This window comes from Muntiacus reevesi, chromosome 21 (assembly GCF_963930625.1).
Source record: "Muntiacus reevesi chromosome 21, mMunRee1.1, whole genome shotgun sequence".
NCBI classification, from domain to species: domain Eukaryota; kingdom Metazoa; phylum Chordata; class Mammalia; order Artiodactyla; family Cervidae; genus Muntiacus; species Muntiacus reevesi.
The window spans coordinates 19,701,250-19,773,338 of NC_089269.1; the positions used below are offsets into that span (position 1 = coordinate 19,701,250).

The following is a 72,089-nucleotide window of genomic DNA, read 5'->3' on the forward strand; positions in this document are numbered from 1 at the left end:
TCCTTTAGTGCCCTTCAGTGAGTACTGGTCTATGTTTCTGAGACTTTTCTGACCCAGGAAGCCAGAAGGCTGCACAAAGGTACAGAGATTCAGAGAAAAGGAGGGAAGAGGGAAGGGAAGAGGGTAAACCCTGCAGAAGGGAAGACTGCTGAAGACAAACATGTTTGATTTCCCAGTTAGCAGAGGTGTTGATCCTATTCACCTCATGCAAATATTTCACAACTTATTATATTCTACTTTTGGCTTTTATTTAAATGTTAAGTTTGTGCATTAGAATGTGAGATAGTCTGTGGATATAGAGAAAGCAGATTTACAGTCCAGATCAGGAAAGTTTAAATGGATATTGATGGAAGAAGATGCTGTAAAACACATTTAGGATTGAATACTACATGATACATTAGAGTAAAAATTGTGTGCATATATGTACATAACTCTAAAGTCTTTTATGTGTACACACACACACACGAAACTTTATCAGCATGACTGTTACCAATTCTAGAACCATATTGCTTGGAGTCACTAAGGACTTTAAGTTCTCAAGCATATTCCATGTGTATTCTGACTTTTAACTCTGCTTCCACAAGTAGTGAATCCCCATGGAAATGGATTGAGAAAGGGAACATATACAGCAATAATTTTCCTTGTAAAATTTCCACTTGTCAAAGATAGAAGTAACTGCGTTATAAAATTTGCCTTGTTTTAGAAACTATTCAACAATATTTTTATATTAGCATTTTTATATCTGCTTAACAAAAATATAGGGTTTATTAATGAGTAAGATAAAAAAGATATTTTTTTTAAAAAATGGTGCTTAATATTTATAGAAGTTTCTTGCTACCAATAGACTTAAATTTGAAGGTTTCTGCCATACCAAAGAATTTTCAAGAGCAGTGCATTTTGTTAAAAAATGTGGAAATTTAACTATGATGTCAGCTTAACATCTATAATGGTAATTAGAAAAAATAAAATGAAGGTAATTATGGGGAAAGAAAGCCACATGGGGAACTGAGTAGGCTGAGATGAAATGAAGTCTTCCCCTGTCATTTTCTATTTTTTCTTTTTGGGGTAGGAAAAGTGCAAGAAAGTAGATGAGAAAAATTGTAACTCTTTATTAATTGACAGCTAATAGGTGCTTTCATTCTAATTGCACATAAGCTAAATTAAACTGGAAATATTAAGAGGATTTTCATTTAATTTGTTAGAAGAATTCTAAATCAAATGATTTTAGGAGAGCATATGGATTTGTGTAACAGTTCATTAGGGTTATCATTTGGAAAGGAAGAAAAGATGGAAGGGAGGAAGGAAAAGAGGCTAGGAAAGAAGGAAAAGAAGAAAGAGAGGGAGGGAAGAGGATGACTAGCAGAAAATGAATACAGGAGAGTGGGCAAGGCTTCCCTAGAGTATTGTGTCTTTCCTCAGGCATTAATATCCAAGAGCAACAATGTGATTTTTACACTATATTATATACACTATTGAAAGATTCTCTCTGCATCACAGAATTAACAAAAGACCATCTATAGTAAAGAGCCTCCTCCAGTGGACCACATTTTGTCAGAACTCTTCACTGTGACCTGTCCAACTTGGGTGGGTCATAGCTTCATTGAGTTACGCAAGCCCCTTTGCCACAACAAGGCTGTGATCCACTGAAGAGGGGTCCACTGGAGAGGGAACTGGCAACCCACTCCAATATTCTTGCCATGAGAACCCCCTGAACAGGATGAAAGGCAAAACCATATGACACCAGAAGATGAGCCCCCCAAGGTCAGAAGGTGTCCAGTATGCTACTGGGGAAGAGCAGAAGACAATTGCTAATTGATCCAAAAGGAATGAAGAGGCTGGGCTAAAGCAGAAAAAATGTTCAGCCATGGATGTGTCTGGTGGTGAAAGTAAATTCTGATGCTATAAAGAACAATATTGCATAGGAATCTGGAATGTTGGGTCCATGAATTGGACATGGCCAAGCAACAACTTGCAAGATTGAATGAACATGGACATTTTAGGAACAGTGAACTAAAATGGGTGGGAATGGGTGAGTTTAGTCCAGATCTACTACTATGGGCAAGAACGCCTTAGAAGAAATGGAAATAGCCTTCATAGTCAACAAAAGAGTCCAAAATGCAGTACTTGGGTGCAATCTTAAAAGCAACGGTATGGTCTTGGTTCATTTCCAAGGCGAACCATTCAAAATCACAGTAATCCAAGCTTATGCCGCAGACAAGGATATTGAAGAAGCTGAAGTTGACCAGTTCTATGGAGACCTGTAGCACCTTCTAGAACTAACACCAAAAAAAGATGTCCTTTTAATTATAGGGGGTTGGAATGCAAAAGTAGGGAGTCAAATAGTACCCGAAATAATAGTCGAGTTTGACACTGGAGTACAAAACGAAGCAGGGCAAAGGCTAACAGAATTTGTGAAGAGAACGTGCTGGTCATAGCAAACATCTTTTTCCAACAACCCAAGAGACAGCTTTACACATGGACATTACCAGATGGTCTGTACAAAAGTCAGGTTGATTATGTTCTTTTGCAGCTGAACATGGAGAATTTAGTCAGCAAAAACAGGGCCTGGAGCTGACTGTGGTTCAGACCATGAACTCATTGTTGCAAAATTCAGGGTTAAATTAAAGGAAGTAGGGAAAACCACTAGGCCCATTAAGTATGACCTACATCAAATCCCTCATGATTATACAGTGGAGGTGATGAATAGATTCTTGGGATTAGATCTGGTAGACAGAGTGCCTGAAAATTATGGACAGAAGTTCATAGCATTGTATAGGAGGCAGTGACAAAAACCATCCCAAGGAAAAAGAAATGCAAGAAGGCAAAGTGTTTAGTCTGAGGAGGCTTTATAAATAGCCGAGGAAGGAAGAGAAGCGAAAGAAAGAAAGGAAGGGAAAAGTATAACGAACTGAATGCAAAGTTCCAGAGAACAGCAAGGAAAGATAGAAAGGCCTTATAAAATGAAAAATGACTAGAAATACATGAAAACAATAGAATGGGAAAGACTTAAGAGCACTACAAGAAAATTGGAGATATCAAGGGAACATTTCATGCAAAGATGGGCATGATAAAAGACAGAAACTGTAAGGACCTAACACAAGCAGAAGAGATTAAGAACAGATGGCAGGAATACACAAAAAAGCCATATAAGAAAGGTCTTAATGACCCGGATAACAACAATGGTGTGGTTGGACACCTAGAGCCGGATGTCTTAGAGTGTGAAGTCAAGTGGGCCTTAGGCAGCATTACCATGAACAAAGCTAGTGGAGGTGATGAAATTCCAGCCGAGTTATTTAATATCCTAAAGATGATACTTTTAAAGTGCTTCAGTCAATATGTCAGCAAATTTAGAAATTTCAGCAGTGGCCACAGGACTAGAAAAGGTCAATTTTCATTCCAATCCCGAAGAAGGGCAATGCCAAAGAATGTGCAAGCTACTCTGCAATTGCACTCATTTCACATTCTGGAAAGGTTATACTCAAAATCATTCAGGCTAGGCTTCAGCAGTATGTGAACTGAGAACTTCTAGATGTACAAACTGGGTTTAGAAAAGGCAGAGGAACTAGAGATCAAATTGCCAAAAATCAGAGAATTCCAGAAAAACATATACTTCTGCTTCATTGACTGCACTAAAGCCAATGACTGTGTGGGTTATAACAAACTGCTGAAAATCCTTAAAGAGATGGGAATACTAGACCTTCTTACTTGTTTCCTGAGAAACCTGTATACAGATCAAGAAGCAACAGTTAGAATCAGACATGGAAAAACTGACTGATTCCAAGTTGAGAAAGAAGTACGTCAAGGCTAAATATTATCACCCTGAGAGTACTTCATGCTAAGTGCTAGGCTGGAGGAATCACAAGCTGGAATCAAGATTGCCAGGAAAAATATCAACAACCTCAGATATGCATATGATACCACTCTAATGGCAGAAATTGAAGAGGAACTAAAGAGCTTTATGATAAGAATGAAAGAGGACAGTGAAAAAGCAGGCTTAAAATTCAACATTCAAAACAACTAAGTTCATGACATCTGGTCCCATCACTTCATGGCAAATAGAAGGGGAAAAAGTGGAAGCAGTGATAGATTTTATTTTCTTGAGCTCTTAAAGTCACTGTAGATGGTGACCACAGCTATGAAATTAAAAGATGCTTCTTGGGAGGGAAACTATGACAAATCTAGACAGCATATTAAAAAGCAGAGACATCACTTTAATGACAAAGTCTGTCTAGTCAATGCTATTGTTTTTCCAGTAATCTTGTATGGATGTGAGAAGTGGACTATAAACAAGGTTGAGAACCAAAGAATTGATGCTTTTGAATTGTGGTGCTGGAGAAGACTCTTGAGAGTCCCTTCGACAGTAAGGAGATCAAACCAGTCAATCCTAAAGGAAATCAACCCTGAACATTCATTGGAAGGACTGATGCTGAAGGTCAAGCTCCAACACTTTGGCCACCTGATGCAAAGAGGTGACTCACTGTAAAAGACCCCAATGGTGGGAAAGATTGAGGGCTGGAGGAGAAGAGGGTGGCAGAGTATGAGATGGTTAGATATCATCACAGACTCAATGGATATGAATTTAAGCAAAGCTCCAAAGGATAGTGGAGGACAGAGGAGCCTGGCATGCTGCAGTCCATGGGGTCAGAAAGAGAGGGAGTGACTGGAACCATAATAACAGTAAGTAATGAGTGGTAGAGATGATTATTTTAATGATTTATCTTTCTGTATAAAATGTAAAATTGTAGTGAGATAGGAACTATTTGTGACAGCATCTTATCAATGAGATGTCCTATGACAATATATTGATTGCTTTTTTCAGGGAAAGAAACTGCCCAGATCCTATACCTTTGAGCAGATCATTATGGCCCTTATTAATTATGCCATCTAGACCAGGGGAACTTGCACTAGAGTGATGTGTGAAAGAGTATTTGTTTTACAAAACAGCCTGTAATGTCCATATTTAGGGCTCTGTGGATGAGGCCATTCATTCACATGAGGAACCTAGAGATGGAATTATTCCCTGTATCCCCTTCTTCCTCCTGCCAGCCACACACATAAACACCTGAGGACAGCTGAGGAAGATGGTACTTGTGGTCTGGACCTAGTACCATGTCAGAAGAGAAAGAAGTGTGAGCGGATTCTGGGTTCAGTTGAACCTTTCCAAAATCACCTTGCATCTTAAAGAGGTAGGGGCAGGAACACAAAAGTGTTCCTTTTTAGGAGTTATAAAAATGCAACTCATGATTGTAAGGTTCTGGAGCCAGCTTGACAGTACATAATTCATACACATTTGCTTCTCTAACAATTTCTGTAGCCGGTCAGTGTCCTGCCCCTGTCTCTCAGAGGATGCCTTATGCCATGGAAACTTAGGCAGTGGAATGAAAGGCTTGGATGACCCTTGTCAATCAGTGTGAGAGCTCTCCCCATTGACAGGAAACACATAAAACATGTAGGTCCACTCCCCTAGGTAGTGTGACCTAGGTGGTGTGACTTTGGGGCCAACATTTTGGTCTAGACTCTATGTTTACAAGGGATGGGTTATTAATAACAGTGTGGAACTTCACAGTGCATTTAGAAAATGGTCAACCTGAGAGAAGCTATATTGTAACTGGGGGCAATGCAACCAAAGATGGGATTGGACCCCCAGCCCCTGCCACCTGCTCTGACATTTCTGCTTCCAGCTCTGCTGCTTCTGTGTGGTGGCTTCAGCCTCATCCTGTACGTCCTCTTTGAGCCAGTTTCTCGACTCCATGTTCCAAGCTCTGTCATGCAGGGAAACTGAGCTCCATTCTCCCATCTTTACAATTTAAGAAACAAGATCAGAGTTCTTAAGAAAGAGCTTTGCCTGACCTTGCTTGATTTGTCCTTAGATCAGGGTTTGTCACCTAGGCATATGGACATTCTGGGCCAGCTAACTCTGTGTCACGGATGGCCAGCCTGTGTGTTCTAGGAGGTTTAGCGGCATCCCTCTCTTCTACCTACTAGGTACCAGCCCAGTATCTCCTGTTTGACAAAATTGTCCCTTGGTTGAAAATCATTGCCTTATTCACCGTAGTCAGAAATACAGGATCCCTTTATATCAGAGCAGGATGGTGAGGTGGGATTGGGAGAAAGAATAAAAATAAAAGAATAAAGAGAAAAGTTCAATTTATTGTGAACTAGGCAGCCACCACAACTTGAACTTCTGCATATCTTACATCTTCCGGTTCTACTTTAGCCATGTAGGCTCTCTCTAAGCTTTTGCATTGATACATTCCCTAGTCTTTGTTGTCACATGGTTATTTCATTACCATGGAAAGTTATTTAAAAGGTTTGGATGAGTGAAGAATAAGAAAATACTGGTAAAATACTGGATAACAGTTTTTATAATATTTACCCATGTTGCAACATAAGTATATTCAGGCAGCTTATCTCAAATGTACAAATAACATAAAATCATTAGCCATAATTAGATTTATAGATTAATATTTTCCTTTGACAAGGAGGACAAATTATTCATTATTTTTCTATTTTACTTAAAGAAAATCTTTTCATTGGTTAAATAAAGGGTAGTATAATTTAAGAGTAATTATGGTAACTGTGAAGGTCCTCCCCAGGTGGCTCAGATGGTAAAGAATCTGCTGCCAGTTCAGGAGACCTGGGTTTGACCCCTGTGTCCAGAAGATCCCCTGGAAAAGGGAATGGCAACCCGCTCCAGTATTCTTGCCTGGAGAATCCCATGGACAGAAAAGCCTGGCAGGCTGCAGTCTATGGGATCACAAAGAGTCACACACAACTGAGCAACTAACACTATTATAATTTTGAAGGTCAAGTTGATAATTTTGAATGTTTCACAGGATAAATATCTATGTGGTTATCTATAACTAGAGAAGTTTATATTTCATTCACGTATTATTTCACATGTTAGGGCTTATTTATTGAGTTCATTTCCAAGATTCTTCTTGATTCCTTTTTCACAGATATTGCAATTAAATCTTAAGAAACTATGCCATATCATTGTAGAGTATCTATTCATTAGGCCTTGCAAATGTGAATATATTAAGGCAGAAAAAAATGTAAACATGAGAATTCTGGCTGACTGACTTTATAGAATCAACGAAAAAATCTCTCCCACCCAAGAAGTCCTCAGAAAATGATCAGAGCATGTGTTTTGTCCTTGAAAATTTTGCTATTCTTTTGATTTATAAGCAGTCTAAAGAAGAATCCTATAAATTAAAACATATACTCCTGCATCTTAATTTTTATACAGAACCCAGTGGTAGATTTACAGTCATTCAAGACCTACTTCATCATAATTAAATTGTACTTGTCAGCTTTTTATTGCTATTCTTAGAGATAAATCCTTATCTTAGAGGTTCCCACAGTGATTGTCATCATGGCCTCTTGCTTTCATGATGGAGAGAGGATTCTGACAGAATCATAACTCCTGCAGATTTTGTATGACATACCTTCAGCTTCATTTCTTTATCACAAAACAGTTATTTTGTTATCTAAAAACGTTCTGATTGCTCATTTTTTCAAAGTTTTTCAGAGCTTTCCCCACCCTCATTCTATTTCACTTCCTTTGTCCCTTTTATTCTTTCCTTTTACTTCTAGCAAAAAAAACAAACAAAAAAAATGTTGATTTTGCTTGACCTTGTTTATAATCACAGAACTTCCTATTCCACTGTGTTTAATGGAAGTTTGCCTCCATATTACTCATTAGAGAGTAATAAATATTCTTGCTGTAAATGTGAAGGTCTCTGATAAAGAAAAGTATCCTTTATCTCTAACCTGCCTATCCCAAAATTAAAACTACATATGCTGTCCTTTCATTCTCTTTCCCCCTATTTATTTATTAGACTTCTAATAGAATTTAGAGATAATTTTTCCAAAACATCTCATGCCATAATCATTAAATAAGGGGAATCAAAAAATATTTTGTTGGTGGTGGTTTTTAATCTATTTTTATGAAGCAAAAATATTTTATAAGATTTATGAAATGATTCTTGTTTGTTTTATGCATATAGGAGTTAGTTATATATCAATCTTAAAACTAAGGGAAAAATGTATAGTAAATATGACAGATAAAAGTGATAATTTTAACATATTGATAAAAAAACTCTGAAGTTACAATAAATGAGGGGAAAAATATAAAAATATTGAGAGACAACTTACATAAATGTCCAGAATACCTCATCAGTTTTAAAATTTAATGAAAATCTGAACAGTTAAGTGTCATATTGATGTTTAAATTAACAAATATTTTTAAAATCAGGACAGGTAAATATCAATACAAATCTTTTATATTAGCAAATATTTTGAAAATACTACTATATTATTCTCCCTTTCTACTTTAACAAAGTACCACAGACTGGATGGCTTGAAACAAAATAAATGTATACTTTCATGGTTCAACAAAATAAAAGTCTGAAATCAAAGCAATGATAGGGACATGCTCCCTTGGAGAGCCGACTGATTAGAAAAGACGCTGATGCTGGGAAAGATTGAGGGCAGGAGGAGAAGGGGACGACAGAGGATAAGATGGTTGGATGGCATCACCGACTCAATACACTTGAGTTTGAGCAAGCTCTGGGAGATGGGTAAAGACAAGGAAGCTTGACTTGCTGCAGTCCATGGGGTCACAAAGGGTCAGACGTGACTGAGCAACTGAATAACAACAGCCCTTGAAGAGAGAATCCTTTTTTCTCTTCCAGCTTCTGATAACCTCAGGCCTTCTTTATGTTATGGCACTGTAACTCCAATCTGTGCCTCTATCTTTACATGGCCATCTTTCCTCTGTGTCTATGTCTCTTCTCTTCTTATAAGAATACACATCACATTGAATCAGGGTCCACCCTAGTTCAATATGACTATATAGGTGGCACTTGTGATAAAGAACCTGCCTGCCAATGCAGTAGACATAAGAGACGCAGGTTTGATTCCTGAGTCAGGAAGATCCCCTCGAGGAGTGTATGGCAAAGCAAGAGAATTCCAGAAAAACACCTACTTCTGCTTCAATAACTATGCTCAATTCTTTGACTGTGTGGATTACAGCAAACTGTGGAAAATTCTTCAAGAGATGGGAATACTAGACCACCTGACCTACCCCTTAAAAATTTGTATGCAGCTCAAGAAGCAATAGTTAGAACCAGATGGGGAGTAACAGACTGGTTGCAAATTGGGAAAGGAGTACATCAAGGCTCTATATTTTCATCCTGCTTATTTAACTTATATGCAGAGTCCATTATGTGGAATGCCAGGCTGGATGAAGCACAAGCTGGAATCAAGATTGCTGGGAAAAATATCAATAACCTCAGATATGCAGGTGACATCACCCTTAAGGAAGAAAGCAAAGAGGAACTAAGGAGTTTCTTGATGAAAGTGAAAGAGGAGAGTGAATAAGCTGGCTTAAAACTCAACATTCGAAAATTGAAGATCATGACATCCGGTCTCATCACTTCATGGCAAATAGATGGGGAAACAATGGAAACAATGACAGACTTTATTTTCTTGGGCTTCAAAATCATTGCAGATGGTGACTGCAGCCATGAAATTAAAAGATGCTTGCTCCTTGGAAGAAAAGTTATGATCAATCCAGACAGCATATTAAAAAGCAGAGACATGACTTTGCCGACAAAGGTCCATCTAAGTCAAGGCTATGGTTTTTCCAGTAGTCAGGTATGAATGTGAGAGTTGGACCATAAAGAAAGCTGAGTGCTGAAGAATTGGTGCTTTTGAACTGTGGTGTTGGAGAAGACTCTTGAGAGTCCCTTGGACTGCAAGGAGATCAAACCAGTCAATCCGAAAGGAAATCAGTCCTGAATATTCATTGGAAGGACTGATGCTGAAGCTCCAATACTTTAGCCACCTGATGCAAAAAACTGACTTATTAGAAAAGACCCTGTTGTTGGGAAAGATTGAAGGCAGGGGGAGAAGGGGACCACAGAGGACAAGATGGTTGGATGGCATCACCAACTCAATGGACATGAGTTTGAGCAAGCTCTGGGAGATGGTAAAGGACAGGGGAAACCTGGTGTGCTGCAGTCCATGCAATTGGAAAGAATCAGACATGACTGAGTGACTGAAGAATAGCAACAACTCCAATAAATAGTCTCATGGACAAATTTTTGTGCACGTTCAAGATGATTTCTATAAAATAAGCTTGTAGAAGTGGAATTCTTAAACCAAAACAGGAATATTTCTAAAGCATTGACTTATGTTGCCACACATTCTTCCAGGAAGCTCTTTACCACTGTGTATTCTTATTGGCACTGTAGAAGAATGCTTATTACCTAATTTACTTACCAATGGTGTTTTGTTATTGATATTATATACTTGCTTTCTTTGACTTTTGGTTAATTTTATGTTAGAAATATAATCTAACCGAAGTCTTATTTCTGCTGATTGTTAGAGCTTCTCCATCTTCGACTGCAAAGGATATAATCAGTCTGATTTCGGTATTGACCATCTCATGATTTTCATGTGTAGAGTCATCTCTTGGGTAGTTGGAAGTGGGTGTTTGCTATGACCAGTGCATTCTCTTGGCAAAACTGTTAGCATTTCCTGCTTCATTTTGTATTCTAAGACCAAATTTTCCTGTTACTCCAGGCATTTCTTGATTTCCTACTTTTGCATTCCAGTCCCCTATGATGGAAAGGATATTTTTTTTTTTTTTTGGTGTAGTTCTAAAAGGTCTTGTAGGTCTTTATAGTACTATTCAACTTCTGCTTCTTCAGCATTAGTGGTTGGGACTAGACTTGGATTACTGTGATATTGAATGGTTTGCCTTGGAAATGAACCGAGATCATTCTGTCATTTTTGAGATTGCACCCAAGTACTGCATTTTGGACTCTTGTGTTGACTGTGAGTGCTACTCCATTTCTCCCAAGGGATTCTTGCCCACTGCAGTAGATATAATGGTCATCTGGATTAAATTTGCCCATTCTGGTCCATTTTAGTTCACTGATTTCTAAAATGTCAATGTTCACTCTTGCCATCTCCTGTTTGACCACTTCCAGTTTACCTTGATTCATGGACCTAAAATTCCAGGTTCCTATGCAATATTGTTCTTTACAGTATTGAACTTTAGTTCATCACCAGACACATCCACAACTGGCTGTTATTTTTGCTTGGCTCAGCCTCTTCATTCCTTCTTGGGCTATTTCTCTGCTCTTCTCCAGTAGCATATTGGGTTCATACCGACCTGGGGAGTTCATCTTTCAGTGTCATGTCTTTTTGCCTTTTCTTACTCTCCATGGGCTTCTCAAAGCAAGAATGCTGAAGTGGTTTGCCATTCCCTCCTCCAGTAGACCATATTTTGTTAGAACTTTCCACCATGAGCCATCTGCCTTGGGTGGCTCTGCATGGTATGGCTCATAGTTTTTTTGAGTTAGACAAGGCTGTGAATCATGTGATCCATTTTTTTGTTTTTGTTTTTTTCTGTTATTGTGGTTTTCATTCTGTCTGGCCCCTGATGCATAAGGATAAGAGGCTTGTGGAAGCTTCCTGATAGGAGGTACTGGCTGTGGGGCAAACTGAGTCTTACTCTGATGGGTGGGGCCATGCTCAGTAAATCTTTAATCCAGTTTTCTGCTGATGGGTGGGGCTATGTTTCTTCCCTGTAGTTCGGCCTAAGGCCAAATTGTACTAGGGGTAATGGTGACATCCTTTAAAAGAACTTATGCCACCATGCTGCAGCTCCTAGGACTGTTGTATTTAGTGCCCCTGACCCCATGGCAGGCCACTGTTGAGCAGCGCCTCCGCCAGAGACTCTTGGACACTCACAGGCAAGTTTGGCTCAGTCTTATGTGGTCACTCCTCTCCTCCTTTCTCCTGGGTCCTGGTGTGTACAAGATTTTGTTCGTGACCTTCGAGTCTGTTTCCCTAGTCCTTTGGAAGTTCTATAATCAAATCCCACTAGCCTTCAAAGTCAAGTTCCCTGAGGAGGCTCAGGCTCTTCTGGATCTCCGGGTTGGGGATCTGGCAAATTGTTCTGCAGTTTGTAGGTCATTTGCTTGGCAACGTTGTGGTGGGGCTAATGGTGACCTCCTCCAAGAGGACTTATGCCACAGACAATCCCTCCCAGGTCTGCTGCAGCCAGAACCCCTGTCCCCGCAGCAGGCCACTGCTGCTCATGCCTCCAGGAGACACTCAGACAGGACTGTCAGTCTCTTGTGGGGTGCCGGGGTCCTGGTTCACACAAGGTTTCCTTTGCACCCGCCAAGTGTCTCTGGAGTGATGAGATTTGATTCTAAATGCAATTTGGCCCCTCCTGCTGTCTTGTTGGGGCTTCTCCTTAGCCCATGGACACAGGATACATGGGATACAACATTTTTTTTGGTGGGATACAACATTCTCCTGTCCATGGTTTTTCAGCAGCTAGTTGCAATTTTGGAGTTCTCACAGGAGAAAATGAGTGGACGTCCTTCTACTCCGCCATTTTGGATGCTATGAAATTACCTTCTTTATCCCACTTAGGAAAACCATTATTGTTGCTTTTGTTCAGTTGCTCAGTCATGTCCGACACTTTGTGACTCTTTACTGGAGTTAATTGCACTAAAAAATTGCAAATTAAATATTCAATAGTAAGAAATAGGTTTAATAAATAATAAGACATCCAGATAATAAAGTGCTATATATTAATGACATGGGAAATGGGAGATAAACATTTTAAAGAGGATAAAATAAAATTACAAAACATTATTTATAATATTGTCTCATTTTTATGTTAAAGCTAATTTATGAGTACAGAAGAGACTGAGTCTATAAACCAGATTTTAAGAGTGGTAAGATTGTGGGGACTACACATGCTTTTGAGGATTAAATCAGTTAAAACAGCTTTCAATACCATACCATTTGATTTCTCAAAGTGGTTCACTGACTCAGAAAGATTTTATGACCATTTCCATTTTGGATACATTCGTAGTATTGGAGTAGATGAATGCTTGAAGAACATTGATATTTATAGGTGGGGAGGACCTAGAAGAAAAATTAATTTTGTTCTGTTTTCTAGAAGACACAGGGATTCAATTACAAAGTAGGAAATTGCATGTTTATAATATTTAGCTTTTACACATAGAAAAAATACTATTTTGGCTGTTAATATAAAAACGATAGCTTAGTTTTAAAATATCTGAGAGCTAAGAAAGGATATTTTAGAAATAAAGCAAGCCTATAAGGCAGTAAAAAAAAAATAAAATTACATTTAAAATATGTTAGTCTAAAAATTGCAAGATTTGGGGGTTTAGGGCTTATTTGATTAAAAAGCTGATTACATATGAAAAATGTTAGGATATTTTTCTTAGAAATAACCACAAGTTGGGTTCTGTGCAATATCATCACAATGTTGGAACTTCTTTTTCTGCTCTGTTTAATTTGTGGCTCAATTATTATAATTTCCAATATACTATACTTTGTTTTTATTCTACAGCCTTTTCTGTGTGGTCACGGTTTTAACATTGCTCTCTTGTTCCAGGACACATGAGTGCCAAATGAACTTCAATAACTCCTAAGACAGTGTTTCCCTCTTCTCATTCTCTGTTCCTTGCCCTTAACTAATGAAGATCTTTGTATAAAATCAAGAAGTTGGCTATATATATTTTAGAACAAGCCAGAAGGGGCCTCAGCAGATACCTACAACAGATTTTTATGCTCACATAAGGTTTATCTTATTTCTTCCAACAGTTGGTTTTGTGGGCAGTTTCTGTACGTTTCCTATGGTTTGTTCTTTCGGACATGTCCTTCCATAAAACTAGAACTAAGGGTGAGCCTTTGTCACTGAGCCTGTTAACCCTGACTCCTGACTTAAGACGTGCAATGGGACTTTTGTGCTCACACAAGGCCTATAATATTGCTTCCAACAACTTGTTTTATGGCAGTTGGTCCCTTGCCAGGTGGGCCTTTTCATAGTCTGCCTCATGACATGGCAGCTGTATGCTTCCAGATTCAGCAATCCAAGAGAGAGAAATGGGAGAGGAACATTGACAGGAGGGAAACCCCTGTCTTTTCATAACTTCATCTCAGAAATGACATTGCATTGCTTCTACCATTTTCTATTCACTAAAGGTGAACAGTAAGTCCATCCTTCACTCTCCATGAAGGAGTTACACTATGGTGTTAGCTGGGGAGGAAAGAATCATTGGAGGCTAAATCACCACCTAGTGATTGGTTGAGAAAAAAAAAAATCAAGTAGGTTGGGTAAGCAGCTTTTAGAGATATTATTTGGATGTGGATTTCAGTGGATATGTATTTCAGGATCCAGGTAGGGGGACTGGCCAAAACAACGTGTAGCTCTGGCCACAGAACTGACATTGTGAAGAAGGGCCACCATGTCCAGAAGACTGCAGGAACACTAGGGAAATAAGAACCTAAGTTTCGGCCTGGGACATGGGCGCATGACAAGAAGGAGTTGTGACACAGAGGCGAACTTAGAAGCCGTTTGCCTCTATAAGGGAAATTTCTGCTATACTACTGTTTCAGTTCAAAAACTGGGTAGCTAAAGGAGACATGAATCTGGGAAGCTTCATTGGCTCAGCCTGAAGAGCAAGAAAAAGGCAAGGCTGATGTGAGCCACAGGACAGTGGTTCTCAAACTGCTTGGTGTCAGAGTCACTTGTTAACTTAGTAAAAGTGCAAAGACCCAGATCCTGTGTTACTTCAATAAGCCTAGCCTCTGTATGCTTCATTTTAATACGCCAGGTAATTCTATAGATACGAAAGTTTGAGAACCATTGCCACAAAAGGACTATTATGTTCCCTAAGGAGTAAGCCATTTACTGATTCATGATAATTAATTTATTAAATTAACAAATGAACAGTAAACCCTGACACAGTTCATGGTAGGAATATGAATTTGCATCCTTGCAGGCAGAAATGGAGAAAAAGATGGTTATAACTAAAAGCATTCCAAAGAAAAGGCCTGTGCTTTTGTGCTGGAGGAACAAATCATGGCTGGCACTGATTAATAGATTCTGCTCTCTTAGGCTGGCAATATCCAAAAGGATTTTCTTTGCCAGAAATAACAAAATGGACACCCAAGCCAGCATCTGGAAGTTATTCTTAAAGAAATATGACATTAGCTAAAATTAGAGTGGTGGGTCAGTTTCTATTTATCCATTCATTGGTCCATGCTGATGAAAGGTTAATGCAATTTAAACTAAAATCTTCATCCTGTTTTTCATTCTCTTCCTTCTTGTTCCATCATGCTTATTTCCAAATGTGTTTGACAAACATATATTGGTGGCACTTTGCTAAGACTTATATGGACTATTTGCTTAGCTGCAGAGTCATGTCCCATTCTTTGTGGCCCCATGAACTGTAGCCTGCCAGGCTCCTCTGTCCATGAAATTTTCCAGGCGCGTATACTGTAGTGGGTTGCCATTCCCTACTCCAGGAATCTTCCCAACCCAAGGATCAAACCTGCGGCTCTTGCATCTCCTGCACTGGCAGGAAGATTCTTTACCACTAGCCTAAGAGTGGTAAATACTTTTTTTATCACTCAAGTGAGAGACTTTAAGCATAGAATGTATGCAGTCTTTGGACCCAGAGATATCTGGCTTTAAATCCAAGTGACACCACTTACTGACTATAAAAACTTAAGTTACTCATCTTCTCTAAGTTCTCTATTTGTATATATGTGTGGATTAACTAATTGCTTTGAAAGATTATTATTAGAAGTGATGTAGGCAAAATGCTCGACTCATAAGTGCTCAGCAAACTGAAATATTTCTGCTGTTGCTGACTGATACCTCTAATTTTGTGAACATCAAAATACTTTAGAACCACTGTTTGTTCAGGATCAGGTGCAATTTATGCCCATGAGGTTGTATTTTTGATTTTCTGTTTTTTTTTTTCTTTTCTTTTTTTAAAATTTATTTTTAATTTGAGGATAATTTCTTTACGATGTTGTATTGGTTTCTGCTGTACAGCAGTGTGAGTCAGCTGTAAGTGAACATACATCCCGTCCCTCTTTAGCCTTCTCCCAGCCCTGCCTCGTCCCACCCGTCTAGGGCATCACAGCACTGAATTGAGCTCCCTGTGCGGTATTACAGTGACTTCTCACCAGCTTTGATTTTACACACGGTAGTGTATTTGCAGGGAACGAATAGAGATGTGGGTATAGAGACCTGACTTGTGGAAAGAGAGGGTGGGATGAGTTGAAAGAGGTAGCGTGGGTTTCTAAGCAAGGATTAAAGTATAGTAAGTAAGAGCGCACATTCTAGACCCAGACTGCCAAATTCATATCTTCCTTTATCATTCACTAGCAGTGTATCTTTGGGTGATTTAGTAGACAATTCACTTAGCTTTTCCGTTTTGCTCACCTCATCATTAAAAGAGGCTTCCCTGATGGCTCAACGGTAAAGAATATGCCTCCAATGCAGGAGATGCTGGTTTGATCCTTTGGTTGGGAAGATCCTCTGGAGGATAAAATGGCAGCTCACTCCAATATTCTTGCCTGAAAGATCCCACGGACAGAAGAGCCTGGTGGGCTACAGTCCAAAGGGCCACAAAGAGTTGAACATGACTGAGCACCATCTTTAAATTAGGGTTAATAATGATGCATTTTAGGAATTTGTAAGGATTAAATATGTATTTGTAAAGCATTTTACAAGAAAAAACATCATGTGTGTCAGTAATTGTTGATTTTATATATATATATATATATATATATATATATATATATATATATATATATATATTTGTTTTCTTTTTTTGGTAAAGTTCATCCTTTGCCTGTGCTTTTTTACTTTATCAATAGTGAATATGGTTTATCAAAGAAGATTATGGGTTAAATTGTACTTTTGCATTGGTCTCAACTTCTTGATGGTGTAATAGTGCTATATGTCTCTGGATTGTTTTATAATCCTTACCCTGAGTAGAGGATCCAGTTCTTCCAAGCATGTGAGCTATTCACCAGGAGTCAAGTTACTTGCGGGAGCTTCAATTAATCACCCAAATCAGAGCAGTTCCATTCACAGAGTTGCTTTTAGTAAACTAATTAGTGCTCATGTGATCCAAACATGTGAAAGAACTATCTCAACATACCTGACGGACTCTCAAAGAAGTAACAATCCTCTGTTCAGAGGAATGAACAGCGAGCTCTGTTCAGAATTGAAATGATGGGAGAGAATGATCTAATCTTTTTGCCTTTCTGACAGCATATAGCAATAAAATGTTCTGTGCAGTAGATGCCAATATATGTGATGAAGACTAATATAACAATAGAACAATATTTTCTTATATATAAGAGAGAATATCATATTAATGCACTTTTTTCATGTTGTCTACTGGAGAAAATTTATTATTTCAAAGACTGCCTAATTCTTAAAAACTATCACTTCGAATGAATGGAGAAGCAAAGTATCATGTGTCAGCCTGTTTGGATTCCCAGGGAGAGGGCAGTTGTCTTCTCGGTGACTTTCACTAAACATTCAGAGGTTTATTTCCACCAACAGTGAGATTCTCATGGTTGAGAACCTCCTGTGATGCAAAGCATGCGTAAGTCTGAATGTGGAAGTTGGAATCTATGGGAGTTGGGTATTTCACTGAAGGAGCAATACCTTGAAACTTGCCTCTTGGGGCACCAGCACACAAAGTGTGAGGCATGGATGCAGGGCAGGCAGCCCCGGGAGGACAAGGACAAGCAGCAACAGTGTGCAGACCAAATACGTGGAAAGAGGGGCCCAAAGAGAGAAGCAGTCTCAGGAGAAATGTATCACCCTGTCCAGAACGTGCAGTCGCAGAAAAGAGAGAGTGTACATGCAAAGGGGGGAGAAGAGAGTGAAAGTGCAGAAAGAGGAAAGACAGCTTATCTGGATTCACCTCACAAACCTCAGGACCCTGGTAGGACCCCACCTAGATACTGAGTAAATAGAGTGGTTCTCAGTTCTCTGGGGATACACACAGATTCAAGAGAAAAGCAGAATAGAAGATAGTTTTTCAGGAGCAGGAATGATGTGCTGATGGAGTCATCTATGGCTGGACCATATTTATGGACTCTTTTTGTGAAGCAGGCTTACTATTCAAAGCTAAACTCATACTCATCTGATATGCTTATAATTATATGTCAGGTTTATTTTAACTATTCATTAAGATCAGTTAATGGTTTATCTTTAGTTTTGTCACTTTTAAGCAAATCCTGTTTGTTTTGTAAATTCAAATAAAATACTTTACAAAAATTATGTTTAATAAGGCATGTTTCCTCACTAGTATCCTTGGCATTAAAAAGTAATTGTTGGATTTGCTTTCAGTGTGACTGAATGTGAAATAATAAAGGTGTGCACATAACAAGCAGTCTGGAATATCTGAAACTTCTCAGGGGATGTATTTTAAGGTGGAACTGCTCAATGTTACTGAAATCTCTGTGAACAAAATACTGTTCTAGTACATTCATCTCATGGTATTAAATTGTCCAGGGAAGACCCTTGTTTTGATTATTGCAGATTTCATTATAATGATTCATCATATCATTAACATGGTAAAAGAAATATCCCTTTAAAACATATTTATTATGAAGTCTGTTTTTGAGACAATATTATTTGTGATATCACCAAGTCCTATTTATGGGGAACATTTTTCTTCATACCTGAAAAAGTACTGACAACTAGTTTGCTTTTACCTTGTGGAGCATTAAATCATATAATTGATTATGTTTCCCACTTTGTGTGGCTTCTAGAGAGATTTTAGAGGCAAAATTGTGACCCATCTAGATCAAATTCACTGGATCTTATTATAGGTATTTCACATACTAAACTAATCACTGGTTTCCATTTCTTGACCCTCATTTTTTAATTTTTCCTTTCCTACAGTATCCTCTAATTTAAAAAAAAAAAAAAAAGGTTTATGGCTCTGATTCTTCCTTGAAAAAGAAAAAAGGCAAGAAATAGATGGACTTGGTAGATGCCCAGATGTGTTTACTAAAGCCTGGATAGCTCCTAGCATCCTACCTGCAGGCCTCCTGGTTAGAAGAAGGTCAGGGTTAGCAGTTCAATAAAGGTAAGTTACTCAAGCTTTCAAGGACATCCAACCAGTCATTCCTAAAGGAAGGCAGTCCCGAATATTCACTGGAAGGGCTGTTGCAGAAGCTGAAACTTCAATACTCGGACCACCTGATGTAAAGAACTGACTCATTGGAAAAGACCCTGATGCTGGGAAAGATTGAAGGTGGGAGGAGAAGGGGACGACAGAAGATAAGACGGTTGGATGGCATCACTGACTTGATGGATATGAGTTTGAGTAGGCTGTGGGCGTTGGTGATGGACAGGGAAGCCTAGTGTGCTGCATTCCATGGGGTCAGAAAGAGTCGGACACGACTGAACGACTGACGGACAGGGAAATGGCAACCCACTCTGGTACTCTGCCAGGAAAATTCCATGGACGGAGGAGCCTGGTAGGCTAGAGTCCATGGGGTCTTGAAGAGTCGGACGTGGCTAAGCGACTTCACTTTCACTTTTCACTTTCATGCATTGGAGGAGGAAATGGCAACCCACTCCAGTGTTCTTGCCTGGAGAATCCCAGGGACAGAGGAGCCTGGTGAGCTGCCGTCCATGGGGTCGCAGAGAGTCAGACACGACTGAAGTGACTTAGCAGCAATAGCAGCAGAGTGACTGAACTGAACTGAACCAAGCTGTCTAGTTCTCACTGATGACTAGTTCTTTCTGTTCTTTCCACTGCCCTCCCCTCTGCCATACCTTACTGCTGTGACTTTTTTTGTTAGCTTTCTATCTTACTTGACTTTTTGGAGAAGACTTTTTGCTCTCTGATTACTCAGAAATGATTGTACTTATTTCTGAAATGAAATGTTTTTGTATTTTGATTAGAGGTCTCCTTGATTTCATAAGCCATTGCTTATAAAAGATTTATGAAAAAATTAATGCTGTTGTGCCTCTCCTCACATTATATTTAACCACATATGTAAAAAGAAGTGTCTTTGATCAAAATTCATCATTTAAGTTCACCTAAATAAATGAGAGTTTGATTTACGTCTTAAGCCAAGAAAAGGAAACAATTCCAGAACTCATAGAACAGGTGGCTGGGGGAAAATATGGTAATGTATTATAGCAAAATCTATTAAATGACACAGAAAATTCAATTAATATTGCTGAGTTTAGGTACAGAGAGTTCAGCAGAAAGAAATTTTTACTTAAAGGCTAAACTGAATGATAGAACTACTCAGAATAAAAAATTGGTTGTTTAAAAACAACAACAAAGCAAAATCCCAATTTTACCGTACAGAATACCTTTAGGATACCAAGAATGCATGTACATGCATGCTCTCAGTTCTGGTCCAACCCCAAAACCCAAGTTTCTTATTTCTATGATTCTTTCAGTATTAAAATATGAAAGTGAAAGTGAAGTCACTCAGTTGTGTCCGACTTTGCGACCCCATGGACTGTAGCATACCAGGCTCCTCTGTCCATGGGACTTTCCAGGCAAGAGTACTGGAATGGGTTGCCATTTCTTTCTTCAGAGGATCTTCCTGACCCAGGGATTGAACCTGGATCTCTCACATTGCAGGCAGTTGCTTTACCATCTGAGCCACCGGTGAAGCCCTAATATTCAAACAGAGGGTGGATGGAAAGTGAGGCAGCAGCAGCGGATGTAGCAAGGAAGTCGGATAAAGTGATTTTTGAACAGAAACCTGGACCAAAACTTGGGATCTGCAGAAAAAGAACATCCCAAGCAGAGAGCACATCACTGCAAAAGCAGTACCAGCCCTTCAGTAACGGCTCAGCACACAGTTGGTTTTCTTCTGTAGGATCATGTATGGCCATGTAGGTGATAAGAGAAAAATCTGTAAGAAACCTTGTACTCACACATTTGTATAGATCTCCAGTCTTAAAATTACAGCCAGATTTGTTTTAAAAATTAACTTCCTTAAAAGATAATTCATTACCCGTGATGCCATTATATCTCTCTAATCAGCTCTTGTAGGTCTTCCATTTCTAAACATATAAAGGGATACCACAATTTGTAAGAAAATGGAGTCACAGGAAAGAAGGAAAATGATAGCATTTTGTGATATTCATAATCGAATGTTTCCAGTTTGAAATTCTGAATGAAATTCAAATCCTGAATAATATCTCAAAAGTAACTTTCAACTAGCAGTTCATGAATATCAACTCTTTAGGTTGATCCTGGAGTACAGAGCTAGATCTCCCTTACAACTCAGAGCAGTGACCGTGAAGCTGCAGAACTGTGTCCCTCCACATATGTTACAGAATGATTTAAATCCAATTAAGTAATACCAGAATTTGTTACCACAGCTCATCTGGCTCTTCCATCCTTATTTAAGCTGAACCAGGATAACAGGATTAGCTGCAGGGGGCAATGCACATATGATGGGTTGTACAGTGCGTGCCTGGGGGTAGAAAGAGGAAACCAAGCAACAGTATCCTTGTCTCACAACTTGCTGACTCTGTATGTTTTCAGAAAGTCTGGTGGCCCTGTCTCTTTCAGACCTGAGGCACAGGGCCCCCCACATTTCTACAAACCAGATAGCCATCTGTCAGACTGAGTTGAATCAGATTTCCATGATATAGAAAAAAGGCTCAAGAGTATTGTAGATAAAGCCATCAAAATTATGTTCCACCTGTGGCCATAGCCAAGCAAAACCTGCCAATTTTATCCCATGGCAGATCTAGTGACAGCTCTCATCACTTGGCTTTGCTTTCTTCGTTCTGCCTTTCTAAATTTCACTCCAAGCTGGATTTTCTTCAAGACAATATAGGCTTGAACAGCAGGTGAATCCAAATGATGAGAAATTCACTGAAAAAAAAAAATCTGAGCCTATTTTCACATGCATAATTCACATTTGTAATGGTTTCATTCAGGTGGCTTATTGAATTCTTTTAAATACAGTAGGGTTTTTGTGTGTGCATGCCTTGACAAAATGGATTTATCTTACAGTGTATAAATACTCAGGATAAACTATCAAAAATTGTCTCAAACTGAACAAAATGATTTCTATAGTATATAAAATTAAGTATAAGGAAGAATATAAAATTTAAAATTTGTAGCCTTTGTCCTTTATATTTTACCTTTCTAGAGTAAATTTAGAGTCCTTGATATATATTAAGGATAAGAGAAAAACTAAGAAAATTTAATGTAGTTATTTTGTAACACATTAGGAGTTATTAGGAGTTCACAACTCTAAAGCTGGAAAATAAAATTATTTTAAATACAGAATTCTTTCTCCAAATGCAAGTATGTTATTATATATATATATATATATATATATATATATATATATATGATTTACACACACATGTCCTTGTTACATGTCAAACCAACCTCACACATATACACATATACTCACACCTATATACACGTATATACATAGGTATAGGTTCATGTGCGTGTATGTATGGTTGATTTGGTTTGGCAAGTAAAAAGGAGACAAATAACCTAATAATATTTCATTCTGGTTCTGTCTTTAGCACCGAGTTTGCTATTGACTTGTTCTAACTTCCCAAGCCTGCCTTTACTATTTTGTAAATAAGAGCTAAAGAGATGGAGAAGATTCAGTGATTTTACATAGGTATAAAGGCCAACAAATGGACTACCCAGATGGTGCTGTGGTGAAGAATTAGCCTGCCAGTGTAGGAGACGCTGGTTCCATCACTGGTTGGGAAGATCCTCTGGAGAAGGAAATGTCAACCAGCTCCAATTTTCTTTCCTGGAAAATTCCATGGACAGAGGAACCTGGTAGGCTACAGTCGATGGGGTCACAAAGAGTTGGACACAACTGAGTGAGTGAATGCAAGTGCTGACAAATACAGATGGGATGTGTTTTTTACTGGCTATATGATTATACATGAAGTGTCTGTTGATTATTCTACCACTCTGAAGCTGAATCTTAAAACTCCAAAGTTGAAAATCCAAATTTCATTATTTGTTATCTTCAGGTAAGCTTTAGCTCCCTAATACTGACAGATGTCATTTTAAACTCTGCTGGAACAAGGAAGAAAATAAACAAACACATTCAGAGATACAGATCTTACTGAACTTAAAAGAATTTCAGGCAAGAGGCCAACTTGGGATTTGGACTGGAATTGACAGTATGTCCCAGATAATGTTGTTAACTAACATTTATTGAGTGCGTACTATGTGCCAGATACTGTTCTAAATGCCATAGCATGCTAACTCATTTAATCCATTTAAAAATGACTATCCTAATTTTACAAATGAAGAAACTATGCCTTAGTGTGGTTATATAACCCAATTAAATTTGCCTGGATTTAGAATCAGGGAGTCTGATTCCTAAGTGGTATGAGTATTCCCAGGCTAATAACAGTCATCATCTAAGTCACTTCATCTCTCTAAGCCTCAGTTGTTTTCTCTGTGAAATGGAAGTAAATCAAAGTTCTTCTTTCGTAAGGTTTAAATGAGGTAATAAGAATTTAATATTCTAGGGGTTAAATGAGACAATACTTATAACCACTTAGCACAAGGAAAACAGTTTGGTAATTGCCTAACATGCACTTATCATATGATCCAATGGTTCCATTTTATTTTTTATCAAAGAGAAATGAAAACACATATCGTCACAAAGACCTTCCCTGAATCAAATGGTTTATTCATAATTATAAAAGCTGGAAGTAACCCTAAAGTAAATCAATAGGTAAATGGAAAAACTGTGGTATTATAGAATATTTCTCATCAAAAAAGGAACAAAATATTAATACATGCAACAATATGGATTACTGTCAGAGTCATTAAGCTAAAGCAAAGAATTTAGACACAAAGGCTAATGATATATAAGTTGCAACTCCATTTATATGAAATTCTGGAAAATTATAAATCAACAGGGACAGAAATCAGATGCTCACTGATATCTAGTGTCTAGAGGTAGCGTTTTAGGGAGAGAATTGATTACAAATGGGGACAAATGAATTATTTGATGTGAATGAACAATGCTATAATTTTAGTGGTGTTGCGTGACTATATAAAAACTCAGAACTTTTCACCCAAACAGGTTGAATTTTACTCAACATAGATTAAACCTCAAACAAGCATTTTACCAAAAAATGTTTAAAAAAAGAATACTTAGCAAAGTTCCTAGTATATGTGTGTATGTGCACAGTTGTGTCCGACTCTTTGTGACCCAATGGGCTGTAGCCCACAAGGCTCCTCTGTCCGTGAAATTTCCCAGGCAAGAGTGCTGGAGTGGGTTGCCATTTCCTTCTCCTCCTAGTATATAGTAATCGTAAAATATTATATATTCTTATGAATGATGATTACAGCCACAATGCAATGTGGCTTGCTTGCTCCTTGGGAAAAAAGCTACGACAAACCTGGATGGCATATTAAAAAGCAGAGATGTAAGAGTTGGACTGGAAAGAGGGCTGAGCACCAAAGAATTGATGCTTTCAAATCATGACACTGGAGAAGACTCTTAAGAGTCCTTTGGACAGCAAGGAGATCAAGTCAGTCAATCCTAAAGCAAATCAACCCTGAATATACACTGGAAGGAATGTTCATTGGACTGATGCTGAAGCTGAAGCTCCAATACTTTGGCCACCTGATGCAAAGAGCTGACTCACTAGAAAAGACCCTGGTGCTGGGAAAGAGTGAGGAGAGGAGAAAAAGGGGGTGACAGAGGATAAGATGGTTGGATGAGATCATTGACTCAATGGACATAAATTTGGCTGGACTCCAACAAGAGATGGTGAAGGACAGGGAAACCTGGTGTGCTGCAGTCTATGGGGTTGCAAAGAGTCAGACATGACTTTTAGCTATTGAATAATATATTCTTATTTCTCTTTCATATTTGATCCTTTCTTTTTTAAACAATATACAATGGCTGAGTCTAAATTAGAATAAAACTGCTTTATTTAATGGATGGCTATTAAAGAGTAATGCTTTCTAAGGCACCTAGTACATTACGTTCAAAACAAAAACTATAAATTTACTCTTGACTTGATTTCTTGTGAGTTTGGGGCTTCCTTTCAGAAGTCTTCACCTTACTGAATAGTCTTAATGGCCTAACTTTTATCTTCAAATGATAAAGATGACTGTTTCCTCAAACTACATACCACATTGAAATAGTTTAGAATATTCATCTCAATATGTTCAGATGAAATACAATTCTCTGTATTCTCACCTGCCAATGAGTTTTTTATGATGAATTCTCTTATCTTCCATACCTCCTGTATTAGTCAGGGGTTTGGGGATACCACTGAGAGAGCTGGTATAATTTGGGGTTCACTATTTACTTTGCCAACAAAAGTCTGTCTAGTCAAAGCTATGGTTTTTCCAGTAGTCATGTATGAATGTGAGAGTTGGAATATAAAGAAAGCTGAGCACCAAAGAATTGATGCTTTTGAACTGTGGTGCTGGAGAAGACTCTTGAGAATCCCTTGAACTGCAAGGAGATCCAACCAGTCCATCCTAAAGGAGATCAGTCCTGGGTGTTCATTGGAAGGACTAATGTTGAAGCTGAAACTCCAATATTTTGACCACCTGATGCGAAGAACTGACTCATTGAAAAAGACCCTGATGCTGGGAAAGATTGAAAGTGGGAGGAGAAGGGAGTGACAGAGGATGAGATGGTTGGATGGCACCACTGACTCAGTGGACATGAGTTTGGGTAAACTCCGGAAGTTGGTGGTGGACAGGGAGGCCTGGCATGCTGCAGTCCATGGGGTCACAAAGAGTCAGACATGACTGAGTGACTGAACTGAACTGAACGTGACAAAATCATAGTCACTGGTAGGTCTGAAGGACAAAGGGGATAAGGTGGCTCTTGGAATTCAGGGAGGACAGTATAAGGAGAAAGCAGCGTGATTGGAGATCTTTGGAGAAATTTCATGGCCAGGCCACAGTGACCTAACAGGAACGGGAAGTGAAAGTGAAAGTATTATTTGCTCATTCATGTCTGATTCTTTGCAACCCTATGGACTGTAGCCTTCCAGGCTACTCTGTCCATGGAATTCTCCAGACAAGAATACTGGAATGGGTTGCCATTCCGTTCTCCAGGGAATTGTCCCAACCTAGGGATGGAACCCATATCTCCTGCATTGTAGTCAGAGTCTTCACCATCTGAGCCACCACAGAAGCCCAATTAGGGAATAAATATCTGACCTCACTCCCCTTCCCTTCAAAGCCTGCGGGTGACTTCCCCTGCCAGAGGAAGGAGAACCTGTTGGTGGAATCTATAGAGATATTGAGGTTGTCAGGCTTCCAAGTGGCTCAGAAGTAAAGAATCCGCCTGCCAATGCAGGAGACACAGGTTTTATCCCTGGGTCAGGAATATCCCTGGGAGGAGGAAATGGCAACCCACTCCATATACTTGCCTGGGAAATCTCATGGACAGAAGAACCTGGTGGGCTGTAGTTCATGAGGCTGCAGAATAGTCAGACACGACTGAACGACTGAGCATGCACGGATAGAGGCTGTCATCACAGACACATGGTGAATACAAGTGGAGAGTGGATCTGGAGGGTTACTCGAAGATGGCCAGCACATTGCCCCCAAAATATTCAGAACCACAAAATTTCTGTTCCAAGTATTTTCTGTTTTGCAGATTAATTTCCCATTCTCTTTTGTTTGTTTTGCACATTTTCAATATTTCTCAGTCTCCTAATTATTTACCTTGCTCTTGTCAGATCCTTTTGTCAGTCTGAAAGTGCAGGCACAGACCTGCCTCCGTCTATGGCCGTACCATCTTGAATATGCCCGATTTGTCTGAAAATGCAGGTGACTGTCTTATTGTGTTGACCTAATTCAGGGTCTTTCAGTTTGGCTAAACGGCCTAAACCAAAGTTCTAGAATGGTGTAGGAAGCCGAACCATGGATGGAGCAGCTAGGCTGGCCCCTCGAAAGAGTCACAGTTCTGAGAAGGGGTAAGTAGGACAAAAGAAGTGAAAATTTACAGTTTTAAGAGAAACTGGGACTGTGGGGCAAGTGAGGAGCAGTTTGTCAAAGAAAAGTGTCTGGGACTTGGAGTAAACTATCTGGGCTTTGTTCTGGGCTCAACAAAGATTTACCACGTGGCTTTGTACAACTTATTTTACTTAGCGGACTTTGGTTTCCTTATTTATAAAAGGAGAACTACCAGAGGCCCTATGCGGGGATAGTACAGATGTTCAGGTGTGGTTATAAAAGCCAGTGTGCCCGGATTTGAATCCTTACTTTGCCACTTACCGGTTGTGCAAGTTACTTAACTTCTCTGAATTTAAGTTATCATGAAGTATCCATCTAGCTCATAGAAATTATTTAATAAAGGTGAATTACTAGCATGCGAGGCCTAGAGGTCAGTTACAGTCATATTTAATCCTTCAGTTATTAGTGACATAAATTAGATTATAAATGAGGATTTAGCCAGTATTTAGTAACCTGTCCTTAGGGTTTGGGCTGTGAACTGTCAGTCACTATATTAATAATGTATAGGGCATTTCTTTGCTGCCGTTCAGTTCCTCAGTCATGTCCGACGCTTTGCGACCCCATGGACTGCAGCATGGCAGGCTTCCCTGTCCTTACAAATAGGCTAAAATTCTTCAAATATTTATATGCTTAGCAATGGACTTTTAATAAAAGGATGGACTTTAAAATAAGAAATATTATTTTCAATATTCCAGTTTTGAGTGTCATTCTGTCCCAATTTTGTTAGAGCTCCATTAACAGTGAATTTTTTAAAATAATGGCATAAAATGTTTCCAAATGATTTGCCATATGTCTCATATGTATTTATAGTAAAAAAAATTAGATGCATTTACTACAGTACCTATTTTTCTAATTGAGACTCTAAAGAGCTACATGGACAAAGTCAAAAACACGTATTTCTAATCTTCATTTTAGGACTTTGTTTCCCCTCAGAATAAAGGTCTGGGAAGATATATGATATATGTGTGCTTCAGTCATGTCCAACTCTTTGTGATCCCATGGACTGTAGCCTGCCAGGGTCCTTTGTCCCTGGAATTTTCCAGACAGAAAAAATAGGATTGGGTGGCCATTTGCTACCCACTGTAGTTAATTATTATTAGTTAATTAACCCAATGTAGTTAATTATTAATCAATGAAATATTTAAATTGCTATTAATTATATAAATTAATTTTAAGTGACATAAATTTGTTGAACTATTTCTAAATTGAATAATGAATTAGATTGTATTTCATTGAGTTTGCTACGGTTGGTTTGTTTAATTAATTAATCGTATCAGAATGGAAACAATCCAACACATTTATTGGGAAGCATGCATAAAATATTTCTAAGTTTCTCTTTTAACAAAGGAAAATAACTCTTTCTTGGATATGTTCTCCTTATATTTATCTTGAGCTATTTAGGGAGTCCAACAAGATCTTCTTTACATATAACCTTTCATGAGATTGTAAGAGATGCAAAAATTAGTCCATTTAGAATAACAATTTATGGTATTATTATTGATTGGTTGGCAGTATTTGTTGCTGTTGTTTTCCAGTTAAGTTTAACAATGGGAAGAATCAACACAAGATAAATTCCATAATTGTCATCTACTAATTTATGGAGCAAAACATTTTTTAAAAGTCTGACTTCAAAAGAAAATTATAAATTTTTTCTGAATAACAGTATATAGCAACATTATTTAATGAGATATATCTGGCTATAAATATCTAGAAATGTTATTAACTTAGCAATAATTAACAATAATAACTAGTAATTAAGTTAAACAATAATTAAAAATAATAATAAGTTAACTTTATTAACAATAAATTAGCAAGTTTGTTTTATTGGTTCCTCTATTAGCACTCTAGACATTGAAGTTCATTTTTTGAAGTTATGATATTAATTTTAAAGACTTTTAATATGGCATTTATAAATATCAATACTGTTTCATTTGCACAGGAAATGAATATGCATATGTTTTTGAAATATACACTAAAAATTCATTAATTTTATTAGTTTCTTTAAATGACTACAGATGATCCACACCTGTTTTGTATTTTCTGAAACAAATTCTGAGAACAAAACAATAAAACAGCCTTTAGAAAACATTTTGTCTTCTGGAAACAGAAAAAAAAATGCAACTTCACATAAAGGATTGTTAGATCATATATGCTACAAAGTTATTTTTAAAATAAACTGTTTATTGCACACTGTCATGAAGTTAGATTGCAATTTCATTTGCCATAGTATTATAACTTTGTTAATTTTGAGAAAGAAAATTGTTTTTAACCCTGTGTATCCAAACTGAAAATAAAAATAAAAAAGTAAATATTCATCCATTCTTTCATTTATTCACTCAATAGGCATTTTGTGAGTATAGATTAGAGGGCAAGTATTGCGTTAGACACTAAGGTGAGAGGATGAAAGGCCCTTTTCTTGAGGTGTCTACAGTCTAATGGAGAAGACAAAAATTATGACAGAATTACAAACAGGATATTAGGAGCCACTAAGGATGAATGTCTATCTCAAGCAAAGGAGTGGAAAACAGAACTGAATCTTGAAGGATAAATAGTATTGTGTAGTTAGAGAAATGAAATTTAGTACTCCAGGAACTCAGAATAATTTTTTTTCTACTGAAATACCTTGTAGCACTCCTTAACCTGAATGCTGAATTTTAGCAACTGCTGAATGGTATCGGATCTGTTTTCTTGAACTCCGCCTTAAAACTTAAGGATATTTGACCCTGTTATCCAAGATGGCTGAGTGTGTTTTAAAAAAAAAAAAAAAAAGTCTATTTAATTGCAGTATATTAGCAACATTAAACATAGGATTCCTATGAATCTTATATATCCCAGTGACTTCTCAGTTTATTTGTACTCAAAATACCTGTGTGTGTGTGTGTGTGTGTGTGTTTTTAATACAAGTAGTATAGAAAATGATGCTAAAAGCAATAATGGTTGACCCTCAAACAATGCAGGGTTTATAGATTGACCCTCAAACAATGCAGATTTTCAACTGAAATGCAGGTTTACAACCCTCCAATCAGTTGAAAATCTGAGTACAATTTATAATTGACCCACCTTACACACTGTTCCTTAGTATCCACAGTTTCATATTCACAGATTTAACTAACCACGGACCGGTATAGTACTGTGGTATTTACTACTGAAAAATATCCTCATATAAATGGACCCATGAAAATAAATAAATAAATGGACCCATGGAGTTCAAACCCATGTTATTCAAGGCTCAATTCTAATGTAAAAGCAGCTTAATATAAATATTAAAACAAATACCTAATTAATATAAAATCAGTCTGTCAGTATATCAAGCTTTCTCCCTTTAAGTCAATTAAAACATTAGAGATTTGCTTTTTCTGGGAAAGTTTTCCTCCAACTATAATAATAACACATTTAAACTATGATGCATATTGATAATTAAAAATAAATAAAGTGATCTTTAATGAAATATTTTATTAATATTACCTAGAACTTACAAGTTTCAAATGTAAAGTATCTGTCAGATATTTAATTCAACATCTTAAGTATTAAAATAATAATGTGCTAAAAGAAATAGGACATACTCTATTCACCTGAAAAATTCAACCCACTAAGAAATAATAAAAGCAGTCCCTGATAGCCAGAAACTGGCCTGACATGAGCAACAAGGCCCCAGTGTCTTAAAACTTGGCCTGGCCCTCACAGCTAGGCCATTCTGTTCTTCTGGACACAAACAATTTCAAAGAATACCAAGATCAGATGAGGTCACTCTGAGACCATGATAAAATGAGACAAAAGCAAGACCATTGCACAATTTTGTCTAGGTGCCAACAAAAAACAAGGTCATTGTGTAAACCACAAAATACCAATCATCTCCTTCTCATGACTAACTTGAGTGGCTGCTGATTCTTCACTAGTTATAGGTTGATCCTCACCCTAGTCTTTTCTTCTTTTTATAGGTAGAATTTTTTGAGATAGCCAATCATAGATTTGCACTCACTTTCTGATAGCATCTCAAAGTGAAGGAAAGTGGAAGTCACTCAGTTGTGTCTGACTCTTAGTGACCCTATTGGAATTCTCCAGATCAGAATACTGGAGTAGGTAGCCTTTCCCTTTTCCAGGTGATCTTCCCAACCCAGGGATCAAACCTGTCCCCCAAATTGCAGGCAGATTCTTTACCAACCCTAGTAAATTCTGACAGCTTATAGACTTGGGTAAATCCTCCCTTCCTTAAGCCCTCCCCAAAGTCATCCAACCAAAGCTGAAATTGAAAATAGCTGTTTCTAAAACTCTCTTGCAGATACCACAGCTTTCCAAGATGTGTGTTCTTCCATGCTATGGTGTAAAACAAACCCAACTTATTCAACTCCAAGTATTTTCTAGTGGTCCTTGGCTGTAGGAAATTAATACTAGGCAAAACCCTGCCCTAGATTTAGATTCTGTTGCAGGATAACACAACCATATTACTAGTTAACGTGATACTGTGTCTAAGTGCAGGTCTTCACAGCAGATCTTATATTTAAGAGCATGCACTTTGGATCCATATTCTTTAAATTCAAATTGTAGCTCTGTCAATCACTAGCTATGTAGTTCTTAGTAAATACTTAATTTCTGAGCCTCTCTCTATTGATATATCCATAAAGTGGGGGAAATAATCGTACTTCTTTTATAGGTTTTTTATGAAAGTAACAATTCTTTGGAACATTGTGAATGCTAAATAAATGGTAGCAATCATTATTTAAAATGATCAATACTCAAAGGAAACTTTTTACCTAAAATATTTCAGTAATGGGAGTGGTCTGAAACCTGATTTATGAAACATATTTTTCCTAACATACTGTCATAAAGATGAAACTCAATATATTGATCTTTCGGTATTGTGTAGAGTAACCTGAGACATTAAGAGAATAGATATTCTATTCCAGTTTAGGCCTCGAGTCTATAAATTGTTTAAGTTCAATGTTTTTTTCTTTTTTTTTTTTTTTTTTTTTTACATAGAGGTTCTCTCTGGATTTTTATATAAATCCTTAATTTGAGGTCTGGTAACTGATCTTCAAAGATGGCTCCCCAGTGAAGCATGACTCCTGGTGTATCCAGGCCCTTGGGTGGTCCCTTTCTCTTGAACTTAAGTTGACACTGTAACTTACTTTTGAACACTAGAATATGACAGAACAGATGCCATATGACTCCTGAATCTGGATCACAAGAAACTTGTCTCTTATTGCCTAGGTATTGTGGGACACTTGCTCTTTGGACACTCCATCTTGAAACCAAGCTACCATGCCATGGGAAGCCCATGACACATGGAGAGATAGGTTTAAAATGCTAAAGTTTATAACACCAGCTAAACTTAGAGCCAACAAACTTCATCAACTGTCAGGCACATGAGTGAACCATTATGGCTATATAGTCCAGTTGAGTCTTGAGATGACTGTATCTCCTGCTGATATCTCCTGCAAGGTACAGAAGACTTCATCTGAGACCACCCTGTGAGCTCAGTCAAGCAAGCCCCAGATTCATTAGGATAACAATAAAATGTAATTTCAAGATATTAAGACTTGGGTGTTTGTTACATAGCAATAAATAACTGAAAAGGGTGTATGGTTTTAACAGTTTGTGTCCATTTGAATATTTGAATAGACTGACTAAAGGAAAATTTTGCTAGCCAACATATTTTTGATGTGGTCACTAATTTAATAAAAATAACACAAAGAGTCCAACACCTTTGAATACACTCCATAAGTATTTCCTTCATGGTCAATGTTCAAAGAGTTTCATTCTCATTTCTCTTTTATTCTGATATTTTAAGTTCTGGTATTTATCTTTTCCATATGGCAGAAAAAGAACATATTAGCTGTTGGAGAAAAGGGGAAAGAATCTATGACTTAAGCAACACAAGAAGTGGCTTATCGTTCTTGATAGCTCTACAAGAAACAGATGTCACCATGGTGACTTCCTGCCAGGGAGTGTGAGAGGAATTCTGGGAAAGCAAATTGGATACCAGCAGAAGTGTGCTAATGAATCACGTGACAAGCCACATGTTAATTGCTAATAAGTGGAACAAATGATTACTTCTGGTGGAATGATAACTTTGATTGAAATACTTCATGTCTAATAGTCACAATCAACTTCATGTGTGCCTTCTGGATGCTCCAGGGAAAAAGTACTTTGCAGATGTTTTTAAATACAACTGAACTTTCCCTGAAACTACCTCCTAAATTGTTGGTCTGATTCACTACCAAATTTTATGAGTTTCATATTGGCATCAGAGATTTTTTAAAGTTACATAGATGGAAATCTGGATAAGAGGCAAAACAATTCTAATGAGCCTGTAAAACCTAAAAATTTAGACAAACATGAATTAGTAAAATAAGATGGAGATATTTAATAATAGAAATAGATGGAAGAGAAATGTAAAAAGATTTTCAGTAATCATCAAAGTAATGGACTCTAGGATTTTTGTTTTTCTCTCTCTCTCTCAAAGGAAAGTTTGGAAATGTGATGATAGGTAGATAAATATTTATTTTCCCTTAAAGGTGTAATTTTAAAATGTAAGTCACTTCCCTCCTATTCCCTCATTTTATAAATACAACATCTTTGTTGTATTTATCAAAACTGACAATCTCTCCCTCAGTCACAAATAAGTAGCATTTTGCTTGTGATTCCATTGTTACTTCTATTTTTCCAAAATATTTCTCTTCCATAGGAAATAATGTTGCTTTAATCTGGTTTGGTGGTGCCAGACCATATATTTATTTTATTTTATTTTATTTTTGGATTACCTCTTGGATTCTCTACATCTATGAAGCACTTTCCTGTTTACAAGCCCTGAGTATAATTAAAAGAACTATGGGTACTTGCGAGGAATGCAGAAATTCTGGCTTCAGTTTCCAGTCATAGGTTCACTCTGCAGTCACACTTGTTATTTGCCATGTTTCTGGAAAGTTATGTGAGAGGTGATATGTTCTTTTAAAACCATCTCGGGCTGACGTATCTTATCCACGTGAAAATCATCAAAGTGAGGAAAACAATGGGCCTTACTGGTCCCTAAGAGCCGCTCTCCACTGTTCATTCAAATGAGTGGCAGTTGTTTTTTATAAGGTCTGCTGACAGTCGCCTCTCTTTCTCGTCTCCTTTCTTCACTCACACTATCTCCTTTCTCCTTCCCACTATTACACAGCTGAGCTTGGCTACCTAGTCCCCATTGCCAGGCCATGGGCCGAAAATGATGAGATACGACCCTGTGCTTTCTAGTCTGGTCTGAATTGTTATAATTTCCTGGAGTGAGAAAAATCCAAACCCACACACCACTGGCAATTTGGCCAAAGTTATTGAGGCTGGGTCTTTTTGAGTGTTTCAAGCTACACATGGCCTTAATAATGAAACAATTCCTGGCTTGGTCCCTGACTTCAAAGATTAAAGATCCAGTCTTCCTAGGATACATCCCATTCTCAATCTTTTCCCCTTGATTTATGTCCCCAAGTGCCCACTATATTTCTCAAAGCATGTGTTTACACCACTTTGCATTTGGAAATTGTCAAATTTTACAATTTGCAATCCATCCAACACACTGTTACTGGAGTTATCTTTATAAAGCACAGATCTTATTATTTTCTGATTAAGGCACTTCTTAACTCAAAGTCCTACTGAATGGTTCTCCCTCTAAACCCTGCACTTGGTCTGTTACAGCATAACACAGGTGTACCTCAGAAATACTGCGGGTACTGTTCCAGACCATGTCAATAATGTGAATAGGGCAATAACGTGAGTTTACAAACATTATGCTTTCCCAGTGCATGTAAAGTTATATTTATACTATACTGTAGTCAACTGTGTACAGTAACATTATATTTAATAAAACAATGAGCATACCTTAATTTTTAAAATGCTTTATTGCTAAAAAATGCTATCATCTGATAATGCAGGGTTGCTACAAACCTTCCATTTGTGTAAAAACTGCAGTAACTGGGAAGCTCAATAAAAAGAGATATGCCTGTATGTTATCATTATGATAGATCTTCTCCTTATTGTCCCACATTTAAGAAAAAACAGGCACTATCAATTATTACAAGAAAATGGATACAGACCTAGAATTACAGTCATGCTAACTATAGGCCACTCTACTCCTCATGATTTAACACACCAGATCCTCAACCATTCCACAGCCAGGTGTTTCAGCTTTCCACTAGTTTTTTCCTCAAAACAATAATTATGATTGCTAACATTAATGTAGTAACTCATTGCATCCTCACAACAACTCAAACAATTGATCTTGTGATCCCTTGTACATATGAGGAAACCGAGGCGCACAGTAACTAGGGAACTGACTAGTCACCAATAATGCCTGGAGAATGGGAAAGTGTGCGAAAGTGAAAGTTGCTGTCATGTCTGATTCTTTGTGACCTAGTGGACTGTAGCCCACCAGGCTCCGCTTTCCATGAACTTCTCCAGGCAAGAATGCTGGAATGGGTTGCCGTTTCCTTCTCCAGGGGATCTTCCTGACCCAGGGATTGATCCTGGGTCTCCTGAATTTCTGGTGGACTCTTCACCATCTGAGCCATCTAGGAATCCGTGGGAGAGCAGAAATTCAAAGGGGATTAAGACTGGCTCCAGGCCCCTTGCCTGTTAATGTAACTCCAAACTGTTTTCCTGAAGTGTTTTTTCATTCATTTACCTCCTAAATTTCCATTCTTTAGGAAGAATAACACAGCATTGGAGAGAAGAAATCCTGAAGTCAGAATCTCTGGGTTCCAGTTTGGGCTCCACCAGATGGTTGGCTTTGGGTAAGTTACTCAAGTTTTCTAGGATTCCATTTACTTTATTTTCCATGACCCAGTTTTAAGGGTCATTGTGATGACTAAGTTAAATCATGTAAAGATTTGAGTATATAGTAAGCTCATGATGATTAGTTTCTATTAATACTAAATGCTACCTCTTCCTCAAAGAACTTTCGTTTCCCCATTGTTGTAGCACTTTGTTTTCTTGCTGTGAACCCTGGAGAAACACTTAAAGACTTCTGATGCAGTTCAGATTTAATATCAGTATTTCTAGGGTTGGGACTAGCAATCAGTATTATTTTGTTTTTTAACTTACCAGGTGATTCAAATGTGTAGCCAGTATTGTGAAAACTGCCTTAAACTTTTTCTAATATGAAAAATCTTTGTGCATATGTTTTTCTTTCCACAAATTTCAAGCTCCTTGATTGCAAATGGTCCACCAAATTCATCTTTGTATTTCCAGTGGTAACTAGCACAATACCTTATATAGGATTGGCACAAACAGTTATTTATTCCTCTGAACTAAGACATCCCCCAAACATGCTCACTGTTATATAATGAAGGATAAGCTCTTTTTTGCCATCACTAAAGAACTCAATGCCTGTTTTAATCAAAGATTGGCAGGATTCAGGTAAACAGATTCGGATGGGAAAGTGGCAAGAATGTGGTGATAAAACAAAACACCTCGTTGTTAATTTTAAAATAACGAGCTGCAAACTTGACTATGCTTTATAATCATCTGGGAAGATTTTTACCAAAAAAATTGAGACCGTCTGTTTCTCAGGAAATTTCAGTGTTTTATCAAGCTTGAGATATACTGACTAAGATGGATCATAACAGACTCAGGACCTGCCTCCTTTTACCCCCAGGTTGAAAGTTAACCACTGCAGTTTACATTTAAGTACCAAGTAATGAAAGGAATAGAGAACGTCCTGTTGTGTAAGTGTACCTGCATATCTAGGAGAAGCATGATATCAGGACAGGGAACATACACATGTGTGTGCAGACACACATGATACACTTATCTACTTTAAGTTACCCTTCACCGCAGACATACACTGAGAACCAGAGTATAGGATCAGTCCATAAAGACAGTATGTCCAAGACATTGTTTTTGGTGAGGTAATTCTTTTTTGGTGAAGGAGTCAAGGAGATAGCTTTGCCAAATAACCATCAAATATGCAGAGTCATTTTTAAGGGGGACATTTCAGTTTAACTTACTGTATGATAATCTGGACTGAATCTAGATGATGATAACTTGCTACCTTAGAATTACCATATCTAGTGTTAAGTACTAGAACCATTTTTGCCGTATTTCAATCGCAATTAAAATTCTCAGGTGGAAAGACTTTACATTATAATGTTAACCTGTTCAGTGCTCTTTAATATTTTAACAAATAATGGGAAATAAAAGATTAAGGGTACAATATATTGATACAGTGATAAAGAATCCACCTGCCAGTGCAGGAGACGCAGGAGACTCGGGTTTGATCCCTGGGCTGGGAGGATCATCTGGAGAAGGAAATGGCAATCTGCTCCAGTATTCTTGCCTGGAAAACTCCATGGACAGAGGAGCCTGGTGGGGTCACAAAGAGTTGGACGTGATTGAGTGACTAAGCACACATACCAAAAACAAGAATATGAATGCTTGTTCTATGATCTACAAATTGCTAGCATTTTATATATTATTTCAAACTGAGATAAAACAGTGCTTGTACCATATTATATTCTTTTAAATTTTTGTAAACTTTTTTCAACATGCCACCTTATTCATCCAAATATCTTTCTATTTAAGTTAATCTTAAAGCTATTTGTTTTCTTTCTTGATAAGAAAAAGAAAAAAACATGATAAACATAACATGTGAATAATGTCATATTTTAAAAAATTAAATTTTTTTCAAATTTTTTCAAAAATATACCAATAATACATCCCCAATTATTGGTCTTAAAATAACATCTTTTTGGTAAATAGATCAATTAAACTCTCTATAAGAAGATGATATTATTGATGTGCATAAGAAAGACTTAAAGCCAGATAATACTGATATGTAGTGGGAAATTCTCATCATATCATCCATCTACTATGAACAGATAAAAATGAGTAAAGCATGATTTATAGTCAACTTCCCAAAGTCAACTGCAGTATTTTATTTTATTTTATTTTTTTTAATTTTTTTTAACTGCAGTATTTTAAACAAAACAAAATTAAACCAAAAAATCCATTAATTATTATTTCTTCCTCTGTGTGTCCCAAAGAACTTTAATTATACTTTTTAGTCCCTATTTAAAGTTTTTATGTGTTATACTAAGTTATTAAACTATAAATTCCTTGAGAGAATATATCTTAATTGTTGCTGGATTTTTTGCAGTTCCCAACAGGGTAATTTATACATACAATGTGTTCAATAAATATTTTTATCAAACTAAAGTGTAAAGCAGTTTTTAAAGGCTCCCACATTCTAACTCTGTATTAAAGCAGTATCAAATTAAAATGTGGTCCATGGATGAGCATCAGCATAGCTGTGAACTTGTTAGAAACACAAGTTCTCAAGTCCTACACAAGGCCTGCTCTATCAGAATCTCTGTGGTAAACCAATGTTTAACTAGCTGATTTTTTAATCCAGGTGATCTTTATGTCCTCTTAAGTGAGAGGACTGACAATATATTTCACATCAATTTCTTATGCAAATAAGTAATACATATTAAATCTGCTGATTACCACTAAGCTGGCAGTGATAACCAATAGACCCATCATTTTGGGGGGAGGGAGATTGAATTAAAATTCTAAAACTAGAATAATTGTTGTTTCTAACAGACTAATATTAAACATAGATGAACATAGGCCATTATACATTAACTATGTACTTTTTTAACAGCAACTATTTGATCAAAGTCTGGGAGATAGTAGAGGATAGAGGAGCCTCATGGGCTACAGTCCATGAGGTCACAAAGATTCAAGGCAAGACTTAGTGGCTGAACAACAACAACAGCAACAACATTACATCAGATACTCTGCCAGATAATGGGATGGATACAAACGTATTTCCTGCTTTCAAGAAGGAATGTTTAGGCTGAAGAGACAGTTATCCACACACATAACTTAAAGTTCAGTGAATTCAGTGTCAGTTGTTTAGCGATTGTCTCCCAGTTTCAACACCCACCGCCATATAATCTTCATTAATGTTTGGGCTGGGACACCACAGACCACATTTTCGGATGGGCAGCTGGCTCCCTTTTAAGCTCTGAGTGGGATGCTAAAGGAAGGCAAAAAGGTTAGAGAAAGAAAAAGGGACTTGCTGTTTCCTTCTTGTTCCCATTGGCTTTCCACTGTAGCCAGCATCGTTCCAGCTTCCCTACTTCACTCTAGTGTTAGTCACTCAGTCCTGTCTCTTTGTGATTCCATGAACTGTAACTTGCCGGGCTCCTCTGTCCATGGAATTCTCCAGGCAAGAATACTGGAGTGGGTTGCTGTTCTCTTCTCCAGGGGATCTTCCCGAGCCAGGGATCGATCCCAAGTCTTCTGCACTGCAGGCAGATTCTTCACCATCTGAGCCACCAGGGAAGTCCTTACTAAGTTGGACTTCACTTAGTCCAACTAAGTGATAGTTGGTTCCAATCACACCAGCTGAATCCAGTTTGCAGTTTTTTTGAATACTTTCAGAAACAGCCTCCTCTGCACCTCTTTAGAAACACCAAAACTTGTGGGCTAGTCCCCCTCCACAGAGGTCTGAATTCCAGCCACTCAAAGTCCCTTTTCTGGGCTAAGAACCAGTGCCAGCTCAGAGACCCTTCGCAGAGCATCTCAGTTTTAATAATTCCACCATCTTCTGTTTGTTTTCCAGCCCTACATATGGCTGCTGTTTCCTCCAGTTGCTCCATGCAATAACCCAGGGCCCCATCTTTGCCTTGTGTCTTAATCAACTTTAAACCCATTAACAATTTTCTATATTATCTGTGTGAGAATAACTGGTGAGTTTTCTGTCTCCTCACTAGACATTAACCAATATAATAAATGATAGAAGATAGGGACTGTGAAGTGGCTAAACAACAACCACAAACATCCTTAAACTGTTTAAGTCATGGAGCATATGTAATTGAATTTGATTCTGAGACTCACAGCAACCAAATTTTTGGCTAGTTGAGAAGAAATCACTTTTCAGGTCTGACCTCATTTTGGAAATGAATTTTAACTTTTTGCCAAATGTAGAAAACACCTGTATTGGGGAACTATTTATTCGATATTGTTGTACGGTGACAGACTGTAATTAGAAAGGTCATTGAATTAAATGGAAAATTATTAGTTATATTATAATTAATTATTGGGGTTCTATGATAATGGTATTTGTATATTAATTTTATTATGTCCTTTCCCAGCAAAATAAGTGTTTCTTGAAATGTGTAGAACATGCCAAAGGAAGTAGGGTAAAGGAGTGCTAAACTGAATGTTTATGTCCCCACATAATTCATAGGCTGAACTTAATCCCTGATGGATTGGCATTGGTAGGTGGCACTTTTGGAAGGTAATTAGGTCTTGAGAGTGGAGCCCTCCAAGTGGGATTAGTGCACTTATGAAAGAGAACCCAGGGAGCTAACTCAAACCTTCTACCAGGTGATGACAAAGTAAAAAGAAAGTCATCTTTGAACCAGGAAGTGGATTTTCACCAGATGCTGAATCTACCAGCACCTTGAACTCTGGCTTCCCAGCCTTCAGAACTGTGAGAAATAAATTTCTTAAAAAAAAATATTTTTATTGAACTAAAGTTGATTTACAATGTTGTGTTAACTTCTGCTCTACAGCACAGTGACTCAGTCATACACACATATACTGTCTTTGTTATATTCTTTTCCACGATGGTTTATCTCAGGATATTGAGTGTAGCTCCCTGTGCTATGCAGGAGTGCCTTGCTGTATACATTTCTGTTGTTTATAAGCCACTCAATCTCTGGTAATTTTCCAAAGCTGCCTGGATGTACTAAGACGGGGAGTGAGGTCAGAGTTAGAGGAAAACATTGGAGTGTTGTACTTGACTGAAGCCCGCATAGGTGGTCAGGTACGGGAGCAGGGCGGTGTATTAAGTAATTGTAAAGAACTTGGGCAAATAGGCTGAAAAAAATCCCTCCTATCCCTGGACCCTTCAATCCTAGTAATAAGCAAGGTCAGAAACCCCTGCAGCTGAGGTTTGTCCTTGTCTCAGCTTTCATAGGCCATCTTTGAAATGCTCTGTTCCAGAACAGCATGTACACATGGAAAGTGCTTATCTGTGAGATGGTTGCTTTTTCAATCTTGGTTTTTTCTTTCTTTTTTTTTTAAGTTTGCTAAGATAGTTGCAATAAATTTGAACTTTATGTTATATTGGAACATGATATGAAATTCTATTGACATTTCCAACAAAAATATTAGAAAATTTTCTACAATATCATCATCAGCCATGACAACATCACATTTTATTGGAATATGTCCCTTTAAAATGTATCCAAACCTAGTAAATAGACAGCAGCAAGAATTCTTAGTGTTTATGAGATGTTAGACACATGCATGCCAATTTCTATAAATGATGTAAAAAGAACAATCTTATATAAGATTGGCAAGTGTGTTGGGATTAATTAGACAAATCTGCCAAGTTTTAGACATAGCATTTTGTAGACTTCACATATAAATGTATTAGGGTGGATTCATATTTATGGAATTCTCCTATTATTTTGCTTTTACTTAAACAATGCTGAAAGTTGCATATTAAATGTGAGGGAGACTGTAATCTGTATTCTTTGTTTATAATACGCCAAATATCCCATTATTTAGAATATCCAGGTGTTTAATTTCACTTAGACTCTAATGTTTAGTTAGTGAACTAACCTTTTATTTTGTATCTCAGTGCTATAGCTTCATAAATACATAATCAAGAAGGCAACATTTTAGTTTTCCAAAATTAGAGTGTATACATAAAGTTTTATTACATATTACATAATAAATTATAAAATTCCTATTGTGGCAGGACATTAGATAGAATTTTCTAGATATCTACTATTCATTGACATGTATCTCATCTTTATACCAACCAAGCCTTTTGACTAATGAGAATAGAAAGAGTATTATTTCACCTGAAAATGTAATGTTAAGAGGTAAACTTTCAAGGAACAGGATTGAATATTTTCTTCAATGGTTCTTAAAGACTGTCTTGGAGAAGGGAATGGCAGTCCACTCAAATACTCTTGCCTGGAGAATCCCATGAACAGAGGAGCCTGGAGGGCTACAGTCCATGGGATCACAGAGAGTTGGACATGACTGAGCAACTAACACAGCACAAAGACTGTCTAATAAATATATTAGGATGAAACACAGTACTTCCCACTATTCTTGGAAGTTTAACACACATTTCAAAGGTTCATTGAAGTAACATCATGTGGCCTATGACAAGGATCCTGCTTATTTAGATTCATTTATCATTGTTTTCATTGCAGAAGACTTGTGATACTGAGACGTGTTTGTAAGTGAAGTTCTGGAGTGGACAACTGTATACTCAAATACATATTTTAGCTATGTTGATCATTTAACTATATTTCCTTCCCAATAGTTCTATATAAAGCTAAGTCACAGAGTTAAGTGAGAAACTTTTAAAATCTCACGTCAGAGCCAAAACTTGATAAAGTTTATGTTAGAAATGGAAGTAGAGGCTGGTGAATCTGACTTCAAATATCTATTCTCTTAAGACAATGTGAGTACAATAAAAATGAATTGTTTTTCACTTTTGATTGGTACTGATTACAAAAGTACCAAATATGTTTACTTCTCAATGGGAGATCTGGTTTCCATGGGGACCAAACCACCCTCATCTGCTGTTTTGCAGACCATGCTCCATGTACCACCTCCACTTTGGCAGGACTGGAGCGTGGCTGAACACAGCTACCCTGGCAATTGTGCACAGCCCTCTATACAGTTTCTCCTTCGTTTTCCATCCCCTTCCAAGAACAGAGTCCGGGGGGGCTTCAGAGATGTGCAGCTTTCCTCCCACTTTCCAGTTGCATCACTTGTGATGCTCTTTGAAACTGGAACATCCTACATGATGATGATAAACATCCGCCATGTGTCACAATGTTTCTTCAAGTTAAGTGTCAAATTATCTGGCAATATAAATAAGTGCCTATTTTTTATTGTTTTAATGCCTTTATTACAGATCCTGCAGAGTCTTACACAGATGGATCAAATATCTATCATATGCTGGCAATTTGCCCTATTTGATAGATACTTACTACTGATTCAGGTGTGTATCCTACACTTAACAGAGCTTGCTATGTGCCAAACATTGTACTAAGCTTGAGGAATATAGAGATGAGGAAAACAGAATTCTTACTCTCAATAGCTTAGAATCTAGAAGAGAAATAAGAATCACAGAAGCAATATTTATAAACCACTGTGGTAAGTTTAATGATACAATATTTACATTGAAAGATATGGGATCAGAGCAGGGACCCCCGTCTCATCCTATGGCATTAAGAGAGGCAAAAGGAGGCTTTCTGGGAAGCTGGCTTAAAAGAATGAAGACAAATCAGATGGTGAAGCAGCAGTAACTTCAAGCAGTAAAGTAAGAAACAGTAATTTCTGGTTTCAGAGCCAGAGGCAATTTTGTGCTTGACCAAAACTTGTGAGGTGAGAAATAGTAAAACTAGTGAGCTGAAGTCAGGTCATCCATTCCCCAGTGAATATTAGAAATTTTGGATTTTCTCCAAAGCCACTGAAAAATATAAAAAGGATACGTAATGAGAACCACTGGTCAGTTGTGTGTTACTGAGTAACAAGACCCTGTGAAATATTTGAAGATCATGAAGTGCTTTAATAAATAAGTAAATGGTCACTTGGGGGGGATCAGAATATAGCCCTGATGAATGTTAAAGCCAAAACTTTTAACATCTAAAACTCAAAATTTCACTGAATACAGTTCATGTGTTATCTTTAAAATCAATGTGTTACATTTTAATTTATTTCTAATTAGCTTAGAAAAGAGAAATATGGTGGGAGGATGGCAAACTAGTAGGGCTGAGGACATGTGAATAACTGTGGTTCCTTGGGTCACTGGCATATAGTGAACCAATGGATAAAAGATACAGGGACTCAAGAATATTCTTAAAATTTCAACTTTTTCCTTTGGATTGTCAAAAAATATAGTGAGGTTTTCACTGTCAGAAGTAGAAAGGCAGAAACCTAGTAATTTGAAGATACTCAGAGATTACTAGTTCAATTATTTCATTTTGTAAAAGTGCAAAGACCAAACAGGTAAAATGATTTGGCTAAATCACACAGGGATTTCTGTTGCTCTTTGTTTATAGTTTTTGTTTTTGTTTTTTTTTTCTATTCAGTTGAACAAAGTATAGAATAAACAGAAGATATAAAAAGGTAATTTGGGGCATTGGGAGAGATATGAAATATGAGCATTATATGATCCTATCCTAGTCTAACTGTCCATGGGTTTTTTTTTTAAAGATGTTCTACTTTAAAATTTGATAAAATGTTGGCTAATGAGTTGAAACTCTCTGACTCCTCTCTAGTCAAAACTAATTCATTTGAAATAACAACATTTTCTTTCATTATCTTATTCGTATTACTTTTTTACTTTATACTATTATTACCTTGTTGACAGTTTAGAGTGTAAATTATTGTTTACTATAATTGCTTACAGTAAATTATTGTTTATTTAATTTATTGTTTACTAAACATGAATTGATGGGCTATATAGGTAAGGTAAGTTTCTCTATTCTGGAGGAGGGTGCAACCAGTGGCATGATCATATATCATTAAAACAACAAATCATTCCTTAGGAAATTGACTTTATAGATCATTCTGCTAGTCATTTATAGCAGTGTTTTGCAATAACACAAATAACAAAGCAAGGAGCAATATTAACTTAAAATGTGAAGCCATTCATTATGAGAAAAAACTCAGAATGGATGAAAATTTGTTTCTTGAAAACTAAAAAATAAAAAAATGCTAAGATGAAAAGCCAAAGATTGTGAATAGTTTAAGAAAAAGTCTTTAGAAGTATGTTGGCAAATACTATTAGAATATTAAATGAAAAGGTAAAGCATTTGTCTTTCATCCGGAATAGTATTAACTATTATTCAGTATTTCAAATTACAAAATGTGTGGACATTTGTGTCTGTGTGGGTGCCATTCAGTTTGGTCTCAGGCAATTGAAATGGCTAAATAACACCCATATGGTAAACAGCTTGGTACGCCCAGTATAAATAAGGAAAAGGTGTTGGCAGGGAATCTGTGAAGGAGGCATTCTTATTTGCACTCTTAGAGGTGATGTAAATGTCCAGCTTCAAGGGCTTTGTTTCTTTTCTTTAGTCTTTTCTTTTTCCTTTCCTTCTTTTTGTAGAGGTGTTAGACTTTGGCTGGGTTTTCATAGAATAGAATATTTTTCAATATTAAATACTCATGTCCAGATAAAAATTATGTAGTTTGTTGCCTTGGAGGGTGATGGAAGGAAACCTATATATTTGGTTTATATAACAAGAATCAGGGGTATTAGAGAGTTATGGAAAAACATAAAATGATTTTTATCTGACAAAAACTTGCATTCTTTATAGGGCAACATGACATGTGAAGGAAAGATATTCAATAATAATAGTTAATTGTAATAACAGTTAACATATACTGAATATCAATTATCTGCCAGGGCCCTTGGAGAGGGAAATGGCATCCCACTCCATTTTCTTGCCTGGAAAATCTCATGGACAGAGGAAAATGGTAGGCTCTGGGATCACAGGGCTCCAAAGAGTTGGATCCTACTGAACGACTGAGAATGTCCGGGCCCTTATTAATAATTTCCATGTATTGTTGAATGGATCTAATTTCATTTCATTCCCATAACATGTCTATGAAACTAGCATTATGACGACGCTGATTTTTCAGGTTTAGGAACTGAAGAACTGAGAGGTTAATTTAAACCACTGAGTGTGGGGTCAGAAATCTAATCCAGGCAGTCTTGTTCCACAGCCATACTTGTCACTAGAGTGGTATGATGCTTTTTTGTAGTAAGATACCAATTTTACTGTTTTTGCAACAGTTCAAAAGTTGTGGCACTAGAGAAGACATTTAATATGACGTTTATAATGGATGTGGGCAAGAGCTCAGAATTTGGAGTCAAGAGAACATAGCTTCACTTCTCCATTCTGCCAGTCTTAGGAAGTATTTACCTTCCCAAAAAGGTGAAGTAAGTCTCACCGTCTCCATCTTTTTTTTTTCTTTCTTTTTTATTTTTTAAATTATGGATATGGGTATTTTTAGTATATTATAAATTATATTTAAAATATATTTAAGGTTATGATAACACATTTACAAAAGACTTTTAAAATGGCAACATTCCCACATAGTGTTGTTTTCAGGATTAAATCTATATGTGTAATGCATTTACCTAATTGCTCGTGTGCTTTCAGCAAACTGTTATTTTTTTCAAAGCAAAGATCTAATGTCTACAGAGAATATATTGTGTGAACCATTTATCTTCATTTAAGCAGAGTGACATTTGAGGATCAAATAATTTCAGAGGGTTATATTTCTGAGTTAGAAGATGAACATTAAGAAGTAACTTCCTTTGTAATTTAATTTTAGAAGTCAATAGTACATATACTTAATTCTGGTGCAATATAATAATTGTAATTTTGAACTTGAGTTTAGAAGATTCAAACTGATGCTCACCAAAAGTAAAAATTGAATTATTTGTCTGTGTTACATGAAGCAATGTTTTTAACACAGAGTTTAAGATTACTAACTTCGGGGACATTAAATATTATACCCAGACTAAATCAGTAACTTTTTTTGAGGTTTTACATGGATTTTTCAATAGAACTTAAAAAAATTATATATTCATTCCTAGAAATATTTCTTAGTAGTTACCATAGAGGGTGATGTGGAAGACAATTTTTATGTTTTCTTCTTATGTAACAGGAATAAAAACTTTAAATTCTCACAGAAAATTTAACTAATCTGTTAATTTTTAACATGTTTTGAAATATAAGATCACTAAAACAATACATCTTTGAAGTGGAATAATATCCCTGATTAAAAATTAGTCAAAACATGACATAATAACATCTTAAAACATGTTCTTATTATATTTAAAAATAAATTTTTAGATATTTTATAAGTACATTCAGGCTGGATTAGGAAATGATGTCCACAATATATCTTCTGAAAATGAATTTCAAAGAGATTCAGCACTATATTTAGTGGGAATAGTCTGTCATAGGCAATTGAACAAAAACCAATTTAAAGAAGATATTCCATAAACATGTTAAATAAATAAAAATCTGATGTAAAGCTCATACATTACATGAAAAGAAAAAATACGACACTTTCACTTTAATAAAGCTTAGCCTTTTTATGTATTTTACACTTACACAAAATAAACTATCACTTAGATCTAAACTTTTAAGGATTTTCACTTATAAAGACTCAAAATTAAAGGGCTTTCAGAATCATCTGCCTTTTGACATAGATTTGAAAACTTCAAATAACTTTTAGTTTCAATTCTGTGGCAACAAGGGAATCATCACCACATGCTGAAGTATCAATATTATTTAACTCCTCTCCTGGACACTTAAAGGAGCAGCCTAGGCTGTGGTTTGGGACAGCTGGATCCCATGTGCCTTGTTTTGAGTATTTATCACTGGGGTAGATGAACCTCACCTTGAAATGTGGGCAGAATAGTCTCTTCACTCAGCGTGCAGAAGGCTATGTGGCAGGGTTGAAATCAATATTCACACTTGGCCTGTGAAATCTACTTGATTCAAAGTTTTCCCTTTGTGGTATTAGCAATGGTAAAGGATGATTTTCAAGCTCCATAACCACTTGGAATTCATGAAATTCAAATTAAAATTTGAGTCTTCTATAGAAAAAAAAGTCATATCTTCTCCATCTGGGGTACATGGAAAGACTTCAGGGGACCAAGGGGCCTGGAACCAGGATGAGATTGTGCGCTGTTCCATGTGTATGCACACTTTTCTGTGAAGAGGGCTCTTGACTTCTATACTTCTGTTACATTCTCAGAAGGATATGTAAACTATATATATATATAAAGAATATAAGAATCATTATGTTGAGAGAGAAGGAACTCCAAACTTCTATCACATGTTTTAAAGAAGCCGGGAACAACTGACCTAAGTTTAAAGTTTATGTCAAAAAAGTTGTTTTGTGCAGGCTCTCTAAATAGTACTCAGAAATGCCCTGAGCCAATCAGGGAATTATCGTTAATTAAATGGATGATCTGATACTGAGAGGACTATGCCTGAGAGTCTGAAATACATTATCAGAGGGAGAGGTAAAAGTTAGAAAGTGAAAAAGTCATCAGCAACTATTTAGTAAGCATTATCTACCAGCCACTGAAGTAGGCATGTTACATATGTGAATATAGAGGGATCTCAAACATCACTTGGCAGTTATCACCATTATTCTCAATAGACAGATTACAAAAGGAAACAAAAGTTAAGAAGCTTGATGAAGTTAACACAAATGGCTTAAGAGGGAGATCTGAAATCCTCACCAAGGTCTGACTAGACTGCAATATTTCTGATATATCATTATTTTTTGCGTTTAAAATCTTAGCATTCTATAAGTAAAACATTTCAGGAATTTTGTTTTATTCACCAGTATGTAGGGTTAAGTTTGGTGCCTAGAACAAAATAGGAAGTAATTGTATAATGAATACATCTAGCCCGAACTACCATTTAAGAGAGAAAATATGAGAGCAAGAGAGGGGACATATCTTATTAAATGCCACTCACCCTAGTTAGTGGCCAAAGTCAAGGAAGCCCAATATCCTGTATCCCAGATAAAGATGTTGTCTACTGCATATGAGTGGTAAAGCCCATTCCAGAATACCTCTTTATCTTGGATCAGTATTGCTCTCTGAAGTAGATGACTTCTTCTAAATTTTTCTATGTAATTGCACCCACAAAACACTGTATCCATAACAAGTTTTCTTTCTCTTCTTAAAAAGAATTTGTCCTTAGTTATGGTATAGTTTCCTTCATCCGGTATATTTAGCTAATGTTCTTATTTTGTCCTTCTGATCTATAAAGAATCATATAATTCTTCACATCTTGTAAATTCACCTTCACTATATGTCTAGCAAATAAAAGAGACGTGTCACAAACTGATCTCTTTCCAAGACTCCCTTCCTGGCAATGTAATCTGTGCTGACCACAGAGTTCAGCCCTTGGTTTAAACTTTCAATTGCTCCAGCTATATGGTTTATTCTTCTGAATCCTGATAGAACTGTTTACCTCACTGTAAGCAGTCACCAAGCTTTATAATTATTCTTGTTTGCGTATACATTTAATCTTTCCTAAAACAGAACTTTCATGTGATTTTATACCTTCAGTTCAGTTGCTCAGTCATGTCCGACTCTTTGCGACCCCATGAATTGCATCCCTGTCCATCACCAACTCCCGGAGTCCACTCAAACTCATGTCCATCCAGTTGGTGATGCCATCCAGCCATCTCATCCTCTGTCGTCCCCTTCTCCTTCTGCCCCCAATCCCTCCCAGCATCAGAGTCTTTTCCAATGAGTTAACTCTTTGCATGAGGTGGCCAAAGTACTGGAGTTTCAGCTTCAGCCTCAGTCCTTCCAATGAACACCCAGGACTGATCTCCTTTAGGATGGACTGGTTGGATCTCCTTGCAGTCCAAGAGACTCTCAAGAGTGTTCTCCAACACCACAGTTCAAAAGCATCAATTCTTCGGTGCTCAGCTTTCTTCACAGTCCAACTCTCACATCCATACATGACCACTGGAAAAACCATAGCCTTGACCAGATGGACCTTTGTTGGCAACGTAGTGTTTCTACTTTTTAATATGCTGTCTAGGTTGGTCATAACTTTCCTTCCAAGGAGTAAGTGTCTTTTAATATCATGGCTGCAATCACCATCTGCAGTGATTTTGTAGCCCAAGAAAATAAAGTCTGACACTGTTTTCACTGTTTCCCTATCTATTTCCCATGAAGTGATGGGACCAGATGCCATGATCTTAGTTTTCTAAATGTTGAGCTTTAAGCCAACTTTTTCACTCTCCTCTTACACTTTCATCAAGAGGATTTTTAGTTCTTCTTCACTTTCTGCCATATGGGTGGCGCCATCCACATATCTGAGGTTATTGATATTTCTCTTGGCAATCTTGATTCCATCTTATGCTTCATCAGCCCGGCATTTCACATGATGTACTCTGCATATGAGTTAAATAAGCAGGGTGACAATATATAGCCTTAACATACTCCTTTTCCTATTTGGAACCAGTCTGTTGTTCCACGTCCAGTTCTAACTGTTGCTTCCTAACCTGCATATAGGTTTCTCAAGAGGCAGGTCAGGTGGTCTGGTATTCCCATCTCTTTCATAATTTTCCAGTTTATTGTGATCCACACAGATTTTATACCTTACCTACAAATAAAGAATTCTTCTTAGGTGGTCATGCCTTGCTAATAACCCAGCGTTGCTCTGAATTAGAGCTGGGGCTTTGAGGTACTTCTAGTCTTGAAAAGTTATTTAGTAACTACAATTTTTATAGAAGCTTAACTTTCCCTCAACAATTACCAGGCTTCTTCCTTTGTCCTTTTACATTTCCTCATATATCCTTAATTGATATCTATACGAATGTATATTTTCTGATCATCTATTTATTAGGCAGAGAGTTAGGCCTGAGCCTAGTAGAAAAGGATGCAAGCTGAACTCTAAACCCCACCCCAGTCAGGGGCCACTTGGACCCAGGAGAACTCACAAATATCTACAAAATAACCACAGAGACTTTTCCAACTCTGGAACATGCATCCTAGGCACACACTGGATACAAACTAACCATAGGGGCTTCTCCAACTCCAGTATGTGAATCCTTGATGCACAGCTGGGTCCCCAAGTGACTTTAGGCAGCTGGGAGCCCATTAAGCGGTCATAAACATTCAATACACACATACATCTGATTATAACAGATGGGATTATGGGAAAGACAAGCTCAATAGAGCCTGTTGTTAGGTAACTTGCAGCTGTCAATCAGAACTGTCAGTCCACGCCCACCTAGATGAATATGTAAAAGCCATATCTTGAAACCACTGTACCTCTTCATTCCAGCACCAGTACCTTTCTTGGCTTGGCCCACCTCTCGCTAAGGTATTTTCCTTAATAAACTTGTTTTTGTCATAGGTAGGACTGTTTCTTTGTATCCTTACCAAGAACTAATGCCCACGAGGGAGGGTCCTCTTTGATGCTCCAAAATCCAGTAACATATTAATTCATTGGCCTACACTGATCTCAACTCCCTGTTGTGTCTTTCAGTTGTCCTAAAGATTCTCTAGGCTGAGAAAACGGTTGATTTTGCTAACTATACCTCCTGACATTAACAAGATACAATTATCATCAACTTCTCATGAAATGAAAACAATATAAAACAAGGCCACAAAGGCCCCAAGGAACTATATTTTCTGAGGTACAGATTACATTTTAAATTCTGAATTTTACTTTAAGATACTGTTTATCTCTACCTTTTAAAAATATGGAGAGAAACAGATATATATAAATATAATTTAAAAAAATAGTTATATTACAGTTACCACAGGTTTTTCTCCCCTCTCTATGGGAAATATACTTGGCTTTAGAAAGAAGGACTGGAAGAGAAATAAATTTGCATTTAATGTGTTTGCCAGACACTGCTGAGGGAAATCATCCTACTTCATTTGTTTACTGTGTTCTTTCAAAGTAAATTTCCTTCAGTTAAAGGGAGATTGTTAATGTAAGATCTTTCTGTGTCTAACCAAAATGTATCAAATATTGTTCAAAGAGCTGACTCACATTATGTCTGTGTATTGTATTGTACAAAGGATGGGTTAAATATAAGTTTTTAATAACCAAGAAATTACTTATAGACAATCCTTAAAAAGAAGCCATAATGAATGTGGGATTAAGCCCTTAACAAGAGTCCTTGATACTTGCAGACATCCTGCAGCTCTCTGAATTCCCATCATGTTTTTAATCATAATTGCTTTCTTAGCACCCATCTGGGCTGCTATCAACAGAGGCCTATTACTTCCAGAAAAGAATAAATAGGGAGACAAGTGAATTCTTTGGAAGCTCCAGTTCTGCCTTGGTGCAGATTTCTCCATAATAAAATAAAAGAAGGAAGCATTAAAAAGAAAAAAAAAAAAGATTTAACTGAAGCAAGTATCCCTAAATAGATTATTTTCCACAAAGAATCAGTGGGTGCTAAATGTTCCCTTGTTGGCTATAAAATCACTGGGGGAGAAATAACAATTATGACAATCACAGCATTAGTTTAACCCTACGAACTTAGATACAAAGAAAAAATGAAAAATACTTTGAAAAGACCATCCTAAAGAAGGCCACACAATTAAGATGGTCATTAGTGGGAGGTTTCCAGCATCTTTGCTTTTGCTCTGGAAGGGGCTCCATAGGGTCTATGATTACCCTTCAAAGCATAACAATATGTGTTTCTGCTCATGGATTTTGGGGATTGAATATGTTATTAAAAGAGTCGCTGTAGTTTCATCGCTTCTAGTATCTCCTGGGGCATTGTTTACAGCTGCATTCAAAGAAAATGAACTGTTTTAAACTTGATCATATTCGTCCCTTGGGCTCATCTGATTACAAAATTGCTCAATGAGCTGTTACAGTATTTGCAACTAATTAAGTAACACATATATTAGGATTTCTTTCTTCTTCTTTTTTTGCCTTTATGGTGTATATTTCACCTGTTTCTAACAGTGCGAATATCCCGGTCTTTGTTATGCTGCCAAAACACCCAAATCACATCCCTAAAATACATCTTTTCTCACATCCTCTTCATGTGAAGGAGATGAATAGTGCACATTTCTCTTGCCATTTTATTGATTCTCTATCAGAGACATTAAAGAGCAAAACTATTCAATCCTGGAACTCAGAGAGCTACATTTGACTACCAGATCATCCAATTTCCTAAATCAGTGGGTGACAATTCAAGAGTCCTTTGGGACATAGTTACTACACTGAAGCAAGGAAACAGAGACACATCTTCAGTAAAAGAAACTGTCACATAGAAGAAGTGATTCCTTCAGAATGTGTATTTTTGCCATGTTGCAAATTTCTCTTTGAAATCAAGGAATGATGCATTAAAGGGGAAAAAAAAAAAAGCCATTCAGTGCTACTGAGAGAGGGTTCCATGCAGCACTGTTTTGGGATCCCCGCTTAACTCAAAGGGAAATTTTTGCAGTGTCTAGAATCCTTGATATACTACAAATGAAGGAAGAGTATGTCCTCAAATTCCTTGTAGCAGGAACCCGTCAGGTGGCACCAATCTGAACTTCCAAATTGAACAGTACCAAAGGAAAAGCGACGGCATCCACATCATAAAAACTTAGTTCCCAAAACCTAAGATCATGGCTTCTGGTACCATCACTTCATCAGTTCAGTTCAGCCGCTCAGTCATGTCTGACTTTTTGTGACTCCGTGAACTGCAGCACGCCACTTTCCTTCCAAGGAACAGACGTCTTTTAATATCATGGCTGCAATCACCATCCGCAGTGAATTTGGAGCCCAGAAAAATAAAGTCAGCCACTCTTTCCACTGTTTCCCCATCTATTTGCCATGAAGTGATGGGACCAGATGCCACAATCTTAGTTTTCTGAATGTTAAGCTTTAAACCAACTTTTTCACTCTCCTCTTTCACTTTCATCAAGAGGCTCTTTAGTTCGTCTTTACTTTCTGCCGTAAGGGTGGTGTCATCTGCATATCTGAGGTTATTGATATTTCTCCCGGCAATCTTGATTCCAGCTTGTGCTTCCTCCAGCCCATAGATGGGGTTAAAATAGAAACAGTTACGGACTTTATATTCATGGGCTCCAAAATCACTGTGGACAGTGTCTGCAGCCATGAAATTAAAAGACACTTGCTCTTTGGGAAAGCTATGACAAACCTAGACAGTGTATTAAAAAGAAGAGACATCACTTTGCTAACAAAGCTCCATATAGTCAAAGCTATTTTTTTTTTCAGTAGTCATTTACTGATGTGAGAGTTGGACCATAAAGAAGTCTGAGTGCCAAAGAAGTGATGTTTTTGAGCTGTGGTGCTGGAGAAGACTCTTAAGAGTCCCTTGGCCAGCAAGGAGATAAAACTAATTAATCTTAAAGGAAATCAGCCCTGAATATTTATTGGAAGGACTGATGCTGAAGCTGAAGCTCCAATAGTTTGGCCACCTGATGCGAAGAGCCAACTCATTTGAAAAGAGCCTGATGTTGGAAAAGACTGAGGGCAGGAGGAGAAGGTAGTGAGAGGATGAGCTGGTTGGATGGCATCATTGTCTCAATGGACATGAGTTTGAGCAAACTCTGGGAGGTGGTGAAGGACAGGGAAGCCAGTGTGCTGTAGTCCTTAGGATCGCAAAGAGTTAGACACGACAGAGTGACTGAACAGCAACCACATCATAAATCTGAGGAGAACCTGGGAGAAACTTCTTCCAGCAGCTGTGTTATTGTTGCCATTGAAAACTCAGCTGATATCAGTCATATCCTCCAGGAATATTGGCTAGCGAGCTTTACTGAAGCTGGCTGCTGCTGCTGGAGCCACTCCTACTAGTGACTGCTTCACTCCTGGACGCTTTACTAAGCTGGATTCAGGCTCTCCTCTTTGTTATGTGGACATCGCCATCTGAGCTACAGCAAGAGAACTCACTCGGTGGGTCTGATGTGCAGGATGTTGGCCTAGGAAGTTCTGCACACACGTGGCACCATGCCCCCTGAGCAGCCTGGAGAGTTCTTGCCTGATGTTTGCTTTTGCAGGGATACTAAAGAGTTTTCTAAAAAGGCCGTGACCAAGGAGGAAGGTCAGGGCAAATGGGCCAGTCCAGCTCCTGAGTTTACTACTGCTCAATCTGAGGTCATAGACTCTAGGCACAAAGGAGTCCTCTGTGTCTATCCCACAGGTGGTGGTGGGGCTTCCCTGTGGCCCAAATGGTAAAGAATCTGCCTGTAATACAGGAGACCCAGGTTCAATCCCTGGGTGAAGAAGATCCCCTGGAAAAGGAAATGGCAACCCACTTCAGTATTCTTGCCTGGAGAATCCCCACGGACAGAGGAGCCGGGTGGGCTACAGTCCGTGGGGTCACAAGGAGTCAGGCACAAGTGAGCGGCTCTCACACACACACAGAGATGGTGGTGCTCAGCCCGCCACCAAAGGCTCATGGGCAGCTCCCACTGCTCAGGCCGCTGAACGGCTAGGAGCAACCCCTAGTGGTTTAAATCTGCTCCTTAAGCTTAAGAATTAAGGGTGGGGGGGGAAATAACCACCTTCTTTGAAAAAAAGGATTCAACAATACAAGTGTTATGGATAGAATGTGTACCCCTAAAAGGCATGTGTTGAAGCCTTTCCCCCCAGTGTATTTGGAGACCAGGTCCTTAAGGAGATATGTAAGGCTAGATGAGGTGGACCCTGATCCCACAGGACTGGTGTCCTTATCAGAAGAGAAAGAGACTCCACAACTCATGCCCTTTTCCCTCAGGAGCCAAGGGAAGAAGCCATGTGAGGACCTAGAAGGGGCATCTGCATGCCAAGAAAATCACTTTCTTCAGAAACCAACCCTGATCTTGCTTGCACTTCTGACCTCCGAATTGTGAGAAGATTAATTTCTGTGGTTTAAGTCATCCCAGTCTGTGGTATTTTGTTATGACAGCCCTAGCAGAGTAATACAGTGAACTCTAAGGAAATTATTCTATAGAAAAGCAAGGACAGTTTTCCTAACAAAAAGAAATGGTTTGTTGTTAAGTTGCTCAGTTGTGTCAGACTCTTTTGTGACTCCATGGACTGTAGCCCACCAGGCTCCTTTGTCCATGGGATTTCCCAGGCAAGAACACTGGAGTGGGTTGCCATTTCCTTCTCCAGGGGATCTTCCTGACCCAAGGATTGAAACCACATCTGTTGCATTGACAGGCAGATTCTTTACCACTGAGCCACCAAGGAAATCCCATATAATTCAAAATAAGTGAATAAAAGTGCAGTAGGTGCCAAAAAAGCTATATTCTTGCCAGGATAATCATAAGAACAAAATGCCATAAATCACTCTGTTTTCATTCAAATCTGCAGTAGAATCAAAGGACTGTACTAGTCACATGTCACAAAGCTTCTCAGAATCCAGCATACTTCCATGTTGTCTTTTAACGACCTATATATGACACCATCCTTTTTGATAGTGGACTTTGAGATGCTGCAATGAACAGCATAAAGATTGCATAAAAGCTCATAATACATTGTGGGACTGTTACTGGTTTAGAGAAGGCCTGTAACCTGAGAGGTCACAATCCATCCAAAGGCAGTAGATAGATGGTCAGTTCATGATATTACTTGGAAGAGTGCTATCTTCAATGTCATACCAGATGCCTGAGTGGATTTTTATTAATTTAATACAACATGATAATATAGTGAGTGTGATAGTTGCAAAGTTGTGTAAAAGTAGGTAGTATAATTGCTAGAATCAGATCTAATAATATGCCATCTCAATAAGGTATATTTGATCTCATGTGAAAATTTCTTCTTATAAACGAGATAATCAGATAACTGAAATAATGAGATTATGTTTGTGAAGTTCTCATTGGCATTATTCAGAGGGTTCCTCAACATTCTATTTCCTAGTTATATGTGTGTAGCCTAAATGCCCCCCAACCCCCGAGCTTTTCCCATGATTAGACATAAATCTCTTTCCATATGGAAGATGCAACAACCATCACAGTACTGTGGATGATTGCATAACAGGAGAGTTTTTCTGTGGTTTCTCTACTACTTCGGATTCTCAATTGTCTCCTGCCTTCTTGTTTCCTTCAGCTGCTGTTCTTTGTTGTAGCTCCTTCTACTGCCCTAAATGGGTAGAGACCATTTCTTCTATATTCACCAAAGTAAATCTAACATGAAACTTCTGTGCAGAACAGAACTTTTACTGAAAATTTGGAAGTAACAGAGGAAAAATATCCCCACAAAAAGAGAAAAACACACAAAAACTGCTATTTTTCTGTTGGTTGCTCTTGTAGCAGAAAATTTTCTCTAGCTTGCTCACCTTGCTGGGGATTTTTTGCAAGTCCTTTCTTGTCCTTGGGAAGGGAGTTTTCCATTTTCCCAATGTTCAGCTTATGCGACCATAAGGCAACTGCATAATCCTAATTATTTCATTTTACAAAGCAAATTATCTCTCATTTTGTTTTATGGTCTTTCATCAGACCAACACTGAAACATATATTTCAAATTATTATTCAGCAAAATGGCATTTTTACTCTACTATCTTAAAATTTTTAATACATATTCACTAATCAGATTATAGAACAGTTCTGTCACTCAAAATTCACTTGTTCTATGCCTTTGTAGAAAGCCCTCCCCCATCCCTAAGGCTTGACAAGCATTCATCAATTCTTTATCACCATAGCTTTTTGAGAATATCACATAAATGAAATCATAGATTATCTAACCTTTTGAGGGTGTTTTCTTTCATTCAGCACAATGCCTTGAAATTCATCCAAGTTATTGGATGTATCAATCATCTCAACCTTTTTATTGCTGAATAATGTTCCATTGTGTGGATGTACCACTGCTTATGTCCCATATGCTAAAGAACTTTGAGTTGTTTCTGGTTTAGGTGATTATAAATGGGACTGCTGTAAAATTCTGCATAGAGATTTCTGAATAAGCATGAGTTTTTTTTTTTTTTTATTTCTCTGAGGAAAATACCCGTATTGGAACAGGTAGGACATATGGTAAGTGCATGTTTAACTTAAAACAAAAACCTACCAAACTTATCCAAAGTAGTTGTATCATTTTATTTGCATTCCTACCTATAATGTATGAAAGTTTCAGTTATTCTACAGCATCAATCATACTTGTATTGTCAGATAATTTTTAGCTGTTCTAGTAGATATATAGTGGTATCTCATCATGGTTTTATTTTATATTTCCCTAAGAAAGATATTCCCATTTGAATGCAGAGTTCCAAAGAATAGCCAGGAGAGATAAGAAAGCCTTCCTCAGTGATCAGTGCAAAGAAATAGAGGAAAACAACAGAATGGGAAAGACTAGAGATCTCTTCAAGAAAATTAGAGATATCAAGGGAACATTTCACGCAAAGATGGGTTCGATAAAGGACAGAAATGGTATGGACCTAACAGAAGCAGAAGATATTAAGAAGAGGTGGCAAGAACACACAGAAGAACTGTACAAAAAAGATCTTCATGACCCAGATAATCACGATGGTGTGAGATCACTCACCTACAGTCAGACATCCTGTAACGTGAAGTCAAGTGGGCCTTAGAAAGCATCACTACTAACAAAGCTAGTGGAGGTGATGGAATTCCAGTTGAGCTATATCAAATCCTGAAAGTTGATGCTGTGAAAGTGCTGCACTGAATATGCCAGCAAATTTGGAAAGCTCAGCAGTGGCCACAGGACTGGAAAAGGTCAATTTTCATTCCAGTCCCAAAGAAAGTCAAGCCTAAAGAATGCTTAAACTACCGCACAATTGCACTTATCTCACATGCTAGTAAAGTAATGCTAAAAATTCTCCAAGCCAGTCTTCAGCAATATGGAACCGTGAATTTCCAGATGTTCAAGCTGGTTTTAGAAAAGGCAGAGGAACCAGAGATCAAATTGCCAATATCCGCTGGTTCATTGAAAAAGCTGGTGAGTTCCAGAAAAACATCTATTTCTGCTTTATTGACTACGCCAAAGCCTTCGACTGTGTGGATCACAATAAACTGTGGAAAATTCTGAAAGAGATGGGAATACCAGACCACCTGATCTGCCTCTTGAGAAACCTGTATGCAGGTCAGGAAGCAACAGTTAGAACTGGGCATGGAACCACAGACTGGTTCCAAATAGAAAAAGGAGTACGTCAAGTCTGTGTATTGTCGCCCTGCTTATTTAACTTATATGCCGAGTACGTCATGAGAAAGGCTGGGCTGGAAGAAGCATAAGCCTGAATCAAGATTGCCGGGAGAAGTATCAGTAACCTCAGATGTGCAGATGACGCCACCCTTATGGCAGAGAGTGAAGAGGAGCTAAAAAACCTCTTGTTGAAAGTGAAAGAGGAGAGTGAAAACGTTGGCTTAAAGCTCAACATTCAGAAAACTAAGATCATGGCATCTGGTCCCATCACCTCATGGGAAATAGATGGGGAGACAGTGGAAACAGTGTCAGACTTTATTTTTTTGGGCTCCCAAATCACTGCAGATGGTGATTGCAGCCATGAAATTAAAAGATGCTTACTCCTTGGAAGGAAAGTTATGACCAACCTGGATAGCATATTAAAAAGCAGAGACATTACTTTGCCAACAAAGGTCCATCTGGTCAAGGCTATGGTTTTTCCAGTGGTCATGTATGGATGTGAGAGTTGGATTGTGAAGAAAGCTGAGTGCTGAAGAATTGATGCTTTTGAACTGTGGAGTTGGAGAAGACTCTTGAGAGTCCCTTGGACAGCAAGGAGATCCAACCAGTCGATCCTAAAGGAGATCAGTCCTGGGTGTTCATTGGAAGGACTGATGCTGAAGCTTGAACTCCAATACTTTGGCCACCTCATGTGAAGAGTTGACTCATTGGAAAAGACCCTGATGCTGGGAGGGATTGGGGGCAGGAGGAGAAGGGGGCGACAGAGGATGAGGCTCGATGGCATCACCAACTGGACGGACATGAATTTGAGTGAACTCTAGGAGTTGGTGATGGACAGGGAGGCCTGGCGTGCTGCGATTCATGGGAGTCGTATTCATGCAAAGAGTCGGACATGACTGAGCGACTGAACTGAACTGATTGAATAGCCAATCATATTGAGAAATTTTTCACATGCTCATTGTCCATCCTATATCCACTCTGATGAAGTATCTTTTTAAATCTTTAGCCTACTTTCAAACTGGGTCGTTTGCTTTTATAAGTTTTCTGAGTTCTTCAGATATAAAAAATTTGTCTCATCTACAACATTTTCTGAAAATTAATCTCTAAAGGGCAGTTATTCTGATATTTTTCTCCCATTACTGCTTTGTAAAAAATACAAGTTCAGGGCTGGTGCACTGGGAAGACCCAGAGGGATGGGATGGGGAGGGAGGCGGGAGGGGGGATCGGGATGGGGAACACATGTAAATCCGTGGCTGATTCATGTCAATGTATGGCAAAAACCACTACAATACTGTAAAGTAATTAGCCTCCAACTAATAAAAGTAAATGAAAAAATAAAAATACAAGCTCAAAAGAAATACCCTTTCCACTTGCTAAGCCTAAAATTAGTACCTATGTTCATCATCTGTATCCCTTTATTTGTGCTAGCTCTATTATGCTCCTTCAATTACAATCTTTCTTTCTGATAGTTCCAAAAGCTTTTACATGATTCATTCTTTCTTTTAATGTTAAAATCTTTACATCTAATATAGAAATAACATGACTTCTCTCTAAGTCACTGCCTTTCTCTCATTGCACCAGGCTTCTTGAAAAATGTACTGTATTTTCTGCCAAATTTATGCAACTCAAACTCTGCTTTCATCATCATTCTAAAAACGATCTTAAAACAATCATTGTGACCAGCAGTTCCCTCTTTTGATGGCCTCTTTGTGTTCATTTTTAGATGACATTTTTGCCCACCACTTCTCTCTAGATAATGAAAATATCATGGAGAAATCAATCATTGTAGTCACAGAGAAAGAGTAAAGTAAATATTTTTGGAAACAGAATCTTATGCTTTCTGAAAAAAAAGTTTTATAGAAAAATTCATGTGGCTAAAACATGCAGAAATGCTCAGAATTTAGCATTCACATAAAATTTAACTGGGTGTATTTGTATGTGAAAGGCATTTGTGTTCATGGTATCTTGTTTCATTTGAACTCGTTCTTCCAACTTGAAGTATGTGAATTTGGTTTACTGATGTAATCTTTCAATGCTTTGTTTTTCTGATTTGTAAAATGGAGATGAAAATAGTAGCTAACCCAAAGAAGTTTTGTAAATATTGTATAAGATTATGAGCATAAAGCATTTATTAGGGTAACTGAAATACAGAAAACAATTAATGGGTAATCTGATTATTTTTTTTCTTTTGCAATATTTCTCTAATTCATTTAAAAATACACATTAAAGATATGACAGTTCATTCAGCATGAATTATCATTCATTATTGACACTAGTGACCTATAAATTTTGTGGAGCTTTGAACGATTTTTTCCTTTTAATTGTGAATGTCTAGATGTCGAATAGATGGTGTTTATGTGCCTTTTACATATGTTGGGTAAGTTTTCTGTCTGCTTCCCTGCAGAGAACCTCTACATAAATCAGATTTGTAGAGTTTAACCCACTCAGTGGGAACTCTACATTATAAATGTACTTGAACAGACAGAGAAGAGAACCATGAAAGTGTTCAACCAAAACTTTGAGTGCTGATTAACAAAAAGATAATCAAAATCTTATGCTTAGCTATCTTTTCTTTCTTAAAATCAGTTACCTTGTAACAAATTATTGCATAAATTTTTGCATATAACTGAGGTCCCAGGATTTTCCTGCGTGCCCTTTTTCTGTGCAATTCTATAAAACATTCTGCATTATCTATCATCTTAGCAGTTTGTTGATTTATTCTCTATAGGATAGCATATGCATACACTGGAGGATTTTTGTTTTGCCTGTTTTCTTCCAAAGGTTCCCTTGTCTAAATAATTCTGTTGAGAGTTTCTTGTATAAACCACATTGTCTTTCCCATTTTTGTTATTAAGTATTCACCTGTGCTCTTATAATTCCAGTTTTACAAAGAAGCAAAGGCTATTAATCAAATTTAACTGAAAATAGCTCCTCTTAGGACTGTTTCTTTTGGCAAGAGCAAAGAAGTGAATCATGTAAAAGGAATCCATTAGAATCATCATACCTAGCATTCTTAGAAAATAACATGTTTATGGGTTTATGGCTAATTATAATAATGTTCCTTGGTAATATCTTGATTTTATACTTGAACACACAATAGAAAATTGCTCAATGTTCTTATTTCTCTTCATCCATTAAAGATGGAATAGTTATTTTGAAACAAGTTTCATGGGCATGTGGACTATGCATCTGTGTGTGTGTGTGTCTGGGAGGGAGTAAAATCTTATTTTTTGCTGTAAATATCAGACATATATTTATTTTAAAATGGTTTTTAATATGCTTGGTTTATTTTTTTTTAAAGGTGCATAAGAATCCTTATTATATAGGATGTCACCTCTGAGTGATTTTGAAATATTCAAGTTTTAATTTAATTATTTTTAATGTTGGTTTCAAAATTTTCACAGTCGAATATAATTTGTTATTTCAAAGCAAATGCACTTGTTTATTTTTGTTTTGTTTTGTAAAACATTCAAACAATACAAAGTAGATGAAGCCAATGGATTGCATTATTACATCCATTGGTGACAACATAATGTGGCTTTATTTAGGGCTTGGCCTGGTAGCTCAGCTGGAATAGAATCCATCTGCAATGCAGGAGATGCAGCTTTGATTCCTGGGTTGTGAAGTTCCCCTGAAGAAGGGACAGGCTACTCACTCCAGTGTTCTTGGGGTTCCCTGGTGGCTCATATGGGAAAGAATCTGCCTGCAATTCAGGAGACCTGGGTTCAATTCCTGGGTAGATCCCCTAGAGGAGGGCATGGCAACCCACTACAGTATTCTTGCCTGGAGAATCCCCATGGACGGAGGAGCCTGGTGGGACACGACTAAGTGACAAGCACAGCACACATGTCCACACATTAAAGTTGATTAACTACAATATTAATTTTTTCTCACAATTTATCAGCTCCCTTAGATAAAGGAAACTCAGGTAAATAACATTAATTTGAAACAGCTTGTGCAAGGTATTTCATCTAGAAAGGGGAGAATCTCAGGTCAAATCTCTTGTAGTCCTCTACCTTTTCATCTCAAAATTTACTGTATGTACTGATTAACCAGTGTTTTAGTCAATCTGTGCAGCTCTAACAAAAATACCATAGGCTGGGTGACTTAAGCAGCACACATTTACTTATTACGGTTCTGAAGACTGGGAAATCCAAAATCAAGGCCCTGATATGACAGGTGTCTATTGAGAACCTCTTCTTGGTTCATTGCCCTTAGGCTTATTATGTCCTCACCAGAGAGCTCTCTAGAGTCTCATTTATAATGACAGTAGTCCCATTCATGAAGACTCCACTCTCATGACCTAAATACCTTTCAAAAGTCCCCATCTCTAATTGCTATCACTTTTGGAGATGGATTATGGTTTTGTTAGGTAGTTAGAATAGGAAAAAGGGGTCCAAAATGGCGGCAGCCAAAAGACAAAGAAGGGAAAAGCCCTCAAAAATAGAACAAAGGAAGATCTGAGGACCAGAGTAAGGACCTCAGATAAAACAAACAGTCCTCCAGGCTAGCCCAATTTACATACAGCAGGCTCAGGGGGAGGAGGCAAGTGTATAAGAAGAGGAGGCCTGGAAGGATTGAGGCCTCTCTTTGTCTTTCGAATCATCATCATCCCACCCTCACTCCTTGAGGGTGTACCATGTTTGTTTTTCCTGATAAAGCTGAGCTATGACACTGGTCTGTCTGTCGCTTCAAATTTTTGCTGCGGTGAGACAGAACAGAGAAGATTACACACTCCCCTGACAGTTTCAACATATATATTTTGGGAGGACACAAACATTCAGTCTAGAATACCTAGGGAATCTTGCTAAAAGGTAGATTGTGATTCAGTATATTTAGGGTGGGACCTGAAATCCTGCTTTTCTAATGCCTCCTAGGTAATACCGATACTTTCCCTGTCTAGATTGGACACTGTTAAAAAAATTATTCAAGAAGATAATTTAGATAATACAAAGTTTATTTAACTCTTCATGAAGTGAATGGTCTCTATTTGGAGAACCGCAAAATGGGGCAGAAGACAGGAATTTTTTATAGGATAAAAAATAATCAACAAAGGAAATATAGGAAATATGTGATTGTCTAGGGCCATATAGTTAAGCTTTCTTGGCATGGGAATGAACAAGAAAACAAGTATAGGGTTGACTTGGCATTCCAGAATTGGCTATTGGATGTACTGCATGGATTGTCAGAGCATTCATAGTGATGCAAGTGTTACATGAGTTTTGGTGCATTGTCATGAAACCCCCAGCAGGAACATCTCCATCCTGGACCTAGAAATTTATTTCACCAGTACTGGATTATTCTCCAACATTAGGCAGTTTCTTATATGGAGTCAAGGCCATCTGGTAATAAACAGGGTACTCTATTACCAATGATTTCTTTTTTTTTTTTCTTTTTTCCTTTTGATGTGCAAACTTTGTAAACTTCTTGTTTTGGCCTTGGCATTGATGTCAGACATTGAGAAGGGAAGAGGTGTAAAGATCCAAGCCTATCTTTGTACCAGATGCCAGCAATGTTCAGACCCATTTGGATTGAACTTTTCTAGTTCATTATGGGTAGGTGCTGCCTGTCACAAGCTGTCAGGGGACCTCCCTGAGAGGGGCTTAAAGTGGTCATTTCATTGCTGGGCAGATCCTGGCATCCCTGCAACTCCAGGGGTCATGATTCTCAAAGGTTGAAAAGGATACAGTCTTGCAAAAAAGCATAAAAAGTATTTGGTATTTTAACTTGTATAATTTTGATTGTTTAAAGAAATATAGAAGTTCTTAATTTTTAGCAGTTTGATACATAAACATCCTAATACCACTTCTAGTCCTGTATGGATTCCTAAGTATGTAGGTAGTACCAAGTTAAGGCAAAAATGGTTGTTTAATTCTTTCAGTAACAGCCGGATCTGGATTTCCTTGTTGCATCTTTTTAAGTGAAGAAAACAAATATACAGAGGGAGTATGGAAATGTAATTTATAAAAGGTGAGGGAAGAGACTTCCCTGACCTCTAAAGAAAAATAAAGCAAGACATTTGAAAGCTCCTAATGCTATTGCTATGTTTAAGGCATTTCTTATATTTCTATTGCTTTTCCATTTTGCTTTGTTTTCCCAGAATAGCTTGTTATTTGTGGGCAATTGTCTGGAAACGATAGGAAATTATTTTTAAATTGTAGACATCAATATGTTACAAAGCCTTTGCGTTAGGCACTGGCTTCTATAAATTTATAAAAAGAGTTATTGAAAGGAGCGAAACTCAAAGAAGTTTGAATCATCCAAACACTTTAGACCATCAGGAACTCAGAGGTTCCTGTACTTGTAAACACAAAGGCAAGTTTAACAACAAGCTTTGTTTTGCATGAGATTGATGCATAAATTACTCTCAAGAAAGCAGAGAAATTTATTGCTCCACCCTTCCCTGCAGGAATACTTTGAAGGAAAACAAACTAATTAACAGTACTTTGCAAGTTCTGTAAAGCTACAGAAATATCACAAAGTCATCATCTATGACAAAGGTATCCTAATATGCTTTGGATGCTAAATTCATCTTCGATGAGGTGAGAATGCAAGGTCCATGCTGCTGAGAAGTCTTTGTTAAAAGATGTGTGAGGAGCAATGTACTTGCCTCCAACACAACCAATGGTTCTTGGGCCTTTGTAGTTCAAAGGTGAATAAATAGTAAAGCAAAAAAAAAAAAAAAAAAAGACATGGTGTAAACAACCAATTTAACCAAAATAAGTGCTTCAAATAAATAAGTTATTATCACTATTATTTATGTAAAGAAATGACACTGTCGTTACTATAATTCCTGAAAAGATATAGCATGTTAACACAGAAATTAAGTAGGGAAAATCTCTAAGATGACACATGTTGAATAAAAAAATAATTACAACTTAGAAATTGAGAGTTATATTTTATTTGGTGGGAATTGTTAGGACTTGCTTAGTGGGTAAAGAATCCACTGGCAATGCAGAAAACACAGGAGATATGGGTTTGATCCCTGGGTGGGGAAGATACCCTAGAGGAAGGGGTGGCAACCCACTCCAGTATTCTTGCCTGGAGAATCCCAAGGACAGAGGAGCCTGGCTGCCTATAGTCCAAAGTGTCGCAAAGAATCGGACACAACTGAGTGACTGAGTATGCATGCATAGTAGGATTTTAAGCCTGGATACATTCAGTATCCAAGACTAGTATAGGATCTCTCAGCTGTCAGTAAATTGCTTTCATTCTCAGACCATGGAATGATGTAAGTTTTCTCTTTGTCTTTTTCATGTGTTTGTTTTTGTGTTACAAATAGGATATAACTAACTACAAACTGCTGAAACTTCATTTCATCGGGGAAGTTTATAATTTCCTTGGTTCTGTCTCGTCGTGACAAAAGTTTGAAGCGACGGACAGATGAGTGTTACAGTCCTCAGACGGACCACTGATCCAGCCACGTGTACTTTCCTCTGACAGACCAGTGTTACAGCTCCTTGTTACGCTGTTTTATTTAGAAAGTAAAGGAAAATACATCCTCTACGTGGGAGGCTGGGCCGACCCAAAAGACATAAAGAGAAAAGAAGCCCATAGCTCAGTTTTGGCTTCTCTTTTTGTATGTTTTTCCCGCTCCCCCAGATCCGACCCTATGTAAATTGTACTAACCAGGAGGGCTGTTTGTTTTACCTGAGGTCCTGACTCCTGGACCTTGGACCTTCCTTTGTTCTATTTTTGAGGGCTTTTCCCTTCTTTGTCTTTTAGCCACCACCATTCTGGACTGCTTTTCCCTATTCTAACTACCTCACAATTTCAAATCACGGTTCAAGAATAACATACTGGGAATTTTTGCCTTGGTAGAGTGGCCAAAGCACTAAAATTACTGGTTCAATTAGAATTAAACTTATGGAGATCCAATGAATTAGAATTTAGCAGAATTTGTTAATAGATTGTGGCTTTCATGAGGAGAGGAGTGGTAGCTTAAATTCTTTTTTTTTAAAAATTATGGTCTCTTTATGAAACTATTATAAATTAATAATAAAATAAAGTTTTACCACAACAGGATATACATACAAAAACAGAAGAACACCTTCCATGGAAACTTATACATCACCTTCTTATTGTAACCAAGAATCCCACTCACTTGGAGGGTAGGAGGATGCTGGCATGTCCCTCAACTGCATTATGAAACATTAATGCTAAATCATGTTCTCAATTTCTGTGATTGTTGATCCTTCTTAAAACATCTTCTTCAGAAGAAACAGGCACTTTCAAGAGGGACTAGAAATTAAATCATTGAGATGTTTTCACTGATAAATGTATTATATGCATATTTAAGTAGTCATAATCATTTGCAATATTCGAAGCAATAATTATGCTATAATGTTTGGTTTGTGTAACAGTGGATCCCTTGAGAGCTCATAAAATATGATGCAATTTAAAGTATATTAAATATATTCATCTTCCTGGGATAAGAAAATATCCAAGCTAAAGCAAAGGCCAGTTCAACAAATCAGTCTTTAGAATAAAATTTGACTTTACATGCTCATTTTGAAAGATGACTAGAAGTAAAACTGGAGGAAGAGAGATAAACAATGTTGTCTTCTTATAGCATAATTATTCTATGTCAAGGGAAATAAAACAATATTAAAATATTTAAAATATGGTATTGGAAGCGCTCATTAAGAGAATGATAATCACTTTGGTCCTATTTAATGAAACTTAAAAAAATCAGTGCATTAGAGTACTGAACAAAAATGAGATAGTGTGGCACATATTTGGCTGAATTAAGTATCTAGTGTAATGTTGGGCACTTACTATGCGTGAATGCTAACTCACTCAGTCGTGTCCGACTTTTGTGACCTTGTGGGCTGTCACCACCAGGCTCCTCTGTCCATGGGACTCTCCAGGCAAGAATACTGGAGGGGGTTGCCATGCCATCCTCCAAGGGATCTTCCAGACCCACTAGTGACACCTGCACTTACAAGGTATTTAGGAAATATAAGCTTAATGAGTGAATGAATAAAAAGGCAGCTGATCTTTTGAGTTTCTCACTTCTTTGATAGTATTTCTGCATGTGTGTACATATGCAAATTATGTAAATAACCTGCAACTTAAAGGGGCTTTAAGGACTTAATTGTTCCATGTCTCAGGCATGGGGGGATCTTAGTTCCTGGGACCAGAGATCAGACTCATTCCCTGGAGTAGAAGCAAGAAGTATTAACCACTGGGACCAGAGAACTTCCAGAGTGTAGGGATTTAGGATGAGCGCATAGTTATCCTTATTCATGAGAAATTCATAACTATACAATATTTAAAATGTGGAATTGACAAAGTAGGGAAGAAACTTATTTCTATTACCACAGACTCAGTGGGTATTTTCAGCCCATGTTGTACTTTATGGATAGAAGTTTTATTTTTATGTTCAATAAATTATTTAAGAAAACATATACATTGCAAAGTTGAAAATTTTAGAATTTTTTTCAGAAAACTTGGCTATATGATAACCTCAATATCAAATGGAGACAAAGGAAGTAAATTTCTATAGGAAAAAACTTTTCCTGTCCTCTTGAGTACAAGTGATTGATTGCCAAAGGAAATATCAGTTGTAACATGTATGTGTATACTAATCTCTGGGATATATAGATTAGTATGCTAAAAAGACATTAACATAAATCTACTTATTAAACCCTTTAATATCAATAGCTCTTGAATGCAGAGTAGGGTTATTTTTTTTTTAACCCCTAAGAACACATCAATCATTTTCTTCTGGGCAGGAGTTACCTTTCCAAAGCAGCTTTGTTAGAAGAATATATCTTGATGACAGTTTTACAAAGAACATGAAGGCAACTTATCTCAGTGCAGTGATTTGGACTGACAACTGCATTTTGGTACACAGCCTACTGATGGATAGTAATGTATATTAAACTCTAATTAGAAGATTGTGAACTGAAACGATACAAATTGCTTTTACAGAGTATTTCTACATGACACAGAACCATACAGTAATATATGTCATTAATAATAATAGGCTTTACAGCAATTAATATTTTATTTCAAGCATCATTGTTTACTTTCACTTTCATCTTTTTAAGTAGCTGTATACATAATGCAATGCAATGTATATGCAATGTGGGAGACCTGGGTTTGACCCCTGGGTTGGGAAGATTCTCCTGGAGAAGGGAAAGGCTTCCCACTCCAGTATTCTGGCCTGGAGAATTCCATGGACTGTATAGTCCATGGGGCTGCAAAGAGTCTGACACAACTGAGTGACTTTCACTTTCACATATGTAATGCCAAATACAGTAAGTCCCCTACATACAAATGAGTTCCCTTTCTGAGAGCTCATTCAGAAGTCCAACAAAGTTAGCCTAGGTATCCAGCTAACACAATTGGCTATATAGTATAATGTAATAGGGTTATAATACTCTTTACACAAATAATACATTAAAAAAACAAACACAAAAATAAAACATTTTTAAACTTGCTGTACAGTCCCTTGTAAAGCACAGTCATATAGTACAATAGCTGGCATACAGGGGCTGGCATCACATGAACAAGCAAAAAGAGTTACTGACTGGTGGAGGGAAAGGAGGTGGGAGATGGTCGAGCTGAAGGATCGTCAGCTTTAGGAGATGGAGGCAAGCTCCATCTATAATTTCACTCACATCTGATGTTGATGACACAGGTTCTGGTTCCTTGCAGATTCAATTCTATCTACCCTCTTGAAAAACAATTCAGTGATTTCTAGGTAGTCACTCTTTTTTTCTCATCATGGATGACCTGGTAGCACTGGATTGCATTCTGAATGGCTCCTGCCACCTTCATGAACAATTCTACGTTTGGGTCCTGTTTCTCAAAAACTAACAGTGCCTCCTCAAATAAAGAAAATCGTCTTGCCATTTCCTGCATCGTGAATCTCTTAGGTTCTTCAGCTACTTCTTCTTCCTCTTGGCTCTCTGTGTTTTTTCTCTGGGCCTCTGCTTCCATCAGGTCTTCATGAGAAAGCTCCTTGAGCTGCACAGGAAGGAGTTCAGTGAAGTCTTCCTCATGCAAATCTAGCTCCAGCTTCCTGCTGAGGGTCAATAAGCTGCTGAAGACCTCTTTGGATTTCTCATCTGCCTTGTTTTCATGTATAGTGGTTCGAAGCAGACTATTCCTATAGAATAATTATTCAGTCACTTCAAATTGTTGATTGATTTCTCAAGAACACCTGAGAATTATTAGAACTATCTATTGATTCATACAAAAACTCTGGAAACCACTCACCTGGTTATTTAGGTGATTACTGATACTGCTCTCAACTCTTCAAGCAACCATTCTTGTAGAAAGGTCTATCGGTTATCACATAAATGTGTAATAACCATTCATGGCCCTCTGAAGGTACAAAAAAAATAGATGGCAAGCTACATTTGGACCATTGGCTGTAGTTTGCTGACATTTGTACAAGACAATAGTGACTCTGAGAGATGTATACTTCTTGGCACAGAGTAGACCCCCAATTGGCTAACTTACTATTATTAAAAGTGATGTGTCAGTTCAGTCCAGTCACTAAGTCATGTCCAACTCTTTGCGACCCCATGAATCGCAGCACGCCAAGCCTCCCTGTCCATCACCAGCTCCCGGAGTTTACTCAAACTCATGCCTATTGAGTCGCTGATGCCATCCAGCCATCTCATCCTCTGTCATCCCCTTCTCCTCCTGCCCCCAACCCCTCCCAGCATCAGGGTCTTTTCCAATGAGTCAACTCTTCACATGAGGTGGCCAAAGTACTGGAGTTTAAGCTTCAGCATCAGTCCTTCCAATGAACACCCAGGACTGATCTCCTTTAGGATGGACCGGTTAGATCTCCTTGCAGTCCAAGGGACTCTCAAGAGTCTTCTCCAACACCACAGTTCAAAAGCTTCAATTTTTCGGCACTCAGCTTTCTTCACAGTCCAATTCTTACATCCATACATGACCACTGGAAAAACCATAGCCTTGACCAGATGGACCTTTGTTGGCAAAGTAATGTCTCTGCTTTTTAATATGCTATCTAGTTTGGTCATCACTTTCCTTCCAAGGAGTAAGTGTCTTTTAATTTCATGGCTGCAGTCACCATCTGCAGTGATTTTGGAGCCCAAGAAAGTAAAGTCTGACACTGTTTCCACTCTCCCATCTATTTTGCATGAGGTAATGGGACCAGATGCCATGAACTTAGTTTTCTGAGTGTTAAGTTTTAAGCCAACTTTTTCACTCTCCTCTTTCACTTTCATCAAGAGGCTTTTTAGTTCCTCTTCACTCTCTGCCATAAGGGTGGTGTCATCTGAGTATCTGAGGTTATCGATATTTCTCCCGGCAATCTTGATTCCAGCTTGTGCTTCTTCCAGCCCAGCGTTTCTCATGATGTACTCTGCATAGAAGTTAAATAAGCAGGGTGACAATATACAGACTTGACGTACTCCTTTTCCTATTTGGAACCAGTCTGTTGTTCCATGCCCAGTCCTAACTGTTGCTTCCTAACCTGCATACAGGTTTCTCAAGAGGCAGATCAGGTGGTCTGGTATTCCCATCTCTTTCAGAATTTTCCACAGTTTATTGTGATCACACAGTTGAAGGCTTTGGCATAGTCAATAAAGCAGAAATAGATGTTTTTCTGGAACTTTCTTGCTTTTTTGATGATCCAGCAGATATTGGCAATTTGATTTCTGGTTCTTTTGCCTTTTCTAAAACCAGCTTGAACATCTGGATGTTCAGTGGTTCACATATAGCTGAAGCCTGGCTTGGAGAATTTTGAGCATTACTTTACTAGAGTGTGAGATGCGTGCAATTGTGCGGTAGTTTGAGCATTCTTTGGGATTGCCTTTCTTAGGGATTAGAATGAAAACACCTTTTCCAGTCCTGTGGCCACTGCTGAGTTTTCCAAATTTGCTGGCGTATTCAGTGCAGCACTTTCACAGCATCATTTTTCAGGATTTGAAATAGCTCAACTGGAATTCCATCACATCTACTACCTTTGTTCATAGTGATGTTTGTAAGGCCCACTTGACCTCACATTCCAGGATGTCTGGCTCTAGGTGAGTGATCACACCATTGTGATTATCTGGGTCGTGAAGATCTTTTTGGTGCAGTTCTTCCGTGTATTCTTGCCACCTCTTCTTAATATCTTCTGCTTCTGTTAGGTCCCTACAATTTCTGTCCTTTATCGAACCCATCTTTGCATGAAATGTTCCCTTGATATCTCTAATTTTCTTGAAGAGATCTCTAGTCTTTCCCATTATGTTGTTTTCCTCTATTTCTTTGCATTGATCGCTGAGGAAGGCTTTCTCATCTCTCCTTGCTGTTCTTTGGAACTCTGCATTCAAATGGATATATCTTTCCTTTTCTCCTTTGCTTTTCGCTTCTCTTCTTTTCACAGCTATTTGTAAGGCCTCCTCAGACAACCATTTTGCCTTTTTGCATTTCTTTTCCATGGGGATGGTCTTGATCCCTATCTCCTGTACAATGTCATGAACCTCCTTCCATAGTTCATCAGACTCTCTGTCTATCAGATCTAGTCCCTTAAATCTATTTCTCACTTCCACTGTATAGTCATAAGGGATTTGATTTAGGTCATACCTGAATGGTTTAGTGGTTTTCCCTA

General features: G+C 37.6%; 1 pseudogene; it reads left to right on the plus strand.

The window, feature by feature from the left end:
* The first annotated feature begins 17,587 nt into the window (after positions 1 to 17,587).
* On the plus strand, positions 17,588 to 54,914 carry LOC136152331 (small ribosomal subunit protein uS2-like; annotated as a pseudogene).
* The last annotated feature ends 17,175 nt before the right edge of the window (positions 54,915 to 72,089 follow it).